We start from the raw sequence: 71,982 nt of genomic DNA on the forward strand, positions 1-71,982 counted from the left end.
GGATCCTTGCAGTAATTCTGCCTCCTAACTCGTTTTGTATCTCACTGTATTCATTTTACATCTCTTTGTGGTAACTGTGTAGCTGTTTTTATGTCTTTTTTGCTATTTTGTGTCTTATTAAATTCATTTGTCTGCCTCTCTTTGTGGTGTCCTAGTTGTTCTGTCTCTCGGTAGTAGTTTCAAGAATTTTTTGCAGATATTTTGTGTTTCACTGTGTTTAATGTCCAAGTTACGCATCTTTGTAGCTGTTTTGCATCTTTTTGTGGTCGTGTGCCTCTTTGTAATTGCATTGCAAGTCTTTGCAGTCATTTTGTGTCTTGTTTAAGTCATATTGCATCTCTTTGTACTTGTTTTACATCTCATTGTGAATATTGACTTTTTGTAGAAGTTACACACATTTTTGCAGATGTTTTGTGTCTCACTGTGTCCATTTGCATCTCTTAGTTCTAGTTAGCAGTTGTTGTGGTTGTATGTCTCTTTGTAGTTGTTTTGAATTATTTGTAGCTACTTTTGTGTCTCCTCGTAGTTATTTAGCATCCCTTTGTTGACATTTTGTGCCTCCTTATGGTCATGTTGCATCCTTTATATTATGATCTGTGTCTTTGTTGTAAGTCTACTTATTCTTGTGGTTCTTCTTGTCTCTAGTACTTGTGTCTAGTTGTCATAATTAGTTTCCAATGAGAACTGTTTGGCAGTCGCTTGTTTGACCCTGTGGGCCTTCAGCCTGTGCTTGGTAGGCCCTTTCAGTAATCTTTCCACAGAACTAGCAGATCTTACCAGACATGTGGGAGATGACTAGATGACCTCTAGACCTTCTGTGCTGCATGGCTGGCTGAACCCATTGGATTCCACTGCTAAACCAATTGAGAGAGTGGGTGGAGATGGTGGGAAGGGGTGGGGAAGCTCTGTAGTTTAGGTGTGAACTGAGCCTTTCTCACATTTATCATGGTCAGACGGAGCACTGAATGAACCTGAGCAGCCTCCCCTCCCTGTCTTTACTACAGCTTAAAGATGATGGAATGCCAAAAGCCACTAGGGCTTTCAAGGGGAACGCTGCAGGATGATATAGATTACTAGAGAAACAGTACAGATGTATACAAGAGGGAATGCATTTCAGACTAACACCGCAATATTTTGAACAGGTTCACTTGTCTGCCGAAGCATGGTGGCTTTTGCCTCCATCTAAAAATCATTTAAAGAACAAATTTACTAGATCTTATAGGAGTGTGACGACTGATGATTATTTAAAAATCTCTCTGCCTCTTTGTGTCTCCTCTGCTATGGATCAATAACTCTTTTACAATGTCTATAATTGAAATGCAGGGAGCCTGAGGTGATTCAGTTGCCTTTAATTTCCTTGTTCATTATGAATACAAATATAAGCTCAAGGGCATCAGATCTCCGTCTATGATTGTGCACAGACACATGCAAACATTCTTGCCCATGTTAGCCGAGATATGCTTCAGTTATACTATATGCCATATTTTACTTCTTTAACCATTCATAAAGCACCTGGCAGCTACTTCTATTATAACTGCTGATTATTATCTCATTTAATCGTGTAATTTTTGGTCTAATAAAATGACAAAAAACTGTCACATTCAAATGTTGCTGTGTCCAAGTGACAGTACAAAACCCCAAAAGAGTCAGTTACATATTGTGAAAAAGAAAGAAAATGAACAAATCTTTGTATCTGCAAAGCTGGAAACAATAAATATGTATAAAAAAGTGTATATGCCGTTTAATCTTCTGCTGATCAACTAAAGGATTAATTGATTAACCGTTTAGCTTCAAAAACACACATAATACGTAAGAAACCGTAAAGTCTTTTACATTTAATTTCAATGTATGACTGTACATCGAGCAAATTCATGGCAAGCTGTCTTTACTAAAGCATAAAGGTGGATGAGAATTGCGCAGGTTCCCATTCAATTAAAAGCAAAAAGGCTCTAACCACTTCCCATATCTCCTCGTACTTTACACCTGTACGCTTTGCTCTCAGGGAAAGTCGAAATTACACTGGAAAGAGAGGAAAATGGCAGCAGCATGGTATAATGAGGAGGAAAGAGCAAAAGGAGTGCAGGACCTTGTTAAAAGCCCCTCTGTGACAGCCAAGGAAAGGCTGCAGCTCTGAGTCATTAAGAAAGAGAGAGTTTCAGAGGCGCATGCTGCAAAATGTGGAGAGGAGTGCAGGCTGGGAAAGGGAAGCTCAAGTAGTAGCTCTCTGTGATAATGTTAGTGGGAAAGCATAGAAGCAATGAGAATGAGACAAAAACCAACTATCAGTTTGAGAAATTGTAATATTTACCATTTCGTTTAACCACACCTTTTTACTGGGAATCAAAACCTTTGCCATGGTCGTTGTAAAACTTTACAGTAAAGGCATGGAGATTGCAGGGCAATGTTTCCTACTTTCTTAAAATCTACTGATGATCATTAAATTATCTTTTTTTCATTTTTTAAAGATCTTTTTATGAAAACTTGCCTTTATTTGACAGTTGACAGTCTAGAGACACAGCCAAACAGAGGGAACATACAACAAAGGTTCCTCACTCGGAAAAATGTGAGTGCTAGTTACCATATGCAGTACGCGTCTTATCGGCCAGCTCCCAGAGTGTTTTGTCAATGCCTGTCACGAGTTTAATTCTGTCTGACATATTTGCTTATTGAACATCACCAATCTTTATTTTCTTCACTGTCAAAACATGGCTATCATGTACTCAAAGTTATTCTTCTTAACAATTTCAGTCATGGCTCATTTTAGGGACAGCTGTGATTAGAGAAAAAGCTGTTTAAAACTACATCAAGCACTTATTAGGCAGCCTCTTTGTCAAAAATACAACAGAAGGGGCAACTGTATAATCTGTTCAGGAGCCAGTCATAATAACTGAAATTTGATTTCATGCTACACACTATGCGAGTAGTTTTCCAGACACCATCAGGACACACTAAAAGGAGTTTATTACCATGCGGAGGAGTTGAAGGTGTGCAGCTTGTCACCTGCAACTCACAGCTGCTCCTTCATCTTCCATTACCCCTTAGCAGAAATTTTAAATGATTTGCTGACGAAAAATGCTGAAAATGACTGTTGTTTTGAGATGGATTTTTGATGAAGTGTTAAACAAATGCAACCATCACAGAAGGTAACGTTCATAATTTGTATTATGTATGTGCTCTTGCGCAAATGCTCTGCAAAACAACGATGGAAAAAACTGTTATTTGTGACTTTTTCATACTCAATAAACAGCAAACTTTCTGGAGTTTTTGACCTCTGTAACATCACAACTATTTTACCTCAGTGAGTCTTCAATCATTCAATCCTTGTCAAATGTTCAGTCACAGACACTGAGTTTGGAAAATAGAACAAATGAATAATTCAACGGCTGAAGCTGCCTATCAGAGGAACTAACTCCTCTGGTGTTTGGATGCCATCACAGATAGTGGTCGTCACGCACTTAATGAATAAGAGTGTAGACAACAGCCTTTGCATTTGGAAATAAGATTTCTGATCCTTTAAATATCCAGGCACAACTCATGGCTCAAGAAAATGTCCAGTTTGATTTCAGAGCAGGAGAGTAGCATCAAAAGAATTTACTATTCACATTCAGCACTTGAAGAGTTTTCTTACACTGTGACGTACAAAAACATTCCCCGGGAACCAAATATATTCTTCTTACATTCTTCTACCAATAGAACTTTCCTGTGGTGTCAGTCAGGTGAGAATTCAGTATTCATTTTCTATTTTGGTCTCAATGTGTCACTTAATAGATTTGAAATAGCTTCTCAGCTGCTTGTGTCCCACGTTTTTCTATTCCTCTTCACAAATCCTAGAACTCTTAGTCCACACTGCTTTGTTACCAGAGATGTACAATGTACAATCTTATGAATGGCACGTCTCAAACAGGATGTGCTTGAATTGACTTGCTACTCAGGTTCTGAGTTTCTACTTTGCAGGTAATGTTGATGTAAAGTTGTATTTCTGCTCCTTCTTTCCTGCTAAAAGCACTGATTTTAAGAAGACACACATTTTAAAAAAAACCTTTTAATCTGTGAACACCCCATGAAAGATGGAGTCGCCCTTGCAAGTTTTTAGCATTTCAAAGTCATCCTACTGTATCAAGGATAGAAATCTAAAGTTGAGAGTCTGGGGAACAAAAGCAGTGGAGGGACAGCACTCTCCTTTGGCTTCAGTTCTCCTCTGGCTGCCATGTTCCCCAAGGCTGATGGATGAAGGAAGAAACTCATCTCGTGACTAATTATTTATCCTTCCTCCAGAACTGTTGTATCTGGGGGCTGGAAATTACACAAACCTCTGCTCTGACCAAGTAGTAAACAAACCAGAGTGATGGAGCTGACTGAGCCTCCCTATTCTCCCTCATAAGCCTGTAGAGCAAAGCTGCTATACATACAGCCCAAAGGCAAAGTCTGGCAGGTTATACTGTATTTATCCTTTCTAAGGTTTTGTGGAAATATTAAGTATCTTATGTTAGATTAAGAACAGTATAGTTTTATCACGGGTTAATGGTCTTGATATCACCGTTGCAATTAGGGCTGTTCAGAAGGATGAGAAATAGTAAAACCCTAAACTAACGTTACATTTCAAAATGGACTGTTTCATTCACCGTGTTTCCTGCCTCACCTAAGTGACAAGTTAGCAGTAGACAGGTTCACTTTTGTAAGGCAGTTCATGATTTTTCCATCTGTCCTAAAGAGTCAATATTATCTATTTGGCATAGCTCCCTTATTTCCTCTGAATGCTCCTTTCATGACCTGCTGCACTAATACACTGTGAATTTTGAATATGTTTAATTGCTTTCTCCATGTTTAAATTGTACTATAATGACAAAAAATGTACAATAAACTACTGGTAATGTTTACAATAGTCCGTTTGTTGTCCTCTGCTAGTAAGAAAAGAAAAGTTGTACTTTGTGTTGTCATGTTATAACCTGGTTATACTTATGTAAAAAAAAAAAAAAAAGTCAAATTTATTGCCCTCAATCAGGTGTCAGTTTTTCCCAGAAGTATTGAAAATAGTATCATATATCGATATTTTTCAAGGTATTCTATCAAAGTTCATGACAACATTAGTGCAGACTTACACTTAAAACTGAGCAGACACCTAGCAGAAAGCATTCAATTCTAACAGGAGAGGCCGGTGTCCTCTAGCACTCTGGGCTCCTATGATCTCTTATTCATGCATTCAAGGTGAGAGGCAAGGGGAGTCGCTACAAGTGAGAGCCCAGTGGGTCAGAGAACAGGGATGAAGGGGGAAAGAAAGCACTAGCGGCTGAGAGATGGAAGGAGTGAGAGGAACAAGGAGGAGAAAAGCTCTGACACCGTCTCATACTTCAATGAATCTATCAGTGGCTGCAGAGAAGAAGAAAGGCTCGGGTCATGGAGTTCCACACAGACCAGGATCAAAGGGAATCTCCATCTGATCAAAATGTTGTTTGAATGTTTTATGATAGCCAAGGCACTGAGGTGAGGCCTGAATAAGACGCAGCTCAACAGAGCTCTGATCAGAGGCGCCGTGTGCTGAGAACATCACAGCGAGGAACAGTGTACACACATAATTCAAAATGTTGAGCTAATATATATCCTAGTGTCACATGATTGATGCACCCACATACATATATTCAAACACACATCTAATTAATTGGTGTTGCTGAAGGTTAAGTATAATGTATCACATCTTTTTTTTTATTATCAACCATCATCTCATTTTCATATGCTCACACCGACAGTACATTGCTAAGGATAAACACACACGCAGCAAAAATACAATCATTCATGTATAAATTCTGCCCATGCACAGAAACTTATATGATTCTTTCAGCTCTGACAAAGGCCTTAAGGATGCAGGAAAAGTACTGCATTCAAAGACTCATTTCTTAGGAGGACAGAGCACAGGACAAAGGTATTTACAGTTTATTATGCTGATGTCATCACTAAAGACTCATGAAATGCAAGAGCACAAACATTCACGCACACAGACTACTTTAGAGTTGAGCATGTTGTGCTGTCTCAGAGCTTTCATTTCATTTGTGCATAATACAGTAGATGAAAGGGATTTCTGAAGTGCTAACATCGTGAGCACATCAACAAGCAAATAACATGAATAATGCACAGCTAAAAGAAATGAAACAGCTACAGTATACTTTGTGCAAGCCTTTAAGGTCAAGCCTGGGGACATACTGTACATCTCTTACCAAGATATAATGGATCTAGGAGGTAAAAAAGAAAACTCACTTTAAACGTGGGTCACTAGTGAACTGAACATGTAATGGGTTAACTCACTCCACTGACATGAGGAAATGGGAGGAGACTGGCACTCACTGCTGAAAGTGAAACTAAGAGGAAGAAAAGGCCACGTTTTTATTTTCTCTTATAGATCTGAAAGTTTAAGAGAAAAATCCATACACCAGGTAAAGTTGCATTTTGTCAAGTTGTCTTTTATGTACACTAGTATATTTTAAACATTTTAAACTATGACTCTAGATCGAATTGAACTTTGCTCCACTTTCAATTTGATTCATCATTTCTCCTTATATTTTCTAGACATGTCTTCTGCCAGAAGTCTAGTGCCTGAGGAGAATTTTCTTTGTTCCATATGTCTTAGTGTGTTCAATAAACCTGTATCGACTCCCTGTGGACACAACTTCTGTCTCGATTGCATCACAAACTTCTGGGAAACTAAACATACCGCTGTTAAGTGTCCACTGTGTAACGAGACATTTGACAGCATACCAAAGCTCCGGGTTAACACTGTCATTGCTGAAATGGCTGCAAAGTTGAAAAGAGCAGTTCAAGAAAATCCACCTACCACCACTGAACAAGCAGGAAATGGAAATGTCCTCTGTGGTGTCTGCCAGGGGGCAAAGCTCAAAGCCCTGAAGTCTTGCCTAGTGTGCTTTGTGTCTTACTGTGAAGCTCATCTCGAGCCTCACACAAAAATTTCAGCCTTGAAGAAACACAAGCTGATCCACCCAGTGGAGAACCTGGAGAGCAGGATATGCAAAACACATGACGAGCCTTTGGAGTTCTTTTGCGGGGTGGATCACATGTTCATATGTGGGTCCTGCAAAGACAGTGATCATAAAAGCCATAAGACAGTGACTGTAGAGGAGGAGGCTCAAATGAAGAGAACCCAGTTGGGAATAGACATGAACGACACAGATCAGATGATCCGGGTACGTCAGCAGAAGATTCAGGAGATTCAAGATTCAGTGGAGGCTAGCAGAAATAATGCAGCAAAGGCACTGTCATACAGCATGCCCGTGATGACTGCTGTGGTGGAATACATTAAGAAAAGCCAAGCTGAGCTGACTGAGGTAATTGAGACAAAGAAGAAAAAAATTGAAACAGAAGCAGAAGGCTTCATTAAAGAACTGGAGGAAGAAATTATGCAAATAAAGCAGAAAAACCTGCAGCTTAATCAGGTCTCAGTTGCTAACGACCCCTTCATTTTCCTTGAGAATTTCCTTTCACTTACCATCACTCCACGCCAGGTTAAAGACTGGTCTGATGTGACTCTTAACAGCAATGTTTACGCAATGGAAGGAGCCATGACCAAACTGGTGACATCAGTCAAGAGAGAAATAAGTATGCTGTGCGATCCAGACTTGAAAAAAATGGAGCAGCATGCTGTCGATGTTACTCTGGATCCTGACACAGCAAACCCATGGCTCATTGTTTCTGAGGATGGGAAACAGGTCACACATGGAGACAGAAAGAGGAATCTCCCAAACAAACCAGAGAGGTTTGATCATGTCCTTAATGTCTTGGCAAAGGAGGGTTTCTCCTCAGGAAAGTTTTACTACGAGGTCCAGGTTAAGGAGAAAACACACTGGGATTTAGGAGTTGCAAAGGAGTCCATCAACCGGAAGGGTGATATTCGACTGAGCCCCCAGAATGGATACTGGACTATCTTGCTGAAGAAGGGATATGGGTTTACAGCCAATGCAGGCCCTGCCATTAACCTCCATGTTAGGGAAATGCCTCAAAAGATTGGGGTGTTTGTTGATTATGAGGAGGGTCAAGTTTCCTTCTATAATGTGGATTCCAGGGCTAAGATCTTCTCCTTCACAGGATGCAACTTCACAGAGAAGCTCTTTCCATTCTTCAGCCCCTGTGCTAATGATGGCGGCAAAAATTCAGCCCCCTTGATCATTACTCCTATCAAATACAACAGCTGAGGTTTCATTTTGTTCTTTAGGTTTATGAAAAGAAAACAAGACGGGGGAAACATCACAATTGTAGAATGCTGAAATATTTTTATCTGTAAAACTCCAGTGGTTCCCATCCATCAGTGTCAGTGCTGCTTGGTGTCACTAGGTGTTGCCTGTCACACAGACAGCTGTAGATCTCCAACAGAGTCCCCATGCAGCCATCGGGTCATTCACTATCCACACACATATTGTACACACACCTCGGCAGCACATTGTAGCCATACAGCTCCCTAACAAATCGTTATGAGGTGGCTGTTAATATCGATAAAGCTGCTATTGTCTGCCAACATGGCCATACAAATACCAGAGCTACTGTAGGGCAAACTGTGATTGCAAATATTTTATAGGATTTGTTTTGTGCTGGTTGGAGTGCCATATATCAGGACTGTTTACTTATGACATGACAGCTTAAAATGTGATGTTTGTTTTAATGAATGAAAAAACAAAAACAAATTGCTGCCTTAAATACAACTGACATTTTACTAGTGCTTTATAACTGATATTGGTCGAATTAGTTTTACTTTAGGTCATGCATGCAGCATGTTATTTGAATTCATTTCTCCAAGTGTGCTATTGAGAAGTAAGCTACATGGCATTATTTGCCTCAGTGGGGGTCAACCACTGTACAGCAGCAACATGCCCAGCAAGAAGTAGCTAAATAGTGTTAGGTATTTTTAGTCAGATAGATATTGGTTAGGTACTTGTTGTATTAGAAATGTCTTTAGTGTAGACAGGATATCTAGCTCAGGCTGTTAAATGCTTACTCATTTCCATGAGTTACTCCAGGTTGTTTATGGTCAAGGATAACTAGATAGAAAGTGGCTACTGTATGATATGTTTAGCCATAATCTTAATCATAATACTGTATCTTCCTAGGCTTAATGTCCGGACATGTCCCTGAATGTCCTGTATGTTCTTAGCTACACACTACTTAATCAACACTCACACACATTGATTTTCTCCATGTTTTGACTACTGCTATGGTCAGCTGTAAAGCTGGCATATCAGGTGATGCCACGGTTTGACGTGCCTGTGTAGAATGGGGTTAGCCCAAACCAGATATAATGTACAGGCCTGTTGGGTTCGGGGTCTTTCATCTTTCATCTGCCTGTGTGCAGTTTGGAGGTGCAAAATGCCTGAGGGTGTAATGTTAATTTTTACCTGTGTTCATGGAATAAATCAGCACTGTTTTGTAGTTACTTGGACTGCCTCGCCTCTCAGAGTCAGTATGGTAAAAAGTACCGGGTACAACAATAGCAATGTGTGTATTTCATTGGTATACAAAATAAACCAATTCTTAACAATGTACTGCTTATTATTTCATTGAAGCAGGGGTTTAATTTGCCGTTTACATGCATTTCAAATGTACTCCGGCTTCCTACCACAGACCAAAGACTCACAGTTTAGGTTGACCGGTGACTCAAAATTGCATGTAGGAGTCTAAATGTCTAAATGTTGTGAATGACTGCTGACCTGTCCAGGGTGAACCCCGCCTCTCACCCAACGTCAGCCTCTAAGATCATGCATTTCTGACATTATCTAATTAGGTCAAGATGACCTTGTGATCTGTAAATTAAAGGTAACAGAAAAAAATCTGAAGTTGGAGTTACAAAGGGTCAAATACCACCAATGATACATGATGCACATTTGATATGGAACTGCTGCCGGACTATATTAGTGATAGATAACATATCTGATTAGGTGATCTTCAACAATGTTAATCAAGTAACTGTTTAAATTGTGTATAAATGGAAAATGATGAACACTGTTTGGTTCTAGCTTATCAAATGTGAAGATCTGTTGCTGTTCTCAGTTATGAATCATTTTAAATCAAAAATTGAGTTTGGGACTCTTAATTTCAAGTAATTTTTGAAGGTGTGACTTTGAGCTTTGATTAGTTCTTGATTGTTTTCATTACTGCTTGTGTGTTGAACTGACTGAAAGCTAAATAATTGATAAAGGTGATTTAGGAAGTTGCAGACAGTCATTTCTTTCATTTCTTTATTTGGACACATACTCGCTAATCACCCACAACAATCTAAGAAACCCTGCCAACACAGAAAGACAGTGGATGCTGAATTGCTTCAATATGTAATTAAAAGTGCATCTGTCACTGTGCAAAGTATAAACACAAATTAGATTCTCTTGACAGCCTGAGATTCCAACAACATACACTTAGCAATTTTGTAGTCACCACTTGCAAAATAATCCACTGCATTTCTCTCCCAGTGATTTGAAAAACAAACAATGTTAATTCTGCCTGTCACAAACAAGGACACAAATGAGCTTTTAATTATTTGGCATGGACATTTGCATGCTGTAACTTAAGTGATAACTGGTTATTTGCAGGTGCTCAATATAAAACTTGAGTTAAGCTCATGAAATCACAGCTTTAGGTCACAACAATGCATCAGATTATATGAACTCATGACATGTTTTATATGAAAAAACTGAATCTGCAAAGTAACTGGTAACCATATAAAATAAATGTACAGAAGTATAAAGTGTAATATTTCCTTCTGAAAAAACAAGTATAAAGTAAGTAAGTACTGTTGGTTACTGGATCCTCTGGCAAAGAATGTACTTTTTAGGTTTAAAATATAGGTTTAAATATTTTTTAAAAAGTGAGAGCTGTAGGCTAACTGATACAACGTCTCCATAAAACTACAGTATATAAAAAAGTATTTTCTTAAATGCATACTAAACATTTCAGGTTTCCTCACAATACCTTCTTACTGCATCTCTTAAAGGTTAATGTGCCTTAGAGTGTATTATCTGCATTTTCTTTGTTTTGTTTACATTTTTATTTTTCACAGCACTTCATTAGAAGTAGAGTTTATTCCTTAAAAGGACTTAAAATGATCTGTTATGCTTTAAATATAGCAGCTCTACTGTATTTGAGATGTGCTCCAGTTTAATACTGCCATGGAAACAGGCTCATTATTAAGGGCTCCTAACAGAGACAGTTTTACCAGCCTAAGGCTTTTGTGTCGGACCACGTTTTTTTAATTAAAAGCATAGTCCTAGAATGTATACTGTCCTGCTGCTAGTGAAATAAGACAGGCGTTGATTTGTGAAGCTAACTAAGAACACGTCACATGTACTGTAACTGCTACTGATCCAGTCAGTGACTGAAGCCCTGCTCCTCCAACACACCGGCAGCTTTTTTCACTGCTCATGTCTTTTGTATAACCATGACAGGAGTGTAGAGAGAAGGCCATCCAGGACTGCTGTGAAATGCTGATATCAATAGAAAAAGGAACATTCATGCTGTTTTTGCAGGGTCCTGAGGCAGTCTTGCATATAGTTTAAAAGGTGTGGTATCTCACGATATGTAGAGTCTGTATAAATGAACCAGAATTTATAACTGAAATGCTGTTAGTCACCAATCTAAAGATGAAAAGCTTTTTATTAAAGTATGCATCATACCTTCAGTAATTACGTTCCTGTTACTAAATATTGCATTTATTTATTATTATTATTCATTAGTAGCTCCGGCATCTGTAACTGGACACATTTTCTTATTTTATCTGAAGTATGATGACCACTGGTGTTGCGTGATTGGGATATACTGTACACCTACAGTTGAACAGCTGTGACTCCATTCAGTTGTGTGTATAATCGCATTACTGTAGCCCTTTACTGTAGTTCTTAACAACTGCGATCTGTTAAACAGAAGCCATTAGGTTGTAATTTCTCAACCCTGAAGTCAAGCCCTGACATATGCCGACAGGATAATGTCAAATTTCCATCTTTGATATTTTGTGATATATTGCTTGATATATTTTAGCCACACTAGGAGTGTAGCTGTAGGTAAGGCAGTATCAGTTAGCCGGCCCACCACCAAGTAGCACTAAAGTATCTGACACTGAAATATCTCAGTAATTACTGGATGCATTGCCATACAATTTGGTACAGGGCTTCACAATCCCCAGGGGATCCTACTGATCGCCTGAGTTTTCTTATAGCACCACCAGCAGGTCAAAGTCTTCTCTTACCTAGTATTTTTGCATTTTGTAGTTAATAAAAGGCATTTTCACATTTTGATCTATGAAATAAAATATGCCAATAAATACCCTACTCATGATTTTTAATGCTTTTACATGTCTTTTAAAAAATGGTGGTTGCTAACAAATGGCCAAATGAGACTACAGAGGCTGTCTGTGATATTAATCATCATCACGCCGAATACGGAGACTAATCCATTCACTAGTCCACCTTTACAACCTCGTTATTTTTAAACTTGGGCACTTGCAAAATTCTAACTAACTGACACAGCCATGATCACTAGCTACATCAGGTCACGCTAAGAGGAAAGAATTTTGTAGAAGAGGTAAGCACACTGAATCAAATTACAAGTTTGAAGTTCATTTATAGCCTAACGATAGCTTTTTCTATCTGGCGATTGTATTTGGACTTATAAAAAATCATAAAAGTTATCTTCACTTGTGAAGATTATCTTGCTGAACAAAATAAGTGTCAATAGCTTATTTTCTGCAATAAACCAAAAGCCTATGGAAAAATCTTATTGGCTTTTTGTCGAGGGAACCGGATTGGCCTATAAAAATACTTCATCCCCATGGCACTCGATACCTCAACATCTGGATGAACTGCTATAAAATTCTGTACAGACGTTTGCAGGTCCCCAGTGATTTACACCACAGGCAGGTTTGCTGCATGTCTCCCAAAATTTCCTCTACAGACACTATGGTTCTGGGCAATTACACTGACTTAATGATATACCTGACAGCATGTGAAAAATACAAATACATCACATGGGGTGTACATGTGGATGTGTCTGTGTTTCTGCAGGCACACATGCCCTCTCTCCTACAGTACGTGTATCTAATGAAGTGCCAAATGTAATGAGATAAATCTATCCATTATGGTCCCTTAATGAGGCTAAATCCACACACCTGTTAATGGGTCAGTGCTCTATCTGTTGTCCTCAGAGAGCTGCAGGACCAGAGTGAAACTGGAGCTCACCTAAACCCAGATAGATTCAGACCTTTTCTAAGCCACTAAATCCAGAGCTCCAGCTGTTGGAGATCTCCACCATTTAGCTGTCGGGCCTTCGGGGAGTGACTTCAAGTTAGCAAGCAGCAACAAAAGATAGACAGTGGAGTCATAGCTCACACAGGGAAACACTAATCATCTGTAATCATTGATCTGCCATTACTGGGCCATACTCATTAGCCTGATGGAACAACGCTCTGTAGAATTCTGCTGTTAGTGGGCTATTAGTAACTTTCCAGCTACTGCTGTGCCAAATGTGTTCTATACACGTGCACTACATACTGTGCAACAATGTGTGGCTGATGTAACATTACGGAGCGCAAACAATTATTCAGAAAAGGACTTATCCATCCATTATCTATACCGCTTGTTCCTGAATAAGGTCATCAGGGCGGGAGTGAGGGGGCTGGAGCCAATCCCAGCTGAGAGGCGGGGTACACCCTGGACAGGTCGCCAGTCTGTTACAAAGAAAAGGACTTATTCAAACAAATAGAACTTCTCAATTCAAAGTATTTGCTTCATAGTTTCATTTCATCTGTGGAAGTAAATGACAGCAAAACACTGTCAGACCAGGAGCCGATGCTGTGTATTGACCTTCCAGGTTGAAAACGAAGAAGAGAGACAAAGAAAACACAAAGAAAAGTTATGTCTGGCAGTACAAACTATCAAAGTTTGGAGAGCATTTTCATATGAAAGTGGCTGTGGAGGCAGGCCATGCTGTTGTTTACCTACCACAATGCTGAAGTGCCTGCTGCCTTCAAGTACCTAAGAGTCTGGGTAGTTATAAAACAACAAGAGCATCATGCTGTTTATAAGACAACACAGTACGCCAGGAGAAGTGCACACGCATGCCATTATTTACGTATCACAATGACAAAACAGTAATGTATCAATGTGCACTTGCCAAATCAATGTCTAGTATTAATGGTTGCTCATTGTATTATTGTATTGTATAATAAAAGGATAAGTCTTCTTATCTGAATACTGAGATAATTGCAGAGTACTTTATAATGAAAATTAGCAATAGCTGCAGCCTTACACGTGAAGGTGAAATAGCATTTACAAGACAAGCTTTCTAATTCAAGATTTTGTGAAAGAAGTACATTATAAAAAGTAGAGGTTCAATCACATATTTTATACTGTGCACAAGTTGAACTTTGCTGAAAATCAAAAAAAAAAACTAATGTACTACCAGTTATTTATAAAAAATGGGGTGTATTTTTGCTCATCATCCTAAGTTTCATAATCATGCAGAGCAACACTGAGACAGAGACAGAGGTCTGTAACAAGTTTGCAGGCAAGGCAATCTGCACACTCGAATATAGGTAAACTAGGCATGCTTTACAATAAATGGACATGAAGTCAGTTTCTTTCACAGGGTTGTTTTTCACAGGATTTCAATTTTGGGGGGCCATTTTAACATATAAATGCACAGATTTAAATAGGAATACATAAAATTTAAGGTTAAGGTTTCAATGAAAAGGTTTTAAAGGTTTCCTGCTTGTTTTCCTCGAAGCTATGAGTAAATGCAAAGAAGGTGCAGCAAAAGGCATCATCATTATTGTAAGGCACTTACACTACATTAATGGCACCTTTATTATAAATATGTTCATATATTTACTGACTGAGAGGAAATAATGAGTGAGTGACTTTGCTTTCTATCTCTAAGATGGAAGGAAATAACTGGGTGGCTTTGTCAGTGACAGATCAGATTTGTGCTCCACAAAGGCTTTGATCTTAAGGCTTTTTGACAGGCTTTAATCTGAGAAGACCACACACATGCACACGTGCACACACACAGACACACACACACACACTAAAGCCCATAATACACAAAATGGACTTTATTTATTTCCAGCCGTCTGTTTGTGGTTTAGAGAAAAGTCCACACAGCAGCAGTGCCACACTGAGCTGTTCCAGAAGACACTGTGGTTGATAAAGAACAAGAATGTGTATTAAAAAAAAAAAAAAACTAAGCAGCAACAACAGATGAGCTAAACTCATCTGTATTCCTTTATACACAAATTGTGGTGACTCATACCGCATTGTAACTCCGGGACTCTGGGGCTTTCTATGTCCACTGAGTCTGTTGTCACAAAGTCACTTTTATAAATGTGCCTGCTGTTTCTTTTAGTTATTTTCACTGGATTTGTTAACACAGGTGCACAGAATGTGGGAAGAAAAAGACATTTCGGCTACAAAGCAAAAATGTTGAAAACTAATAAGAAAGTGATTTTAGCCATTATGAAGCATCCTTGGGTTTATTATCAGAGTAGGACATAAATAAAAACAGCTGTACTTGGATGAAAGGAGGCAAACCTGAGAATAAATGGCTAAAATCCTAAACAAAATGGTAAGAGACAAAAGGGAGCTGCTGACCGGCTAAGCAAGACCATATATCTAAATATTCCATTCACTCCCAGAGCTGAATGGAGAGAGAGATTGCCGCACATTGTGTACACATTTATATTCCTTCCCTGAGTAACAACTCAGTCAAATCTGAATGCACATGACACACAAATGCTCAGAATCCATGCGACTAACATTGAAGATACCATTCAAAAGTGGCCATTCCATAAATCTGCTCAGAAATCAGATAAGAATATGCTCCTTATCACCCCATAAACCTGCCTGAGAATTATAATGTTTTTATGTTTGTCTTCAGTATCAAAGCTATAACTGTCTGTACATCTATGGGCACAGTGCAAACAGGAAGTGCAAATAAATTATTCAGCATACTTTAATTGGTGCCAGTGTCCCAAAATGTAAACAAATATAGGCTGAAGCCAAAAGTGACTACGACTATCTGACTGACTCATTTGCAGCATCTGCTGTTGGAACGTGGACGCCCATGGGAAGTAGACTCTTTTGTTTACTTTGTTAGCATGAGCATTCACTGCTATTAACTCTTGAATTTGGACCATAGCTAACATACTGTAACAACATGCCATGTATTTTCATTAGTACTGGATGTTAAGCTGTGTTTTTGTTTATCTATCAATGCCTACACGCCAATGGTAGAAACTGGTGCTAAGGTAGAGTAGGCTACATTAGCAGCATAGCTAACCAAAACACAACAGAAACTTGCGGGCTAGAAACATGACTGAAGCCTTTCGCCTCAATGAGGCCGTTATCGTACACACCTACAACACTCCCCCTGCAACCCTCCCCCCCGACCAACGCAGCCCTTTGCATAAAAACACAGCAGCGAGTTGCATTTTAAAGCACTCAGTCTGAACGCTCGCTAAAAACCTGCCAATGATCCCAACAGTATTCAAGAACCTATGACTCTATTGTCTTGCCGTGTTACATCCTTAATATGGTACCTATCCCTTATATGCTATGTGATACAGTGTGCTGGTAAAATCTTCTGCATGTTATTCTGCATAGCATTTTCCCTACTACATCAAAATAACCACAACTCTTCTGTGTAAGACAGCATCTGCATCAGACTGCTGGACTTTCCTCCAACATCAGCTCATTCAACTAAATGACAACATTAACATGCTGCAAAAGCTACAAAGATCCACATAGGGTGTGAGGAGTAGAAGTAAAATGCTCAACATCACCCAATCCAAAAACTTCAGTAAAGTGAAAACTGTCTTTATTGATAATCCATTCAGCTTTGTTCTAAATTGCTTACTGCCTCTTAGTCTCAGAGGGGTTGAGCAAATCCCAGCTTTCACTGGATGAAAGACAAAATACACCCGGGACAAATGTAACAATACAGAACCAATGTGTGGATGCATTACAAAAATAATTTGCTCTTCACTATCATTATGGAGAAATAAGTTATATGTATGACTTGAAACTCAGTCTCAGCAGCCTGCTAGTCAACCTTTGTTTGTTCCACACTCAGAGATGGCAATCACAAGGTCAGTACTGTTGTTGGCTGAGGAGAAACTATGTACCTTACATAACTGGCAACACTAGCCAGAAGTGAGAGTGAAAAAAGATGGGTTATGTGCAAGTTCTCCTTACGTGGACGACCTTATCTCAATAGATCGAAATCAAATCTGTGATAGCACCAGGATCACACATAAGATATCTGTGTGAATGGAGTAGAAAAACTAACCATTTAGCTGGCCAGCATGATGTTGCACAGGCCATGTTTGACCAGAAGCACCACCAGTTCACTTGGAGCGCTTTGTATCTCTGCCAGATTGTAAATCCAGACCAATTAGTGTCACCCCAACAGATGAAAACACAGAGCAGCACCTCTCTGTCTTAAGGGCCCTCTTCTCTCTACTGTTCATAATGCAATTAATTAGCAAGCCCTTCTTTAATTAGACACCTCACTGGTCCTAATTAAAATTAGGCTCAGTCGGTGAGCGCTTGCATGCGACACACACATGTACAAGCACACAAAAACAGTTTGAGCATTACAGGTCAATATCCGTGAAAGAGCTAAAAGCATGGGAGTTTTTGACTGGCAGGATGGTTGACATGGTGAAAGGCAGATGAATGTGAAATCTCTGCTGTGTAGCTTCCAGGTTTTGGTCATGTGACCTCCAGACGGTTCAGACGAGCAGAGCCACAGGCTACAGCAGGCTAATAAAAAAACAGACCAAAAAAGGTTACGTGTTTCAGACTGTCTCAAAATAACAGGATTAGAGTTCATCTCTCACCACCAGCTATTTGTTGCTGGTAGTATTTAAATTACATTCTATCAGGAAACACATCAAACTACACAAACTGAGCAACTGTAATTTCAGGTAGGGTCTGTGTAGCATGACACAGGTTAACATTGGCGCATTTTCCCAAAACAAGATAGAAAGCTTTTGTTTATTTTATGCTTTCTTTTACTATTTACTGCTAGGATTTGAGTGAGATAGTATGGTCAGTACCGTCTTGCCATTTTCAAGTCTGTTTTCCAAAGGGCACTCTGTCACCAGCAGCCTATTGGAGCTGTTAAAGAGTAAAGGATCAGTCTCGGTTGCTGGGCCAAAGAGGAGAGCAATGAGTCCTAAAAGACAGCAACAAGAACCATGTTACACTCCCCGTTCACAAATTCAGAACCTGCATTCAAACGCAAACAAATCCTCAAGACAGAATTACATGATTTTCTCTGAGGAAAAGTAGCATCAGGCTAAATGACCTACACACACGGTCATGGTGATGGTCATGCTGCCCTTAATCATGTAAAAAGTTGATGCAGTGAAAGGGGATAGAAAAATGGGGTGCTGAAATCACTGCTGACATCTGGCACTGGCAGTAAATTAACTGTTTTATTTATATGTACGCCTGCTCCTGTGTCCTTTAACTCATATTTCTACCCACTTTAAAAAATCCTTAAGGTCAAGGGCTCCTCTCTACTGACTTCAAGGAAATGAGCACATGCCCAGGTTGTACATGTGATAAACAACTCACCTGCCTCATTAAAAAAAAAACTTAAAGATTAACACCACTGCTGAGAAAACGTCTTTCTTTCAATAATAACTTATCCAAATGACATTGGTAATTTTTCCGTGTCCTCTTGGCCACACACACACAAGAAGCAAATGTAGTAAAATATTTATTTTAAAAAAAGTTACAAACTTTAAAACTAAGACTGAAAACGAATAAGGAGAAAGTATCTGATCAGAATCATTAGACAGCCACAGCTGCCTATTAGCAAAATACTTAAACATGACAGCCAGAAGATGAGATACAATAAACTACAAATTAAAAAGAAGAGCTTAGAAAACTGCAAAGATGCTTTGATACCCCAAAAAAATATTTCTATCCTGAGACGCTGCAGAGAAGTAACTACTGTACAGTAGATCTTACCTCAAATATATTATTAATATGGGGAGATTGTCTACACTCTCTTTCTCACATAATATGACTCATGATAATATATGAGAGTCTGGGCTTTAATGCAAATCAGCCACATCTGCCTAATGGTTTTGAGCCCATATTCTGTTCTATAAATAATTTTCACATGCTCATTTTTGCATTATTCTGCTCCTTTAAAAGACTCATTGAATAATGGTCACAACAGAAAAGTGGAACATATTTTTAAATCCATGAGAATGCCAAAACAAATAAGCTGTAAAAGTCAAATAAATTTAGGGAAATGTATGTTCCCTTCCTTTGCAATAATTCTGAGGGGAGCTTAGCAGACACCAGGTCCAGACTAATGTACAACGCATATTAACTTCTAATTTACAACTGTTTCTGTGCATCTTTGTCTTTTGGATTATAAGGAGTGAATCCTGCTCTCATGCCCTGAGAGCTTTATTGATCACCCACAGCGAAGAAATGCAGGGATCAAACTCAGACATGAACCTATTTACTTTAAAATGCTTGTTTGTTGCTTGTGCGTTTGTTGCAGAAGAGTGAGTGAACAAATGTCAAATTTCTTCCCTCACAGATTGTTGACATACTGTAATGTTATGATTTTGACAATTATTAAATGGATGATGCATTTGTTAGCACTGTAGCCTCCGAGCAAGAAGGTTCTGGTTTGAACCTGGCAGCCAGCAGAGCCTTATTGTGTGGGGTTTGCATATTTGCCCAGTGCATGTGTGGGTTTTCTCTGGGTACTCTGACTTCTTCCCACAGGCCAAAGACAGTTTAATTGGCAGCTGTAAATTGTTGGTAGAGGTTAATGTGAGTGTGAGTGGCCGTCCGTTTGTGTTTCAGCCCTATGATAAACTGGAGACCTGTTCAGGGTGTACCCCCCCTCCTTCCCCATGTCAGCTGGGATAGGCTCCACCCACCTCCATGACCCTCTACAGGATAAGTGCTATAGATAACGGACGGCTGTCTGGAAGCTTGAGATCGCTCAACTTTGATTTGACATGAACTCTATCCAGGCATCGTTTTCATTTATTTTTATTCAATAATCCTTTTTAAAAAGAACTGTAGCTTTTCCAGCATTAATGTTTAGTTTACCCAAACAGCATATTTGCTTACTCTTCCAAATGTCATTGTCACACAAAGACCCCCTTTGATGTAACTGCTCCAAAACAATGTCTTTTTGCAACAGACTCACAACATTAGAGGCATTTGGCCACAAAATTCCAATGAAAATAGGTAAAAACCTTCTATTTTTAGTCAAACAAACAAACAAATGGAAATTTGTTGTTAAAAAAGGAAACCAGAGTCTTGTACCAGGAGTGTAAGTTCTATTTTATTCACACCAGCACTAAAATCTGTCTATTTTTCCCACCCTCACTACAAGTTATTGCCATACACATAATTTGATCTGATGTAAAATAATTTAAATTAAACTGAGGTAATAAATACAATTTACACATATATATTTACTGACAGGTATTCTGATTGATTCATGGTTGGTTCCACATGTTTACTTACCTTTCAGGGAGTGAATTATGTAAATCTATACCTTTCTACAAATACAGTGAAGTTCTCCCATGTTACTTATTTATCTACTTTATATTTCATTTGTATTTTGTGGCATTCATGTGGACGGCAAAGTAAGAATTTCATTGTACAGGGAAACACGTTTCCTAACTGTGCATATGACAAATAAACACTTTGACCCTTTGATTCCTAACAAACTGTTCACTTCCAATCCAATTTGCATACATTTATACCTGTATTTTTATATGGTTTAAATGCTCTGCAGTTATACTGTAAACAGAAATGCATACTAATGCCATGTAAATTGGACTCACGCACTAGGTGTTGAAATTTGGATTCTTTGGCTCTGACAACTGGCCAAAAGGCAGGTTTTTGTGAAAGACATGTTGACTTGTGCTCTAGTCTGTCCTCTCTATCTGCTTCTCTTCTGTGTAACTAGTGCATACCATGATGCACTGAAAGTTACTAACAGATGCTGACATGAGACTGACTTCATACATTTATGGATGCAGTCCAGCCTCTATCATGGTTACGTCTCGGTTCCATACATTGGGTAATAATGTGTTTAAGGGATTCTCTAAGTCTCTTCCCCACTCAGTATTAGACAAGGACAGATGGAGTCTTTCTCTGCATGGTCTTTCACATGTCGCATGTCTCGTGGGTCACTGTGTTTTTGTTTGCTTCTCCTGTATCTATAGTGTACGTGGCATGTTTTAATGCAAGTACATCCATCTATCTATCAATCAGTTTATCTACTGTATTTATCCATCAATCTATGATTTTGTTTTGCTATTTCTACAAAAATCTGACCCATTCTATTGCACAGTAATGTTGATTTCCTATATAATGTTTTACATAACAGCACAAGGAGACCAAACAGAACAGATGTTTCAGCTGAAACATCAGTGCTGGGATGAATCTAAAGCTAAAATATATTGGATAAAAATGTTTATTTGAGGTACATGTTAAATGTGTACTATATCAAAACTTTATCAGTGAGGCTGTAACAAATGATTCCTGTCAATAATCATAGACTGTTTTCTTAACTAATTAGCTAATGATTTAGACTTGTGACTTCAGCCTTGAGCCAATAGCAAATCATCAAACTGATCGTTTTGTCAGAGAAACCCAAGGATATTCAGTTTACAATCACACAACACAAATAAAAGCAGAAAATCCTCACAACTAAGTAGGCGGAATTATGGATTGTCACTAAAATTATTCGAATTTCAAAATTGTTGCTGATTATTTTTCTGTTGATAAGCCTAATATTTCATCAACCAATAATTCTGGTTGTGAAATCAAAGGAGGTAGAAAAAAAAAAATCTTAGAACTCAGAACACATACATGTGTACGCCGTCTCCAACTATACGCATGAAACACACCAAAAATAGGCTTTTTTTCATTTGAGACAAGAGGTGGTATCAGTAGGGAGAAACACAGGCACAATTTCATTCCAAAACATACTGAACTTGTGACGCGCTACCTGATACAAATTAACACCACTGCAGCTGCAACAGCTGACTTCACCTTGAGCATATAATCACACCAAAAACTAGAGAATGAAAAAAAACAAAGTACAAAAACACACCTTCATCTTTGTGCTTATTTCCGTTCTATCACTTGATAAAAGTGGAGCTGTAATCTATAGTGTCTGTGACACCAAAGCATGTTTACTTTCAGTCTGCCCTGTTAACGTAGGTCTTTATACTGACTGCGTTGCTTCCTTTTTTTGGAAAACAGAATCCTTATCTAAACCTTCATGTGACAGCACATGAGAATACTAATGTTCGTGCTGCACCAGCATTTTTCCTCACAAAGTCCTCCACTTCTTTGCTGTCTGAGTAACACAGCTGTCTGGGGTTACATCAAACACACCTACACATACCCTTTCACTGACGGTGTCAGTCTTTCATCCCTGAGATGTCTGCGCCCCATCAACATCCATATGTCAGGGATTTTTCTGTCTCTCTTTCTCTCTCTGGTGTCGTACAACAGACCCAGCAAAGTGTCAGTTCATCGTTTGTTGCTGATTTGATATTACTACTGTCAGTCTACAAGCTGATCTTTGTCAACTTTTCATCAAAGACATTCAAAAGCACAGAGTAAGGAAACACGAGGGCCAAACGATCAGAGCCTGTGAAAGAGAGAAAGGAAAACAGAGAGGCTTGTGTGCAAGGATGCTGCTAGAAATTCGGGGCCTGAACAACAACATGTAGCAACGTGTGCCATCTCTGATGTGTTGAACATCAAACAGCAACCTCTTGCCACTTTAAAACAACCCCTGGAAAACTGCTCTTTTTTTATTTACCCAACAAGCTGTACTCCTGACATGTTTATGCACTTCCTTCTGCATGGAAGTGTTTCTGCTAAGCTAAAATCTGTCTCTACCCTCCATCCGAGTACAGGCAGATGAAACAAGGCTTCAGCCTGAATTGCCTGTACTGCATGCTAGTGCGGCTAAGACTGGTGGCGGGCAGATATATTCTCCAAGGGAACACAAACACTCTGAGAGGAAGCAGTGTGAGGTCATAGTGGTGTAGAACAATCAGATACATGCATGCTGTGGTATTATCAGCAATTAGTAACTTTTAGAAGATGGTTTCCATCCAAGTATTTTTCTTCTACATCCAGTATAATGTCTGAATTGAGACTCCTGAGTTTAAACGTCTGACTGAAAACCCTCACTGTCCCATAAATATTCTGAAGCAGCTTGAGGCAGAAAAGATTTTGTGTTGAAAATTGTAAAACAGCACATTTGATGAATAATTAATGTGGCAGTGTAACGACAAATTCCATTTTCTTGAATGTGTTCTCTTATACGGCTCCTGTATATTTTATACTGGGAGAGCTTTTCTCCTCCAGTGATGTACTATAAGTACTGTATGGCTCATTCAGATTGTCAAAAGTTCACCTGACTCAACCACTTTAATGGGACCAGCTCTACATGCACAATCTGCAATGACTGTAATGTTGAGCAAACTAAATTAGCGTAACAACTAACAATGTTCATACAGTAACTGATTACCTTGCCATTCTTTGCCATTTAATAAATAAATGTATTTTTGTGTCAGAAAATGTTAGAAATGCCAAGTTAGAATTTTTTTTAAGTCTAAAGACACCGTATATCTTCAACTCACCTGTTAGTCAACCAACAAACCAAAAACCTAAAATATTAATTTAACTATGTGTAAGGCAGTGATACCTATTGTGCAGTTGGCTGGCCTCATGTGGCTTGCTAAGCTTTAATTGGTGACTCACAAGGAAGCAAATATTTATATGATAAAGCAGCTAATACACATCCATCCATCCATTATCTATACCACTTATTACTGAATAGGGTTGAGGGGGGGCTCTGGAGTCTATCCCAGCTGGCATTGGGCGGGAGGCGTTATCCACCCTGGACAGGTCTCCAGTCTATCACAAGACTGACATGTAGACAAACAACCACACACACCCACACTCATTCACTCCTATGGGCAATTTAGAGTCGCCAGTCAACCTAAGCTGTATGTCTTTGGACTGTGGGAGGAAGCTGGAGCACAAGGAGAGAACCCACACAGGCACAGGGAGAACATGCAGACTCCACACAGAAAATAAAACAGTATGGAAAGTGAAGCAAAAAAAGTCTGGCTTTGAAAAGGTAAATAAATGATACAGTACAATGTACGATAATGTTCGTCCCTCACTCTATATTTCAATAGCTCTCAGCAAAGATGCTTCTGTTGAAGGATATCCTATTGTACAATTTGTCAACATCTATACTGTAAGTAATAAAGGCTACACCTGAAATGATTACTTCATTAATAAGTCAACCAGCAGAACATTAATCTGAGCTATCATTCATTCCATTCCGGACTAAACAAAGCAGGCCAGATGTCCTTCTCCCTGCCTCATCCTCCAGCTCCTCCTGGGGAATATCCAGGCGCTTCCAGGCCAGATGGGGCATGTAATCCCTCACGTGCGCTCCAGGTCTTCCCTGAGGCCACAGTTGGACAAGCCCGAAATACTTCTAAAGGGAGGCATCCTTATCAGACATTTTAAATGAGCTCACCTGAGCTCCTTACCAAAACCTAGAAGAGTGAGCCAGGTCACCTTGGCCACCTGAATCTGCAAATTCATTCTTCTGATCACTACCTATTGCCTATGACCAGAGGTAAAAGTACAATTAGCTGCCAGTTTAGACTATTAGGTAAAACTAATCCAGTCTAATACAACAGTTCTGTATAATCCCCTCCCTTCATGAAGATGATAATGTTGTTTTTATTGCAGCCGTTTCAGTGAGGTGCTGATTCAACTGCATGATCACTTTGGAGGCTGTGGTTTGTGCTGCAGCTAAATTGTACTATACTGGCATATATTTATTTTATTTTGTCCATCCCAATTAGGCTAGGCTAAATAATACATACATTATATAACCTGTACTACATTATATAACAAGTAGTTATAATGCAGTGCAGGTTATATGTTCTACTTTTTCTTCATTTAAGTCCTTTTAAAGGGAACATATTGGGCATATTTTGCACTGTTTAGTAGGACAATTAAAATATTCTCCTTTAGGTTCTGGGAAACTGTGATGGGCACTTTTCACAGTTTTCTGATCAAGAAAATGATGGGAATAGTAATCCATATCAAATATCATTAGTTGCAGCCCTAGCACCACATCTTATTCATAGACCCTTCAGATATGATGTCCAGGATGCTATCGCATCCACATAATCAGCAAACCAAAGCATACATTATTTTTGCTCTGATGCTTAATTTTGGGCCACATCACAGCCACATATCCCACTGTACTGCATTTTCTCTAAGCAGCTGTACGCAATCTGTAGATTCTCCTACCTGGAAACTGAATGTCGTTATTTGGATACCAAACAAATCAGCTCCAACACATGTTGAAAAAGACAGTATCAGCTCATTATTGTATCACACCTGGTTCTCTTTCTTCCCTTCTCCTTGTTAAAATGATTCAGAATTCTACACTTGGCCACAGCATCTACTGCACAATTTGTCTGCTCTGTGAAACCACCTAGTCTGGAGTGAATCAGGTGTGTAAATACATGGGATCACTGGAGATTGTTATGAACATATGAGCAAGTTTAACAGAAGACATGAGTAGGTTAGACCGATGTTTCTAATGGTGTCTCAGCCAACCATTAAAAAAAGCATGTACTATAGATAACTGTGTGCTCATCCATCTGAGGTAAAAGGTCCATTCCGAGACTTAAAATATTGACATGTCACTGAGGGAATGAGATTTTTTTTTTTCACAGTTACCTTTGCATTTATTTGCCCATGCAGCTCTGAGGACTTGACTTAAATGACAAAAAACAAAAACTAAGTACAGTGGAGGAATTTGAATGAACGCATAAACGTCTCTGCACTGGTGTTTGAAAATGTGAGATAGAACATGCTTATCACAGCCTCAATTCAAATAAATATACACCACAGACCCATATAAACCCCATTTAGTCACTACACACATTCTGATGGTAATTATATGTTTAGCCATACAAGCACATATCAGGAGAGGATGCAGGGACAAAAGAATCATCAACAGATTTGCCTCGAAGCCTCAAATCTTCAGTTTACAGTATTTCCGTAATGAAAACACTGAGTAATGCACAGCAGTAGATGCACTTTCTCAACAGCTAAATCAACAACAGCTACTTTTATTCTCAAAGGAACAATCTGTTATTGCAAGGTTATAGCTTATCTGCCCTTTATATTCTAGTAAATAAACACTTGACCTGACAGAAATGAACCAAAGAATATAATTAATTTAAAAGCTTATGTTCTAAGTACATACACTTTTGCTTATTACCAGTCAGTCTATGTTCTCCCCTCATACCTTGCTATTATGACAGCTGTTCTGTAACAGAAACCATTATTAACTCTACTTGCTAACAATGACATGATAGATACAACAGACATAGACAAGACAAGATATTTAAAACTATGATTAGGAATTAACGTCTTTCTCCATCCCTAAGGCACAACAGAGATATAATTTCACAAAGGGACATAATAAAATGATATTACCTTTAGAATCTCTAACTACAGGGACATAATGCTTTATTAGGAAAAAATGGTAATAAACTGACACTTCAGGTCATCTTTAATCAACTAATTGTCTGAAGGCTATTATTCACATTAAGTTCCTGTGAGGGGTCTTGACCTTTAACAGAGATGCTGAAATGAAACGTCATGAAATGCCATCACTTGAATTAGCTGCTTCCTGCCCACTGAACACAGATATCCAGACAAAGGGTGACAGAGCCAATGAGCCAATTTAACTAAAATTATACTGGCCACAAAGACCTCAAGTCACACCTGAGGGTTCAATAGTGTAGTCACTAACATTATCCATTTCCAAGTTGACTTAGATCCGTCATATTCAAGTTGACACATTTCGTGCTGCGTCATGCGTGATGATAGCTCCAAGCCTAGTTTCCTGTCACCTGCAGCAGCTACAGTCTGTCCCCATATCTGGAAGTGTGCCCCTGAAACTCAGTCCTAAGACCTTTAAAAGGCTGCACAGATAAGTCAACCACTGGAACAAGTCATTCATAGTCCAGCTCAAAGACACAACATTAAAGGTTGCAGACACTCTGCTGTACATGCAAGGTAGCAGTAAAACTAGCAGACTATGCTGAATGATAGATGAATGAATAACTCAGCAATAGCTCGTTCAGCACACCAGGCATGTGAAGCATGATCATAAGAAATGATGATAAGAATATAAACCCGGTTTTTCAAAGTGCTGGAGTATTTGTAGCAGCGGAAACAATAGCAGGGGGTAAAACAAAGCAAACATCTTGTTAGTATCTCTGACCTTCTCCATTTCAAAAATACACTAATGACATGGCAAAAAAACAAACTGTACTTCTGAGACCAATGTGGGAAAAGGGTTTGTTTAATGCTTTATGATGAATTGATGACAAAGTAAAATGTCTACAAAAGTAATAACACCTCAAATAAATATATCAGATGTTCCAAAGGTACAAAAACAACCAGATGTACAGCCTTCATCCAGCTGATCTCAGCATGGTAGGCTACTGCACCTAGAGCACGCCAGGTCCAATGAGAATGTTAAAGAATAGTTTCTCAGTCAGCCCACACAACATCAGTCTCCAGTGAAGACATGAAATGCCTTTGCTGAACATTCAGCAAACACAGACATGCCACAAATAAACAGGAAGGGAAGCAGAGTTACAGCTATGCAGCTAAATACTGTACAATAAAAAAATGTAAAGGTAAAAGCTTCTAATCACAAACATTCATGTCTTGTTTTACTTTTTGTAAAGACTTACGTCTGTGACTGTAGAAAATGATGTGGTGGGTTCTAAAATCTAAAATCTACTCAGCCCACATGCTGTCATAATGAAACCTTTATCGAAACTTAAACCTGTTACAATCAATATTTCTATGTAAATAATGAATCAAATGTAATATGAAAGGTGTTGAACGTGCTGAAGAATTCATGGACAATTCTCTCTCTGACTCTGCGGTTTCAGCATCTTTGAACTCACTGTTCATTTCTGACACAACTTTGCTGTTTTGGTTCACTCTCTCTGCTCGATCAGCATGTTTTCTAGCAGCTGCAGATGGCGGTTTTCAATGAAAAAAAACCACTACCTGCCCAGCGCCAAACAAGCGGAGCATTCAACCACTAAGGAGCCACAGTGTCCTGAAGAGAGAAATGCTGGGCTCAAGCTCATTAGGTGGACAGAAATGAATTATACAGTAGACGCTATGCGTCTGTTGAATGTGTAAAGTTTACTGTACAAAATCACCTAATATAGAAGTTTTCCTACAAGTTATTACCAAGTTATTACTTTATTAGACTCAGGACAGTATAGGGATTACAGGAAATGTGAGGAGACTAAGATGGGGGAAAACAGGTAACTAAAGTCCTCAGCCAGAAAACGCTGTGATCACATGAGCAATGTCACAAACTACTAGAAATTAACTTGGTTTTATTTGACATGGTAAATGATCTGTATCTATAAAACGCTCTTCTATGTATGGAAACACATTCAAAACACACTATTAGCCCATTCACCCACTCACACACAAAAATGCTCACAGTCGCACACACAGGTGACATCATTGGGGCAACTTGGGATGCAGTGGGTACATGTCATGCCTCTGATCGTTCCTAATGGTCGACCAAGGATGTAGGACATTCCAAGTCCCTTATATCAGTTCTGAGGAATGAAAAGCGAGGACTCAGGATGGTGCTGGAGGAGCCATGGCCGAGGAAACACGACACCATCCTTTGCTGAACCTTTTTGTGAACTGTCATGCCCCTTTATCAGAAATCAGTTGGTGACTGGAAGCTTCAGATGAAGAATTTGAGAAAAAGATGTCTCATGTTGTTAATAATGTGTTCCTCTCATCTTGCATAGGTGGGACTAACTGGTAAAGCACACTGGAAGCGAGATGCAAGTGCTACTGAAGTGTGATTCCATTCAACCCACACTGAATGACGTGAGCGGCGCGTTCTGTGTGTTTAAAGTCGTCAGAACAGCTATCAGCAGGACAGGGGTGGGACAAAAAGTCTTTACCAGGCCAACCAACAAGACCATCAGGAAAAAAAATGGTGTTTTTATGTAGCCTGTGGCCTTAAACTTTACTGGTATTCCCCAGCTCGTTATGGAGGGAGAAAGTGAAACTCAAGCAGCCCGTAACAGATACCTGTAGAAACAAAAAACAATAGGATTTGTGTGATTTAAACAGCTGACTGTGGAAATTACGCTTCACAACGTGCAGCAAAGGGGAAAAAGACAGATATGAATCGTAAAAATCACAAGGGTTCTACAGGAGACACAAGTCTCATGAACTCCAAAAAAACTTCCATTGTGTTTTACCAGTAAGGCACAAGGAAAAGGTGCAAGGGAGGGAAACAACCTTATAAGAGAGTTGGGATGTATCCAATGTCTTGCCCAAGGACACTTTGACACGTAGACTGGAGTAGAAGTGGATTGAACCGCTGATCCTACAGTTTGGAAATGCCGTACAGATCAATGCATGAGAACAAGACACCTTAGAATGAATCCAGAAAGGATTATTGTGCTCTTGGATGTAAATTTTGGTGCTCTTGATGAAGACAAGAAAATGCTCTTCAGGCACTTTCAAGCAGAGGAAGGAGCAGAGGTGTAATCCAGACCGGGCATGTGTGAAAAGTGTGCCGGGCTTAAAGGACTGGTTATGCACGGTAGGGTATCCATGGTGACACCATCGCCCGTGGTGACAGCCAGGAATCTGTTGGCAATGGTACCAGCTGCTGCTGTTCAGTTTGACTGTCTCCACAGAGATGTGAATGAAGAAAAACTGGAAATCTCGGCTGCACCAGCTGTCAGCTTTATGTTGTGCAGACACAGCCAGGCTGCGAGAGACATTACACACACCATCGCTCTACCATCGACAGACACACTTAAGCATGCAACCAAGCACATTGAGACACACAAGTGCACACAGGCATACATAAACACAAACATGCCTACACGCTCTCCATGTTGTGTCTGTATCACACTCAGCCACATGCGCTTTTGCATGCAACGGTGAAACAAACGCACATCTTCCATGCCTGTAGTGACGGCTTGTCAAATGGTCACCTTTCTGTGAAAATAGGCTTAAAGGAGACACTGAAACCACTAAGGCTGCTTTTCTATAAACTGTCCGGTGTGCGGACTGTTTCTGTAATTGCAGATTTTATGGTATCAGACCATGTATTGAAACAGCAGAAGCTGTGTGAATGAGATTACTGGTGTGAGACTGCCTCGCTTCTACAGCTTTAGCAGCTGAGGGAGATCTAGTAAATTCTGAAAAGGACACTGTTTTCACTGACAATACAGACATGCATTCACTGCTCTGTGCTGTGAAAATATTGCATTAAAATGACAAATGAATACATTTTAGAGTGTACAGCATAGACAGGAGGCATTATTTGAGCAGCAGATGTAAAAACTGAAAATACATGGCTAATGGTGAGTCTAAAATTATAATGAATCTTTCATAAACTGCTAAAATGCAAACTAGTGAGAAAACAAAAACACAATTTTAATGTAATAATGTACTAAATTCCCAGCTGAGAGAGTGGTGTTTTAACAATTGGGCTTCTTTTCACAAAACATCCCCACTGTATGTGTCCTTTCAGTCTTACCCTGATAAAAAATATTTTTAACTACTCATAGGAATGGGGCCACATCCCCACTGACATTTTACATTCATAGGTCACTTTCTGTTTTACATTTTACATTGGTGCATGCAGGTTTGTCAAAAGCCCTCCTTCATTCTGATGCGCTAGACACAGTTTGCCTATTATAACAGGCTTTTGTTGTGAATTCACTATGAATCCAGCTCAATACCACCCTCCGTTTACAACACTGATATTGTTAAGCATATTTCTACATGCAAAACTCTCAAAGTCCATTTAATTAAATTTCCCCTCCATCATTAAGTATCTCCTGTCTATCCAGAGAAGCTCATGTTTACTTAAAGAGTTGAACCAAATCAGAGTACATTCAGGCCAGAATCATGTCATCAGTATTCATTACGTCGGTGACAATATTCCTTCTCAGCCCCCTCCTGTCATTCCCCCAGGCCTCAGGGAATCCACAGAAGGTTAATTTATTTAAATCCCCCATCCACACATCTCTATTGCATTAAACTCTACTAATAAATCTTTGGTTTGCTATGTAATCTGTTTGCTGGTGTCAAAGGTGTAAACCTCTGCTGCATTTTTAATGCATGCCTGTGGATGTGCGCTCAAAGATAGCATGGCAGCCAATAAGGTCAATATACACGAAATCAGATGATGTCATGTTCTTTGTACAAGTCTGCACACACGTGTAACTGTGAACAGGCGTGTGCCCTTTGAATGTGGCCAAAAAGCCGGGTTTAATTAATCTGAGTGCAGCTCATGGCAGGGGGCAATAAAATCAAAAGGCTGAACGCTGTCAGAGCCCTGTGCTGCTCTAGTATCCCAAAGGTCCTATAAAGTCTAAGCCCATGGTCTGAGACATGATTTACCATCTTCCCCCTCTCCTGTTTTTATCCTATAATAAAGAATACGGTCATACCTCTCTGGTCATGATGGCAATGATTAGTCTGAGCTGCAAGGGGACCTTGGCTGTATGAACAAGATCTGTATCTTCATTACAGCGTGTTATGTCAGTGTTACGCAGATGCTGCTATGATAATGACTGTAAAAAAGTCCCGCTGTTGGACTAATAATGGGTGAAGCCATTTGCAGTCTGTTGGAGAGGACATCTCATTGATGTCAATGTGTTTTTGTTTTTGAGAGGTTTAGTTAATGAGAGGATCAGAGGAGCAGAAGAGTTAGTAACAAAACACTGGACAACCTGCGGCACTTGCAGAGAAGGTCACTGTACAATCTCAGGTGAGCTTGAACACGTAATAACAAATTCAGATTATAGCTTTTCAGTCTGTTAATGGCCAGACTGCAACAGACCTGATGAATCATGAACAAAAATAACAGTGTGACACACACTAGTGCAAAAAAATAGAATTACATACTGTATCTCTCATATTATCCATTGCACGTGTAACACTGCCTGAGTTTTTCCTTTTTTCCCCCTCTACTGATGTGTCCACTATTTTCTGTTGCAACAGATATCTGTGCGGTTTTCAACACCTCAAAAACATCAGTATAAATGCAAAACATAACACACTTTCCTTTGCTAATACTTTTTTCCTGTTCCTAACATTTTTCCATTTGCTGCAGAAAGTGGTCACTGAGGTATCCATCACATCAAATAACCAGCGGTATGGACAATACCAAACAAATCATCTTCTGTGAAAGACCCTTGAACACTGTACACCAACACAGGTGTTTTAAATATTTTGGCTCAGGACTACGCGTGTACAGTCTTTGCTTGGTTGACATGTTACCGGTGACCCTGAAAAGCTGTTCTCAAAGCTGTACTGTGATTGATTGCGTCTCATGAACACACGGCAAAAGATTGAACTGCTCTGGTTATTTCATTTGAGACTTCTGTATGTGTGTTTTTCGCTGGTGGAAGTGAGCAGGATGTCATGAACATACATGCACCAATCAATCAGAGTCATGGATGTATTACTTAACCTGGATCTTCTTCCCAATAAAAGTTGCTTGTCATTACCCGATCTGTACTACCTATCAGATTTGTTGTACACATGCGCAAAGAAGCAGTTGACGGCTGTGTCATATCATGTCACCCAATCATCTTGCCATAACCCCTTAGGAACTAAACACATTTTGCACATGTGCACAACAGATTAGGTTTCTGTAATGAATGCAGAAGAGGCACTGCTCGCTGAAATGTTTTCTCTTCCACTTTGCTTCTACACTGTGCAGCACTGCACATGCGCATTAGTGTTTCCCCCACTGTCCTCGCCCCTGCGCTATCGCTTGGCACATGGGCTTTACAATGGGATGACACCATGAAAAAAAAACTCAATTTTCTAGGCTTTAAGAAAGTTTGGGTGGAGTATTGTGTGTAGATTGATGAGGAAAGGAAGGAGGAAAGGAATTTGATCCAGTCTGAAACATGACAGAATGTGGAAAACTCAAAAGGGTCTGAATACTTTCAGTATGTAATGTATAAAAGCTTCATGAATTAAAAATTCATAAAACAACAACTGATAATTGACCTTGTTTATAGTTCATGGATCCTGTCACCATTGTGATCTATGGAGAAATGCTTTTTGGGCCACAGGGGGATTTTTCTCTGCAAAACCACCAGTAGCCGCTGGGGAAAATTGGCTGAATGGCTGAGTGTTGGTGCCGAATCCAGGTTTCAATAATACAGTATCATGATCTGAATATTAATAATAATAATCACCTTTATTCGGCCAAATACGTTACACATGAGGAACTTGTTTCTGGTACAAAACCGAGGCAGCCATCTGAATACAGCACCATTTGAATCAAAATAAGCTGTTTTCTTATGTCAACTAGCAGTCAAATCTGACCAAAACACACTCACACAGCCTGAGGAAGGTAGTTTTGAGCATTAAAGTCTTAATAAATACTCCAAAACCTAAACCAAGTTTTCACTGACCTTGATGTCTAACCAGTGTAGGAAATCTTGGAAGTCATTCTAGCACACGAGAAACATTAGGGATTCAGACCATACAGATTCAGATCATGAAGATGGTACCTGTGAATTACATTAGTCAGTTTGTGATACCTCAAAATGTAACTTCTGAATATGTGTGATGTTGTTCATTATTTTTCAGCTATTTAATTTGTAATGGTTGTGTATAAGGCAAAAAAAACCCTGCTCACTGCACCATAAATCACTACACAGGCCAGCCGTGCTGCTCTGAGCTTGACCAGCCGTCACCACTCTGTATTTGCCAAAGTACCAATCCAGCTGTGTAACATGGAGAACGTGTGAAGGATTGTACACTGAATATGAGCTGCTGCAAAACACACAGATGGTTTCCTTTGTCCTCAGAGATTCTATGATCAACTTTTATCATTTCACACATTTGGCCTGATGTAGAAAAAAAAAACACTGTTGGTTTTTGGACAGCAGAACAGTCTCAGCATATTTGTTCTGGCAACAGGCTGATGTAACCCTCAGTCTGCTTTATGGCCTTAAATGAGGCCTAAAATCCAACAGACTCACTGCGTCTCTCAAGTGAACCACTGTCCCAAACAAACAGATGATGAATTTGGATTCACTGCACCTTTTGGCTTCACCAGTACCCAATCTTGTCCTCCACTCTAGTGCGTGCTTCCTTTGACATCCCCCATTTACTTCTCTGATCACTTTGACCTGTTGGAGAAAATGTATTGCACAAATGCAGAACGGCAGCTCAACAAAATAAAGACATCAATTGAGACCACTTAAGTTAGTTATAAATTCTTAGCTGTTTGAATTATTCTTGTGTGTGGAAAAGGGTCTTAAGATGGATGATAAGAGGAAAGAATTAAAACCAGCTACACTGTGGAAATATATTAGAATTTCACCACACACTAGATGGCATTTGAATTGATGGCTACATTCGCAGGATGGCACGAAGAGAATCAACCTTTCAAGACAGGAAATGACCCAGTAACAGACACCATTACTGGAGTAGAGACAGATAAACAGTCTGTCCACAGAACACAATTTAACAGCCGAGGAAAAAGCAAGCAAGCCAGCCAGAGCACATTTATCTAACAAAAAGGAACTTGCAGCACCAATATTTTGCATCTTCAATATCCCAAACTGGATTATAGGGTTCACAGCCTGTGATTGAACCGATTGAAATGATAATATCTGTCATCAAGGCTACTCTGACATTTGACACCTGAATAATTTGATTCTTTGGACACAGCAGATAGCTCCAAACAGGCCTCAGATTCAGAGCTGAAAAACAAGGTTATTTCACTCAAATGTTATCAGCCCATTAATTGTAGACTGGGATATGTACATAACTGAGAAGCTACTGATTTTCAGAGGCATTGCAGTGTGATTAACAAGGACTTGTTATTATGAGGGATTGACTCGTAGTGACATTCAGACATGCAGAGCCTTCTAAATACCTCACACACTTTAATAACCCACCTGTTCAACAGCAGCTGGGAAATAGCATGGCCTATTTCTGTGTACTGACCCAAAGAAGACCCTTCACACTCACTATGTTACAAGCCAACCACCAGCACAGCTGATTTGACCCCCAGTCACTGAAACTGCAAAGAGTCACTGTGCAGCAGACGCATGTGTCATCCCAAAGACACGCTGTGACAAACTTTACTGCTAAATATGTGCCGAAAGAAACTTTCATCAACATCACAAACAAGAAGAAGATCCTGCAAACACTGACAGTGCAGAGTCATATAGAATTAAACTGGATTCTCCTTTATGAATCACACATCACTAAAATGGGGGAAACTGTATTTACTGAGTGAATGTTAAGGTGTTTGCGGTAGCAAATAGATGTAATCAATTAAACATTTATGAAAGATTTGCAAAGGCTTCCTTAGGTACAGCTACACCAGCTACAGTAAACCACTAGTGAGCTTTGTAATAACATAAAACTAAGGAGGGGTGTAGTTGGAAGTTTATCATTATCTGTACTCTGTCTTAAGCAGCTTAACCTCTTTTCATACAGAAAAGCTCACCCAGAGACATGTAAATCATTCAAGATGATTACCTGAGAAAGGACTGAAATAACTGTACAACTATTTTAGTAAAAGAAAAAATGACAACACCCTTTAAATAAATGTGAATTTCAGGAAAATCCAGTGTCACATTTATATTTGTGGAGAGCTTCAACAGGCACTTCATCCTCTGAACTGTAATATAAAGTACCTTCCAACTCATTCCCTGCAGCAAAGCTCTGAAATGGCTCAGCGGGAGTTATGATGGTCAATGCAAATTAATGTAGCAGTGATTCATGGGAACACTCTCCACTGGTGCCCTCTGTGCCATTTTATGGCCATTATAAACAGGGCCGGCCCGTGGCATAGGCGAAATAGGCAGTTGTCTAGGACGCAAAATGACTGGGGGGCACCACATGAACGTTTTTTTTCTCTTGTGACCAACATGTGCTCCTACACCCATAAGCAAAATAATTACTGACAGTTAATTTTAGTATTGATCGATCATTGTAGTGATTAAAATAATGTTAGAATAAAATAAAATTGACATCAATGAAAAACCATAAGATTTGAAAACATGTCATGTACTAATTTAAACACTTTCTGCGTCATGATGTAATTATAATGCATCATCATAACGCATTGACAGTGCTTGGAGCACGCAGTTAAAATATGTGCTCTGAAAGTGCCATTTTTAAAAAAATGGGGGGCATCTAAAATCTCGTCTAGGGCACCAACAGAGCCTGGGCCGGCCCTGATTATAAACCACAGTCTCCATCCACCTTTGCACTAGATGCCTAATGAGAGAGAATCAAATGTGCACTAGAGAAACACCAAAGACAACAGAAAAGAAATTGAGGAGACAAGTTAAATCCTAAGAGTTTCCAGGAGCATTCACTATTTGCATGACACTTCTGTTACTTTTCACACCCTTATCTAGAGGACACTCTGTGATGTAGTGTAATAATAGTCTTATCTGGTGTCAGGACAACTCAACTGAATGATGCTACCCTGTATTTTTTCCTGTTGGTTGATGTAGCATCTCACCACAATAAGCTCATGTGGGTGGTATAACAGATTTGTTAACAGTAGCTGAAAAAAAAAAACAATTTAAAACAAGTAAAATGAAAATGCTGGAAGCTACATGATTCATGGCATGTGCTAATGAATCAGTGGTTTTCACCAGCTTGATGATTAATTTCCATTTCCAAATAGTGAACACGGAAACACACAACAAGGAGCCTTACTGTGCACAAAACCCTATCCATAGTGGCACAGCAAGGGTTGTGAAGTTAATTGTACTGTTACTGAACAAAGCCTAAGCTAAATGTTTCATATGCCCAACTTTGCAATTTCCTAAGATGTGTTTGCTTAATTAACACTGGACAGAGGGGAAAACGGCATCTTGTTGTTTCAGCTCCTTAGAGGCAGTCATAGTACACTGACCTCCATTTCTCTGAAACTGTTCATTTGAGCAACCACAGTGGAAAAGAAGCGCTTTGGGCCCATCAGGTCATCACGAGCAAACAATGTCAGAGCGGCAGTTGGAATCAAACCCCTCCTCCTTTATTTTGCAGTGGCACTGCAGCAAGAAGGCGAGATAATTAACAGTGACAAAAAGCCAGCTAAATAAGACAACGGCATGGAGGCTTGTCAGGGTTGAGCTCACTTGCGTCACAGACTTTTCCTTCCTCCAACCAACCTCCCTTAGTGAGCCAGTCAAATCAAGCCAATGCCAGAGGCAGCACAGCACGAGGTCCTATGACCAGCGCCAACATAACACATTTGAAATGAGTGAAAAACAGGCAAAATGTCTCAGCCAATTAAAGAGAGGAGAGATGAGAAATTACTGCCAGGCACAGGCTACAAAAAAGCAACATAAAAGTAGACGTGTGCGATGGTGTGTGACGCTATATTTTTGCCACTCAGCTGAAGATTTGAATGCCACCTGACTTAGAGATTTTCACAGATAAAATATGGAGATTTTTTTTCAAAATGGAGTGTTTACATCTCTAAGACACAGAAAATCAGTAACAAGAGGCAGTTACAAGTCATGAAGGTATTCTGGATGCTAGGTCAGCTTTAAATGTTTCAGCATCTACAGTACAGAGCCAAAACTACCAGACCTTGTGAACTATTTATACCACTGCTGTATAAAACAAGATCGGGTTTTCACTGGCATCTGGATGATAATACATAAGACAAAAGGGTCACTGGTTTATAACCAACAAAAACCAAGGTTAATGCATTAAAACATTACTAATCTATAACTATAAGCTACACAGTGGATTTGTATGTGAACAGAAGAAACTTTTTTAGAAATAATCTAATGTTACTAGTGGTGTGCGATATATCATCTAGAATAATATCTTGATGTTTTAAGGATGTTTAAGATGGCATTATTGAGTATGTCACTTACAAAAAAACTTTAAAAATAACCAGCTTTAAAAGTTCACACACTGACTGCATCATGTAGTCCAGTAGCCAGACAGAGTGTGCACGCAGTGTGTCTAGTCACCCCATCACAGGTTAAGCTAGTGTAGAAGCCTAAAAATGCAGTAGCAAAGGTCAAAATTGGTGAACAAACAGCACCAACAGATACAGTATATTACAGACACCTCCAGCTTGGCAGTCTACACTGTTAGATTTAACTCATCCTCACTCACATGGAAGCACGTAGCTTTGAAAAAACAGATGCTGCTGAGAAGACGACAATCTGCAAACTATGTCAGAAATTGGCCACTGTTAAAGACAACTCGACAGACCATCTGTAAACTAACCATCACACAGGATATGAAAACCTCTGGCAGACAGCTGTCCACGAGGTACAAGCAAAAAACTCTCAGCAAACTTTAGTGTCATTGTTTTGCAAAAGTAGGTTTCAGTGTGTGTTTTTTTGGTACCTGAAGGCTTCAGCTTTGGGTAAATAAATTTTCTTTAAATACGTGACAATTAATATGCTATTAACAAGAGCAAGCTAGTAACTGTTACTGTAGGAGACATCTTTGTAATGCTTGACTTGAAAGGTCTTTTTCACACCTATCATTAGTTGTGAATACCTACACTGTAGTGTAATAATACTGTAGGCATTCTCATCTGGGACTTACCCAGAGCAATTACTTTCTCTTTTTGTTGCCCACTGAGCAACTTCATTGCAGAAACACAAGGAAAATAACCTTCCTCTAGGGCGGCCATTGTAATAACCTCACTTTCTCCACATTTTCCCATTTGGTGTAAGATTCAGACGGGAAGTCAGCCTCCAATCTATGGCCAACCACTGTTTATCCTCTCATATTACTGTAACGCCACAATGATGCACGTATAGGGTTAGAGGCTATACTCAAAGTCAGATAATGCCCTTTTCTGTTCCTTATATCGCCTAGTTTCAAACGTCTATGTGCCTGTGTCTTTCAGATGTGTTGAGGTCTAATGAAAGGCAGCCTGGTATCTGATAGCTCATCCCCTCAAAGGCTTTTTGTCAGCTAGTTTCTCTGTGGGTGGATTTAAGCAGCAAGCTCCCCATATGAGCGCATGTGCCGCCTGCACATCTTTTATCTCTGGTCAGTTTACCTGGAGGACTGGTGGAGCTGATGGCATTCTGGAAACAAACTTATCACTTATCAACAAAAGTGTACTGAATGATTATCTCTATTAATTGCTTTTTTTTATTCATCTTTCCATCTACAGGAACATAGCTCAAAACTAACTGAGAAAACAAATCCTCCTATAAGAAACAGAGACTATATAATATGTTTGCAGTGTGACACCTCTCCCCACCATGTCCCCCCACCATGTCAACAGTCCTCATACATGCTTTGGCTGTGAGGGAGGTGCACACAAACTGCCATAGCCAAACCAAAACATACAATATTTAGTACATATTCATCCCAGGTTACTATCTATAATACACAGCAGTGGTCAGCCTTTGAACAGTCTTCAATAGAGCTTGAATAGAGTCTATTTTTGCTGCTTGTGCCTGAACATAAGAGGCTTCATAGAAACATAGTTTCCTATAAAATACTCTATTTTGTTCCACACTCTCTGCCAATTGACATGAGCCATAACCTTTTAAACCCATTTTCTTTACAACAAAAGAACCAACAGTTATGTTTAATTTGGCTTGAATTTCTTTATACAAGGTGAAAGCAAAACTGCTTTTTGTGCTTGCACCATCCAATAAATACATTAACAGAGGAGAAGACAAGGGTTGAGTCCAAGGAACACAACAGCTGTCCGTTGCCATATGTAGCTGTACATTCAAACAGGTATTACTGGGCAAACTGAAAGTAATTTTGAGATCTGGAACATTTTTTTGAAACCACACTGATCAAAAAAGGACAGAAAGATGTGGAGCCATGCTTTTTCCAATTTAAGTGAAACTAGTGTGCCACCAATCAACTGATCTTTGTATCCTTGTTTTCCATATATTAGCTGAGAGAGCAATAACAATTCCAGTTTGTTATACAAAACTGGTCTAAAAGACCAGAAAAGAGAAAATAGTTCAGCGTACTAATGCAGTTCTGTTCTCCAGGTCGATTCATAGCCCAGTTGTCTTCTTATCAAACCATTTTATCAAGGGCCTCAGAATAAAACAAGATAATGCATTTTAAAGTTGGGGAAAGACAGATCCCCTGCCTTTGTACTATTCTGCAGTGTAGAAATACCAATTCTTTGTTGTTTATCCCTCCATATAAATTTAAAAACTGCTTGTAGTCTCTCCTAAGTCCCAGCTGGGGTGATAAATGTCTCAAACAAAGAAATTTACTTTTGGCAATATGTGGCTCTAGAAGCCAAAGAAACTAATACAAATCACCATCTGTGCAATTCTTCAGTTTTCATAATTTTTGTAACAGTTTTGCCAATTGATAATTAAAAGCTCTATTAATCTGACTGAGCAAATAACACATGATAATCCACACCAAAATGAGAACCGCTATCCTGGTGTTTTGCTTTGAGGAAAAACACTGTGAAATTTTAGGCGTTTCTCTAAAACAATACACATATATTCAAATATGTACGTAAAGCTATTACTGCTTGATAAATTTCCTTCATCAATCAACTGTGGTTAAAACAAAAACAATAATGAAAATGTTGTAGTGCTATATGGAGAACAGCTGTGGCTTCTGGCCCACAGAGATGCTTCCTGCATGCCATCATACATTGTTGATGATCACGATTCCTCTCTAGAGCTTTGTGATTGTCTACAAGGAGCTCCTGACTGATGCCACAGCCCCTCAAGTCTGTTAACCATGGTGATGGCTTGCCCTTCCCCAGATCCTCATTAAGGAAGTACAGGACAGGGTGTAAGTTGAGTAAACAAGCTGAATCCATTCCATTAATGGCTATGAGCTCCGCTGCCACATGACCATTAATTATCTGGTCTTAGAGTGATTAGGTGAGAGAAAACAACAAGCCATGTGCCAACACCTACTGCCTGGAGGCCGGCTGACTTGTTAATTAGACAGACATTCCTCACAAAGCTGCAACATGACCAAACATATTCAGTCATTCATTCCTGTATTTAATTATTATTGTTCTATAAACATGTCAAAACTCTGCATATGTGGGTAAATGAACACATTTATCACAACTGACTTAACATTTCTTGGAGAGATTTCCAATACAGAATATTTTGACACAAATTAAGCCAACATTTTGGTGAGAAAGCACCAGAATCACTAATGGGATCCCCCTTAGGAAAGTTGTTGTGAACTAATATGGAGCCTGGGGGAGGAAGGGTCCCTGTATAACAAGAACCAACATCAACTGAGGGTTGTGTAACTTGACTCTGGAGAACATAGCAAACAGTAAACTTGGTCGATCACCCAGAGCCAATGAAACATTGTTAGACTTTAAAACTTCCCTCCGGTGTTCTACAAAGGTACACTTACAGTCATATTTGTCAACAATAATTACACAAATGCAATTGATATAACCAATTATCAGCAACAGCATACTGCAATAAACAGCTTTTTATTGACCGTAAAACTGTCACGCCTTTAAGCGTGCATGCCAACAAATCAAAAGTCCACTTAACCCATTAAGAATTACCACCAATCGTGTATCACTGCACAGCTTTAACTTATTATGTTACTGGTTGTCTGTCTTTTACCATCATCCCCATTTCTCTTAGCAAAAAAACACACTCTGGCAGACAACTGTAACCATGGCAAATGAAAGGAAAGACTTGAATAACAGTGGTTTCAGCAAGACAATGTACCCATCCACAGGCCATGAGGGTTCACCGAATGGTCTGATGAGTAGGAAAATGATGAAAATCATATGCTGTGGCATTCACAGTCACCAGATCTCAAGCTGGTTGAACATCTATGGGCTATTTTGGACCAGTGTGTTAGACAGCATCTCCACCGCCATCATCAAAACACCAAATGGTGTTCATCCAGAGACTTGCAGAATCAATGCCAGAATGCAGTGATGCTGTTTTGGCAGCCCAACGCCTTACTAAGAGACTTTATGTTGGGTTTTTCTTTAATTTGTCACCTTTTTGGTCCTACTAAGTACAAAACAGCAGAGAGCTGAAATAAATCAATGCTCAATGTGGAAATTAGATAGTCATGAAAGCTAAACACCTTAATTCTCAATAGTTAATGGATCAACTTTAACTTCATCATGAGTCTTCTGTTCTTCTGTCATGAAGAAACTAATGATTATTATAAATACACACTGGTATTATAAAAGTGGAAAATAAGTCTGCAGCCATCCTGTATAGGCCTGCAGGGGGAACTCTCTAGGTACTGTACACAACTGTATATGGAAAGGGTTACCACTGCCTTTAAGTCAGTCTGCCACAGTATTAGCACAGTAGGCATGTTTTTTATTGATGCGATAGTGTGTCATCACACTGAGGCTGTGAATAGATCTTCAAAGTCATCTTATCTTTCCTTAAGGCAGCAAGAAAAGCAATACAAGTGTAATACAGGGTAATGCATCAATCACTGTCAGAAATTCTATAAAATGATTTTAGCACTGTTAATAAGCAACGGTGAATGCATTCATTATTAATATGTACAATCAATGTAAGCTACATGCTATTTGTTAGAAGCCCTGTCTTACAGCCAAAGGGGCAAATGACTTGAAAACATAGAAAACATTTATTATATCAGTAAGGTAATAAATCACTGTGGTTCTGCTGGTCTCTAAACACTGCTGCTCTGGAGGCATTCCTCCTTATTATTTAGTGGTTCAATAATTTCCACCCTTTGCCCCTTTGATACTCTCTGCTTTCATCTATAATGCAACTTTATGTACAGGTCTGGTTTATTCCATACCTGTACAATAAAGGTTAACTTAAAGCATCTCACAACCTTATATAATGGTGTTACCACAGTATTTGGTAAGGAGCTGCTAAACGAACAGAGGAGGCAAAGCAACAAACCAACAAATGTGGAGGTAAAGAGTCTATCTTAAATATTATGACATACCCCATCTACAGTCTATGGTTACAACAATATAAAATATGACACATGCAACTAACTTTAAAGGAATGGTTCGACTTTCTTGTAAGACTGATCCCACTCTTTTGTATCCTCATTGCATTTAGATGGCTGAAAAACAGACAGGTGTTGTAGGATGTCACATTGTACTTATCAAAACAGGAAAACACAAAAATTTAATCCTACTGTAGTGTAGGTGACTGAGCTGCCACAACCTCAGCAGTATGCTTTCCAATACAGCTGTAAGAGTACACAGTACACACAGACATATGGCAAGCTGAAGGTCATCTGCAGAGTGGTGTATATTTGTCTATTATGTGGTAAAAGCTAAGCTAAGTGAATGTAGGGAGTTGATGTACCTTAGAGAGTAACAATGTGAGGCTTTAATCCAAAGCTGCAATATTAAGTTGAAAGTGAAAATGTATATGAATAGGTGTTTACAGTCACACACTTTCCTCTCTTTCACAGACAAATACACAGAAGTGGGCTCTTTGTTTCCACATAAAGAAAATTATCATCCATCCATAACGCTTATGCCTGAACAGGGTCGCAGGGGGGCTGGAGCCAATCCCAGCTGACACTGGGCAAGAGGTGGGGTTCACCCTGGACAACTACACATGCTCACATTCACTCCTATAGGAAATTTAGGGTCTCCAATCAACCTAAGCTGTGTGTCTTTGGAGTGTGGGAGGAAGCCGGAGTACCCAGAGAGAACCCATGTAGGCACAGGGAGAACCCACGCAGGCGCAGGGAGAACAAGCAAACTCCACACATAGGTCCCGAGTCGGTCTGGGCTCGAAACTGGAACCTTCTTGCTGTGAGGCGACAGTGCTAACCACTACCGCTGGGCCACCCAAAAAAACCATTCATCACTTTATAACATCTCAAACTAATTGTACTGATGTCTAATCATCTGAAAAAAAAACTAGTACTGCAGAGTATGCACACCACTCTGCACATTAATGTGTGGGTCTGTTAGAAGCTTTATTTTGGTGGGCCTCCTGTATTCACAAAAATCTGTGTAACTACAGACGGATGTCTTTGCTGTATATCCAGAAGCCCTAAAAATATGTAACAGATGTGTGTGCAGAGATGAGAGTAGAGTTTCACTAATGAGTGCTCTGATGTGAATGTAAGGGACAGTGTTACACAATCAAGCTGAATTTAAACAATTTGTGGCTTTAAATATTTTATTGACTGAGCTAAAATGTGGCCGGGCCATAGCAGAGCTTCCAATGCATCCAATTACGTCTGCACTATACAAGTTTATATCCAATTAAAAATATGAATCTTTGCTCTAATTTAACATAAAGAACTGAAATACTTGGCAAGGATACATAACTAGTCATCAGTTGGAAATGGGATTAAAGTCTGTACACAGTGCTACTACAGTATAAAACTGATAAAGAGAAATAAGTATGCAGAGCCTAATATGGACGAGGAGATTGTCTGACTCCGTTTATGGAGGCAAACTACTTTTGTTTGGAGTGCAAATTCCTCTGGAGAGAGCAATTTGGCTGCAGTTTGTATCCTGCTCCATTTGCTTCATTTTCATCCAATCAGACAATCCTGTGCACACCTACAGTGACATCACCCCATACGTATCTGCCAGCAGCAACAGCAAACATCATTCATGACCCCATCAGTAACGAAACTCCTCCACTCACATACTGTTTTGTCTTTAATAAATCAGCCCAGCAACACCCACATATTCCTGCAGCCTTCAAAAAGGGAATTTATCATTCAGCTGTTGACCAAATCTGGCACATCCCAAGTCATGCTGGCAGCAGCAAGGGAGGTTACCCACATACTGTTGATTTATTGGCATGATATACTGGACATAGTAAAATAAAATATGTTCCCCAGGACATAAGCCATTTATCTTGGAACTGTCACAAACCAATCTTCATCTCAAGGACAAGCAGAAATTGAAAAACAAAAAACAGCAGCAATCTGACCAAGTAAGCAAAGCAGTGCCCTCAAGGCCTTGTTACATTCGAGCACAGAAATGCTGTAAATGTGCCTTTTCATTGAATCCAGCTACAGATCAGGTCTTATGACAACAAAAAATGTTCTTAAAGCATCGGTTCGTCTGACACGCTGGCAGACTGAGGCACCAAAGGCATCCAACAACAACAATCCCTCTGCAATCTAATCTAATATAATCTTTATTTAGAGGTTTGAATATTTCATTAGAAAGTGGCTGCCATGATTTCAGGATTTGGATGGATTTTGGGATTTGGGTTTTCATTCCAGAGTGCAGACAAATGCTCAAGCCAACTCATCAGGAGAAAAGGAACAGATTTCCCTCAGCATATGGAATCTCAGTGGCGGCCTGATAAAGCAGACCGCTGATACTGCCCTCTGTACCTGCGGAGAACAATTAATCCTCCTTCCTTCCCACCTTGGTAGGTCTTGTTTGGACCACTGCCAGCAGCACAGAGACACACAGGATAAGAAAAACTTTTGAAAAGATAAGATGCAGCTGGACTGTTTGGCTTCTTCTCACAAGGCATTTTCCTCTTCTGTCACCCAGGAAAAGCAGCACCAGTATTTCTAGGGCCACAAGAAATGACTACTCACTCTGCCATAATAAAGAGCATGATACAGAGATGGGGTGAGAAAGGAGTCATCTCATACTGTGCCAGGCCAAATGTTCTGACCTCTCCAGTCAGTTCAGATGACCTCAGGTTTTATGAAGTACAAAACCTCTGTGAATGAGGATGACACAGGCTGGATGTCATTGGCAATGGACAGAGCTTGTTCTTACAGTTCCGTGAGAAGAGGGGCAAATTACACATCAGGTCCTCTGGCGTATTTGTAATTTGATCCAAACAATTGAGTCAATTAACACATGGAATTTTGAATGCTAGTCTTGAACGTTTTAAATATTTAAGAGCATTTGGTAAAGCTCACAATTTACTTAGCCTGGTCTGCATTTCAGAATATAAGTCAAAGGTTTAATTGCCTTCAAAAGCATTTATCATTCCACTCAATGATACAGGGCTTAGTTCTTTGGGGATGAATGGTATCACAGTGACTCACTGCTCACTGGTGATTTTTTTTTTTAACTCAGTGAAAGCTCTACAAAAAGGCAAGAAATTAATGCTGATACTCCCCTTGGTGCTCTCTCCTCTGCCAGATTTTCACTATCTACAAAGTACCTCTGACAAACTGCCCAATAGTCTGAAATATTACCCATAAAGCCCAATGCCACTATAAACGTGAAGCTGTCAGCTGATTTGTGAATCCAGTTACTTTCCTCTCTATAATGGGCATGTTCAGTGCACTGATGTAAGTCAGCTGCTGCTGGCATCTGTCAACTAAGATTCAGCTTTCATAGAGAAGCACATGCAGCGCCCAGGACAGATAACCTGAACAATGGCATCATAGCATCACTGTCACGATACATCCAATCAGTACATTCATGGATCATGAGAACTAGGTTGCCATTGGATATGACAAAGAGAGCACATGGAAGCAATTGTGAATTAACACCTAAGGGTACTAAAAACATTGGAGCCATTTTTATCCTTGCGTGCGGCATAATAGCTCTAGAGATGGCAATGTCAGTCTTTGGTCAGTTGGACCGTCATTTTGGTCCAGACTGAAATATCTCAGCAACAAATTTTGTACTCACATTCATGGTCTCGAGAAGATGAAGCTTATTGACTTTGGAGATTATTTTCTTCTAGCACCACTGCAAAATTGGCTTTTGAGGGGTTTTGAGTGAAATGTCTTAACAACTATCGGATGGACTCCCATCCACTTTGGTTCAGACATTTATGTTCCCCTCAGGATGAAATGAAATCAGTTTGGCCGTCCTCTGACTTTCTATCTAGCGCATTCATAAGGGCAAAAAATGAACTGGTCCAATACCTTGGTTTATGACCATAACACCAGCTATACATAAGCTTTTCTTTATGTTTAGTGCTAGTTAGTAAATAATAAACGCCAAACTAAAATGGTAAACATGGTAAACATTAAGCCTTCCTAGCATTAGCATGTCCACATTGTGATTGTTTACAACCTCATAGAGGCTATATGGATTGTTCTTTTTATTAATTATACTAAACTTTCAAAAGGGATGTGGAAACATTCTTTTTTTTTTTAAAGAACACAAAGCACAGGCATTAATAGGTCAACACACACATTCGTACAATCCTGAATTCATGCCACAAACAGTGGTGCAGAAAAGAAAGAAAAGCAACGTGAACGGCTTGTGATAATATGCTAATTTCAGTAACAGAAAATGGTGAGATAAGCGACTGCCGACAGCACTGTGACTGAAGGTACACAACAGTTGGCATCAGGTGACATCTGTCAAAGAGACAGGTACCTGACAGGGATATTATCTCCACCAAAGCTGCAACACAGTGGGAGCTGTCCACTGCAGCTGTGATGCTCCTTAGGGAGCAAGGACTGTGAGGTCTGCATGAAGACACTTTCATAAATACAGTGAAAATTAAGAAGTAAACCATATTCCTATATTTCACTCACTTAGCACACATTGTCACAGTAAAATACAAAAACAGGTGCAGAGCACACCCATCAACAGGACTGTTGAAATAATACGCAGGAACCTAGCGATGAAGACTCAGATCCTATGGGCATCCATCACTTGTAGGAGGCCACGGTCAGGTCAGTTTGATATAAAATGTTCAATGTGGTGAAATAAATGGAGAAAAAGACTGAGACAGGAGGTGGGACAAAAGAAGGGCAGAATCCTACATCCTACTATGTGTGTGTTATTGCTTGTTAGCTTCCTTCCTGCCTCTGGTCAATGAATTATTTTTAGCTCCATTTCTGTCAGTTATAATGCATTTAATGAAATCCTGATGCAATGTCAGGAACAATGTGCAATATTTTTATTATATAGTTTGTCCGATTTGAAACAGCACCGAATGGGTAACTCTGAGGTTGCTGTATTCTCCGTCTTACTTCCTGCTGTGCTAGTGAAGCGCTTGTCAAAAGGCCAAGTGAAGTGAAGAAGATATTGGCAGCTTCGCCACATACAGTAAAAGAGTAATTTTATTTTCTTACACAGTTTTTATTTCCCAAGGCTCAGAAAACAATCAGAGGGGGCATCTGATCTGTTTGAGCCCTACAGCCTGCAGTTTAAAAAGGGATTCTGATTGAGCTGACCCAAGTGGAGGTCTCCTCAACTCACAGACAAAGCCAAATCAATGAGGGGTGCAGTGAAATGCAGACAGCTAAACCCCACCAGGAAAGTGTTGGGATTCAGAGCCACAGGCAGAGGTGGGATATGAAAGTAGATGAGAATTCACATGGCGAGAAGGCTGCAAGGACTCACATAAGCATGAGAGGCGACTCAATGAGCCCTGACTGGAACCATAGGAGCTGAGGTCATTCACTGAATTTTGCTGCTTTTGTCTTTGTTATAATTTTCTTTGGCAGATGTTTTAATAGAGTACTGCGAGATAGCGTAGCATCCAGGTCAGACAGTTTCACAATCACCTGCTGGACTCACGCTTTATTTCAAATGAGTCTGTACCAAGTGGAAGTTAGTTTAAAGGCTGGTATATTATCAGCGATTGCCACCACGTATCACCTGTGTCAACCAGTATCCTGGAGGAAAGCAAAAGATATGAGGCAAAAAGACTGCAGCTTATTTACCAAACCTCACTTAGAAGTTATTGTCTTTATGTGGGCTCTGTCATACCCTTCATAAAACACAATCTAAGAAAAAGGAATGATCATAAATAGATACATAAGTTAACAAACACACCAGATACACAAGACTGACTCCTCATTTTGTGATGATTTATCAAGAGAAAGCAAATTAAAGGTGAATTAGAGGTGCACTGGAAGGTAAAAGACTATTTTCATACAAAAATCAAAGTAGTCATTCAGATAAGAGACATGCCGTCATGAAAGACAAGTGAAGAAGTGGGCAAGGAACAAAACTACTGCTGACTTTAAGGTGCCTTTTACTAGTCAGAAAGAGACAGAGTAACACATTAACTAGAATGAAAGCTGTTTTGCTTTCCTCTTGAAATGTTACACCAGTGATGTATCACTTCCTTGTAAACGCTGACCTCAATCCATTCCAAAGAATACTTTAGAAAGTAGGCGAACAAATTTTGGTCCACGAGATCTGCTGAATGCACAGAAATCCACAGAGCTATCCAAACAGCAGGAGTCTGCTTCTGGCCAAGCTCAGCATGGTAAACACTCAGGTACAGGGCTTCTTATGAGCTCACACAGTGAATCCTTCATTGCTGCTGTAAATAACATTAGATAGAGCTTCTTCTGTGCTCATGAAGGGGTCTGTCAGGGTAAGAATGTTTATGGTCAACAGATGAGTCCCAGAAAAAGCCCTCTCAGGTAAATGGAAAACAACCAAGGTGCCATGATGTTTCTCTAGATTTCAAGAATTCTAAAATAATTCAAGCTCCCAATCTGAGGCAGCTCTGATTCTACAAACAACCTTCCATGGATATGACTTCAAGAGGAAACTAAAGATCTGCTCTTGTTCAGTTAAGCTGCACCTAGTGAGCTTTAGGTACAGCATTTTGATTTCGCTCAAAAGTCTGCATACGTTTTGTCAAAATTGTGGTTTGTTTTTTGGTTTTCAAGATATTTTTGTGTCATGCAAATGTTCATGGCCCTGCTCACCATTAAACAACATGGCATCCTACGTAGCCTATATTGTGCTGGAGACATGGCTGCTGCTCAGACAAACTATCTCAGCAGAAGGTGCTTTTTCATTGGCCAACAAATGAGTGTTCCAACTCTGCCTCTACATGGAAAACGCTCAACATATCACTGTCGTAAGAAATCTTTTGTAAATCCAAGCCAAACATCCATCCAGTATCTTCATTACATAACCTGGTTGCAATTACATTTCCTTTAAAAGTTGCTGCTGTTTTGTGATTTTCAAATATTTTCTGAGCATTTCATACCATTTTTACGCCGTGCATGTTTCTTAACAAGGGTAAAGGTGAAGCTGTCCAACAAGAAGCAAAACACCTGCATGACCTCTCGTCTAGTGTAGAAATATGTCTGTACATAACTTCTTCCCCCCAACAGCTGCAAATAAACAACTGTTGATTAGTTGTACAGTATGTAAACATCATTTCTAGGAGAGGCAGTAATTAACTCTGATAGTTATGCTGCACAAATGATTAAACTGCACTCTTACCCTTTGTTCTATCATTTCACTTGAGGCAAAATCACAATTAAATGGAGTGAAAATTCTAATCAGGTTGTGCTTTATGACAATATCATAAAATGGAGAATTCTAATTAAATTATTCTTCCCATCAGAAGCGAAACAGAAGCTTGTGACTAACGCGTTCAGCCATGCAACCCAAAACAACTCTAACTGCCATTATAGCTGACAAGTGAAAGGACAGCAATGAGACAACCTGACTTCAGACTAACTAATATTTTGGAAAGTACGGTCAAAATTGTTTTCAGGGAGGCTGCATGAACAATATCTTATTGATAAATAAAATATTATAAACAATTATGTCATGTGTGATATCAAATGTGATAACCACTCATTTTCATATCTGACCAACAGTCATGTAAAGTACAACTGACATTTTAAGGCTGCTGCTAGTGCCCATATATTCCCACATACTGTATATGTATATATACAGTCTCCAACTACTGTGCAGCAGCAGCAGCGGACACAGGCACATTCTGATGTAGTGCACTTCATCCCAACAGTAATCCATCACAGCCTGTGTCGTGCTATTTCCAATTGTTTATCCTGGCATTGCTGGAAAGAGAAAAATGCCAGAATCACAGCAAAATCTCAGCATCACTTTGTCTCTTGAGAGAGACCACTGTGCAGTGAAGGGACTAGTCGCAGTAATCCTGCTCACAGTTTCACTGCTCCACTGCGACCGCAACAGTTTCTCTGCACTTCCTCCATTCTGAAAAACCAAGAAAATTGGGGGAGGGGTGATGGCCTGACTTTTAATTCAGGTTTTCCCATTGTTAAAACAGCAGAGTCAACAGGAAGCCTGGCATTTAGTAGTTAGGATGCAGCTGCCTTATGTCTCACAGTTCAGGTGGAATCTGTCAATCCATCTCTGGCTACCATCTGCCACACAGAGGCTTTTATTGACAGGCCGAGGTGAGTCCTGATATTGATGTAACAGAGTGGGGGCTGTTTTCTCAGAAAAAAAAGAATATGCTGAGGTGTAATCACAGAGCTGCTCCCTGGCTGTACCCAGCTTTTTCCAACTACCCCTGACCAAATTTCTCATTTTTCTATTTTCACCTTTCCCCTAGCTTATAATCATGTGCTCATCGTTTTACATGACTCCAGTGTTTTCCTATCATAAAATTAGCTCTTTCCATTCCCTTTTCTCTCACTGTTTTCAGTTGGACCCCTTCACATCCACAGGGACTGGTTGCATACACAACGTGTCTGAATGGGCAGTCCCTGCACATATTGATTTACCACACAAACTCTGTATCTGAACTGATAACAGCTTCACTAAAAATTGACTTATCTGCTAAGTTAGATAAGTCATCACATAATACTGATTGTTCAGCATTGCAAAGCTCCAAAAGGTCACAAAGCTGAACAATCAGACCATCCCAAATGGAGTTTCTGGTAAATACAGACATGTGAACAGCCATTAGCTAATAGAAACAAGTTACAGGCAGAAGCAGCAGTGAGACTACATATGTGAAGTTGTTGCCCAAACTTCAGTGTAGCTCCTGCACCTGATCCTTCAGGGTCTTTAGTTCCAATTTCACCGCTCCTTGCATGGTACTTTATCTCTGATGTGTTTAAGAACAAACAGCTCCATCAATCAGTTGGTGGCGCCCCAGAGAGCGTCAGTGCTGATCCAAAAACACCTCAAGGCTGCCAAGTTTCTGTTGATTCTGCTGACGCTCACATTGCTCTACCACACAATCCGTCACACTGCTCCTCAAATGGACTGATTGTGATACCAGCAAAAATCCCACTTGTCTACTGAACGTCTCATCTGGAAGATAAGGCAAGCCAGCAACAGCAGTCGGACAGAAACTAATGAATATTAAAACACAGACATCAGAGAAAAATAAAGCTACCACACCAAGACTGTTTGGACTGTCTGTTTACCTTAACCAGTCAACATTAAAGATTAGTGAGATGCCACTAATTTCATTTTCAGGTGAGACAGAATTTCATTCTGATTTATGTTGTTTTTTTCTATTATCTGACTTACAAACAATCTGTATAGCTGCAATAATCTTATCCAACCCTGTCACCACTTTTGTGCCAATGTCCTGATGCCATTTTTCATAGATGTAGCCATTTTTCTGGCACAGGAAGATGGCACTTTAAAATGATTTCAATTGAAAAATCGAAGGTGTGAAAGTGATTGAGTGGTAAAACCTCAGGTAGCTAAATCTTACATATCCACACGGTACCTGTCAAAAACATCAAGTTAACAAATGAAGATTAAGTTTTGCTACATAATTTCATGTTTTCTACAGTACGTGTATGATTATAAACAAAGTAAAAGACCAAACAGCTGAAAGACTCAGTCTGGTAAAGCACCGCATGAACTACAGTTTCAAAATGACCACAGGGTTGAATCAACACCTCTCAGATATAGTGTGGACAACAATTATGTTTCACAAAGGTAATATTTCAACCTGTACTGGGTTACTGTTTCCTGCATTACACAGTGTTTAAGGGTTCTAACTGCCAGGTCCTTTAATGTAATCTGAAAGTACAGGGTAGTAACATTAAATACTGCAGTGAGAATGGATGTGAAGATTTACAATTCTACCCATGTGGCATTTTCTCTAATTATATTTCATAATATAAAATAATTAACTCGGATATCAACGACAGCTGATTACACTGTGTGGCCCCCCTCTGAGCTATTCATCTGAATATTTCAATTTTCATTACTGCTTTCATTATTTACTCTTACTTCTTATTTGATGAGTAACTCACCAGTCAATAAGAGAGGATGTTTCACATTTCCCGGGAACTGAAGAATTCCCAGTTTGTTAAAATAAACATGTTTCTACTATCTGTTGATGCTCCAAAGGAGTGTAAAATCACACTTCACAGCAGTAACTGCTACAGCATAACATTGTATTGTCTCTATTTACTTTATTGTCGCCATATTTGCATGTAATTTCCATTGGGAGAGCATGACTACTGGTGAAGTACTCCTTTTCATAACATTCTTGAAAAGGCTTCAAATGACAGTTTGTGCTGCACCTGCGAACTAGTTACATGTGAAGCAGAGAAGCTCAAGTCATTCATTATAATTAGCTAAACATTGAGATGTCATAATATCAGTATTTACCTGGCCTGCATTTGTCTAGCTCAGAAACTTGGACAAACTCTGCATGTTGGCCCAGGATTATTGTCCGCATCCTTTTGGCACTTATATGCAACTAGCAGATGTCTGTGCTTCCTTGCTTCCTTATATAGTGATTTTTTTTTTGGAATATGATTATAACTGACTACAAAACAGTTGCCAACTTGCCTCCATCAATAATTAAGCATTTCAGTTCATTTTCAATAAATCTAATCTAATTAGCACTGCTAGCTACAGCAACCTCACACAAGGAAGGTGGAACTAAACAAAACCAGGGAAAACTACAGGATGCACAGTCCTTGTTCAAAACTTTGCACCTACTTGAGACTACTACACAGATGCAATCAAAGTCTCTCACCTCGCCCACAATCAGCCACCTCATCAACAAAGTCACCAGCGAATGTCAACATAGTAGCACAGCTGCTCACTGCAACTGTGGAGCAGCATTATGCACCAAATTCTGGTGTAAAAGTGTGTCTCCACCTGAAATGGGAACATTTCTTAACAAGGGAACAAGTTTCAACAAAAGGAGAAAAAAAAACAGTTTCTCAAACAACTGCTTTTGTGGGTGTACAGCATTATATCATATGTGCATGAGGTGCTCAAAAACAACACAGGCAGAGTAAAAATTACAAACTCATTTAGTGCCAAACAAGCCCTGAACATGACTTACTGCCTGAACCAAAATAAACATGTTTTTCTCTCACTTGTTCTACCCCCCCAGATGAGGACTCGAATAAGCTCTCCGGACAAATGTCACAGGAAAGCGGTTTCTGTCATGAGCTTCCTGAAATTTAACAAGATAAGCAGAGCTGTGAAAGGATTCAGTTAAGCTTCTTGTCAGGTTACCTGCTCAAACGCCGCCTTCACATGGATAAAATGCATTATAAAAATTTATCCTGTGGAACCAAACTTAACTATGGCTCTGATTTCTTCATACACTGCTGTAAATCTTTTTAGTTATGAATCATCCCTCAGAATCAGCTTTAATTAATTATAAGCCACATGCAGACACAGTAAACGCTGCATTGAATTACTTTCTATAACTGTCACCAGAAATGAACAGAAAAGCAATAACCTTATGCTGACCATACACCTGACAACATTTCAAGCGATTTCAGCATATTACACTGACAATCAGGTCAGATCTGCACTCTAGGTGTGAGAACTCAATAAAAGCTGTCAAAGCAGTTTCTTTTTCAACAGCAGTGACTGGCCAAACAAGCCTGCTTTAGCCGAACAGAGAGAGCCGTCATATTAAAAAGAGAATATGCAGATATCTTAAAACTTAATGGCCATGTGTGACGTTCTACACACTGTAGTCAGTGGGCTGCTGATGTTAAAATTTACATGCACAGTATGACTGTGTAGCTTGACAGCAGAGGAGCAGCAAAATAAAAATAAGTACAGATGCACTTTCTAATTCACAAAACAGTGGCTATCTATGATCCTATGGGCTACATGGAAATAGAAATAATCACAATATTGATTTTCTTACTTGGTATGGATATATTCTGCCATGCTTGATACTTTCAATCAAGTCCTGGTAGAACGAGGGAGTAGAGTTACTTAGACTACGCCCCTTAGAGTTACTTAGCTCCAGGAATTCGCCTTGACTAGCGACCTGCCGATCATTCTGAGATATCCAATTCCGTGCCGGTCAAATTTATAGGCTCAACGTTCCACGCCATGCAGGTGGTGGCACAGAACAAAAGTGTAGTGTAGCCGGAGAGAACCCACGCAGGGTCAACCTGGACTTGAAGCCAGAACCTTCTTGCTGTGAGGCAACAGTGCTACCCACCGCATCTCTATGCAACCCCTCTTGATCAAAGTCATTTTTTAATTTCATTTTTAACAATGTCTCCTATAGTGCACAACAGGGTAATTCACTATAAACACTTATCTGTGCCTTTAAAAAACTGGGGGGAGTAAGAAGAAGCATTTAGCTTTAACGCACACAATTTACCTCCATTTAACTTCTCCCACTGGAAAAACTGACACACTAAGGCCACATTCATACAGAGATTATTTTAATAATCTCTCCTTGGTGGGTGTGTTGTTTCATGAACCAGTGAGAAAATAAAACAGGGCCCGGGAAGTCCAGCTGGAGGAGTGGATTTATGTATTTAAAGCTCATTAGCTGCCAAAACATAGCACCGCTGTAAATGCTTACAAACCAGATTGCACAGCACTAGAAAGTTACACCGGGGCCATCTGTTTCATGTTTGGTCATGATGATCTGGAGGTAAACAACAGAAATTTTGTGCTCATGTCACACAGTAATCCACCAGGAATGAGCACTTGCATGTACGTGTCTGGAAAACACAGTATCCTGCTAGATGATGTCACACTGCTTTGCAGAAAAAGTTGAACCAGATCCACTAATTATTCCACATAGTGCTGTGCGGGGTTGGTGAAGAAGCTGGTTGCCTTCCCCAATTCAAATGGATAAGAATGCTGCTTCATTTCTAACAAGCAGAGTGAACTCTGTGTGAATGCGGCCTAAGACATGAAGAGCAACTTGTAGCTACAAAATCCCAGCTCAGGATTTACAACAGCCAGGAGACTACACGTCTTCCCCTGCCTTCGAGTCACTACTGCATGATCCATAACCAAGTTACTAGAGCTGAGCATCTCACCCTTTCAGCAGCATATCCTGTTGAACTCTCCATTCCCAAATAGGGACACTGCCAGTGGTATGCGCAGAACGACAGCTTCCTTTATCTTCGACTCATATTTCTATATTTCATTTTCCCCACAGCCATTACTACTGAATTGTCCAAAATGAAAACTGAGCTTGCGTTTCCTCATTTAAAAGAGAGATGTTATCAAAGCTGACAAATCCATTCATACTCTTCAATATCTCACTCTGTATTCAGCTGTACTTTAATTTCGCTGTACTAGCAGCATTACCCTGGGGCTGCTGCAAACTCAAAAAAAGGCAGATACCCACTAGTTTCTGTCTTTCCCGCTCTCTATCTCTGTATTTCTGTCACCCTCCCCTCTGACAGCCCCTCCAGCCTGAAGGCAATCCAACTATGTCCTGCTCATTGATCAGAGAGAGGATCAGTGCAGTGTGGAGGTAAACGGCTGTCACAGGGAATGATAGACCTTAACTCAACCATGGTTGTTCCCGAGGCCACTCAACCTCCACTTATAGTGATGGATGCAAGAATGTCCCCCATCACATTCCTGACAGTGGGGAAGACTTTGTTCCAGCACTAGAGGATTTAGGAAACATTAACATAAACATCTGTTTTCAGAACGTAATCAGTTTTTTCCTAACATGAGCAGATGACAGGGATCAACTCAAACACAACACAGCTTCAGTGTATTCAGCTTCCATGTTAAATCCTAAATCAAGGTGGTTGAATCTTTTATTCAATGCACAGAAAATTAATAAGCAACAATTAATCATTAAATTTTTGTTAATTTACTTTTCCCCACTGTTCCCGGTTATTTTAATCCTTTAATTTTCAAGCAAATATACCCCAGTAAATCACTGCCTCCAGCTTCAAAACCTGAACATTTGTCACTCTTCTTTAGGGCTACAACTAATCATTATTTTCATTACTCATTAATCTGCTCATTATTTCCTCAAATAATCAATTAAGTGTTTTGTCTACATAATGTCAGAAGAGAGTGAAAAAAGCCTGATATAATTTCCCCCAGCCTTGGTTTTGGACCAACAATCCAAAACTAAATACTCAGCTTATTATAATGGAAGATAAAAAAAGAAACATCTAACTCTCAGATTCAAGAAGCAGAAACCAGCAAATTCAGCATTTTTTATTCATTTAAAATGAATAAAATTATAATTATCAAAATACGGTAGTTGCCAATAACACAACTTAACACTGCAGCTCATCAAACAAACTGACTTCACCAAACTCGTCTTAAAAAGTTCTTGAGTTTGCAAGAGACACTTAAAAAAGTAAATAAAGGTCAAAATCAAAGCGGCACAGGCAGCGATATCCTGATTTTTACCCCCTGCAGTAGTTCTGACACTGGATCATATACTTTGCATAATGCAACCAATATCATATTGTCATTAGACGGTCCAGGTCTTTCAAAATCCATGCCCGTGTTTGGAACATGGGCTTTCTGATATAAACTTGCAGTTTCCAAGTCCATGTTCATATGACAAAAGACCAAAAATCAGCAAAGTGCCCCTTCAAGTAGCTTCACTGGAAACAGTCATTAGTTGAAGTCCTAGTATAAATTGACTCTGTGCCTCATTGTATTCACTACAGAAAATGTTTTCTTGCTTATACTCAACACTTAGGGGACCTAACCACCAAACTATGAGCACTCATCCAACATCTGACTGACTGTGAAGGACCTGGAGTAAAATACTTAATACATCACAGCACTATAAACCAGAGGCAGCTAAGGCAGTGAATAAAGCGTTCAAACAAAGATGAGTACTGTGAGCCTGTTAGTGGGAGATTCTTGAATTGTATGACCCCCCCGGTTGCTCTTGACCAGCTTTTTTTTTTTTTTTACTACTGTTAAGAAATAAACACAGGAAAAATACAAAGACAGCAACACTCCAACTTTTAACAGCTAAAACTATAAATACATCTGGTGCATTAACATTTCTCAGTGCCCTTTACTACATATTGATACTTTGTTGTTGTATGGGAATGCAGTCTACTGGAAATTGTCTGTTATATGGTTTGCAATGAATGTGGGATAAATGGCCCAGTGAAAGTAAAGGTTTGGGGTCCTCCAGCCATTCACATTTATCAGGGCTAGAGAGTCTGATTACTTTGTTTACATGTATCCAAGCCAAATCAAATGATTTTCAACAGTTAGTTCCCTCTTCCTCCAAGCTCCCAATCGCTCACAGGATAAGAAATGGGATAAAAGGCATTATACAGTCTAATGAGCAAGATGCATTTCATTACGAAAGGAGGAAAACTAATCCTGTAATAAAGTTTTGGAGGGACAGAAGCTTTCACAAATATGAATTAGCCTACATTAGGATGGGGTCCCTTTTAACTCACACTTTATCAATAGTGGAAGGTAACTAAGAACACTTACTCAAGTATTATACTTATGTACAGTTTGGAAATACTTGTACTTCAGCATTTCCCTTTTCGGTTACTTTATATATTTATACAGTTACAGTGGGTACGGAAAGTATTCAGACCCCCTTAAATTTTCCACTCTTTGTTATATTGCAGCCATATGCTAAAATCATTTAAGTTCATTTTTTTCCTCATTAATGTACACACAGCACCCCATATTGACAGAAAAACACAGAATTTTTGACATTTTTGCAGATTTATTAAAAAAGAAAAACTGAAATATCACATGGTCATAAGTATTCAGACCCTTTGCTGTGACACTCATATATTTAACTTAGGCTCTGTCCATTTCATCTGATCATCCCTGAGATGGTTCTACACCTTCATTTGAGTCCAACTGTGTTTGATTATACTGATTGGACGTGATTAGGAAAGCCACACACCTGTCTACATAAGACCCTACAGCTCACAGTGCATGTCAGAGCAAATGAGAATCATGAGGTCAAAGGAACTGCCTGAAGAGCTCAGAGACAGAATTGTGGCAAGGCACAGATCTGGCAAAGGTTACAAAAAAATTTCTGCTGCACTTAAGGTTCCAAAGAGCACAGTGGCCTCCATAATCCTTAAATGGAAGACGTTGGGGACGACCAGAACCCTTCCTAGAGCTGGCCGTCCGGCCAAACTGAGCTATCGGGGGAGAAGAGCCTTGGTGAGAGAGGTACAGAAGAACCCAAAGATGACTGTGGCTGAGCTCCAGAGATGCAGTCGGGAGATGGGAGAAAGTTGTAAAAAGTCAACCATCACTGCAGCCCTCCACCAGTCGGGGCTTTAGGGCAGAGTGCCCCGACGGAAGCCTCTCCTCAGTGCAAGACACATGAAAGCCTGCATGGAGTTTGCTAAAAAACACCTGAAGGACTCCAAGATGGTGAGAAATAAGATTCTCTGGTCTGATGAGACCAAGATAGAACTTTTTGGCCTTAATTCTAAGCGGTATGTGTGGAGAAAACCAGGCACTGCTCATCACCTGTCCAATACAGTCCCAACAGTGAAGCATGGTGGTGGCAGCATCATGCTATGGGGGTGTTTTTCAGCTGCAGGGACAGGACAACTGGTTGCAATCGAGGGAAGGATGAATGCGGCCAAGTACAGGGATATCCTGGACGAAAACCTTCTCCAGAGGGCTCAACAAAGAGTGAAAAATTTAATGGGGTCTGAATACTTTATATACCCACTGTATATTTCAGAGACTAATATTATACACTGCTCAAAACAATAAAGGGAACACAAAAATAAGACATTCAACTATGTTGTGTTCCCTTTATTGTTTTGAGCAGTATACATTTATCTGACAGTTTTAGTTGCTGGTTACTATACAGAATAGGATTAATTATACAAAATATAATCAACAAATATTATGATGCACTGTTACAAGTTAAGAGAAGATTTCCAGAAGCAAATTCACAAGCTCAGAAAATATAAAATCATTCAAATCAGCCCAGAATGTACCACCTGCAACTTTAAAAGTGGCGTAGCTGCACCTAATGGATTAATAAGCTCATTCCATAAATTCAGAATGAGTACTGATTATACTAACTGATTATGGGCTAATACGTTTTGTCATGTTACTCAAAAACGTGTAACAGAGTATTTTTCCACAGTGATAATTCCAGCCTACTTTTTTTTTTTTTAAATCTGAGCACTTTTTTCACCTCTGCAATTTATTAATGTAAACACATGGCAAATTACTAACTATTTTTGTGGTATTAGTTTTTAGGGATAATTCACAGTTCCACTGAGTTTAAAGATTACTGTGTTAAAACAGTGCATTGAAGAAACGAAAATAAATAAATAAATGGAATGAAATGAAATGAAAAATGGCATAAAATGCTAAGTCTCTTGCAATTTTAATACATCTTACGTGAATATTATCTTAGCTTTAGTGTGTAACATGTAATGTGTGACTTTAGACCAGCCTACCCGTGTAAGGTTCATGCAGGAGAAACATTGTCATCAGCTTCAGGTGTTAATAATAGACAGTCCCAACAAAGGTGAAGTCGTTCAAGTGACATATAATGATGCTCTTGTCCGTTTATTTGGGGTACAGAATGCAAAGATATACAGTAAATATATACATGCTACCACTAAATTCACATGCGCTAAGCTAGCTTCAAAACAGTTAACCACAACATCCGGTTTTGTAATTTCAAAATAAACTCCACGGTGACACTCGGGTACTTCGTTTTGACAGATTGCAACTCACGTAGTTTGTTTTTCAAGGGTCAAGTGTCAGACGAGGTCTGTAAATAACAATACACACATTATTTCTTCAGAGAGTTCCGCTGTGTACGTGAATACTTAATCTTCTTAAAAGAGTGCCTTAAATTTGAAAGAGAGCCTTGTGTTTCCCATGTTACAGATAACAGCAGGTGTATTTCCATGTGTGCATGAAGTGAAGTCATATACACAGTGCAGTTTTTCTAACTAGATAGGCTTTTCTGATTACAAGAGAGAGAATATGTGGCTGAATTTATACCAGAGAACAGATAACTTTTGAAATGACTCAAATTCACAAAAGCAGAAGAGTAGCCTACTTATCCCACTGGTAATCCAGCTTTGCTTTTTAGTGTCATGCAAATGGCAAAATTGTAGTAGTGGACTACAGCAATTAGGAAATATCTTACATACTGAGTAATGAACAAGAGTGGTTATAAAAGTATTTTTAGTTTTCATAACATGATCAAATGAATATTTACTTATTAAGGTATGTTATTAATCAATCAACCTTTATTTACATAGTGTTTTAAAACAACTGGAAGTCAACCAAAGTGCTTTACAACAATCAGATACAATAAAATAAAACAAAATAAACAAACTGAGTAGATAAAATGAAATAAAATAAGTATATAGACAGATTTAGAGTTAAAAGCAGGTTAAGACAAAAAGAAAGTGCTAGGGCACTACTGGGCAGTAAAAGCCAATGTAAATAAATAAGTCTTTAGTTTGGACTTAAAAAGCATCATGTCTGTGACAGAATGTCAAACGGTTGAACGTGCTGCAATTTGGGACCAGCCAAATCACCCCATCACTTACATCTGGATCTCAGGACTTCTAAAATAGTTGACCAGTAGACCAAAGTGCTTGGTCTTCCTTGTGGGGGGGTTAGAAGTTCTATCAGGTGGGAAGGGGCCATGCCATTAAGGGCTTTAAAAGCAAACATTAAACATTTTAAATCAATTCCGGGACCACCCCCAGATTATTTACCTAGGGTTTAAGATAGAAGGCTAGGGATCCAAGATTAGAATCAAAGCAACTAGCCATGCCCAAGGTACCAAACACAATGCATTCACTCTTGTTTTCATTCAGAAACAAAACATTGTGTGTTAAAATGACTAGTAAAGACTCTGAAACAATACTTGAAGCTATTCACATCAAATTTGTCATGGCAAAAACGTTTTGGGATTTTTTTTTTCCCACAATCAAATCCTCAGAATCAGCTATGTGCTTAAGTGGTGCTGCTGAGCCCCGTATGCAGTATACTTCATATATAATTTAAAGCCCTACAGCAAAACAATAGCAAGAAAGCTTTAGCAATTTTATTGTCACATACAAGTATTCCATTATCACAGGTGTTTTGGCAGGGTGATTTGTATATTTTTGAAGGCAGTGAAGTTGAAGTTGGTTTATATTGTGCCATGAGAATTATAAGCAATTTACAAACTCTGCAGGGTGGGGAAATAATTTGAAAGCCTTTCAAAGTAAAAAAAAAAAATGAGATAAATGGTTGGGCAACAGATGACCTGCTGTTTTCACTTCACCCTGTCTAAAATTGTTGATGATATTCTGCAGTTATCACTCAATGCCAATGTCTCATTGAAAAATGAATTTGTATTACTGTCCCTTCACCCTAGAACTAAGGTCAGAGATAAACAGAATAGCAGACACATCGTAAAGTGGAAAAGAATCAAGCACAGACTGCATCCATCATGCCCTGCAAAGGGTTCTCAGCATTGATGTTTCAACAGTTTTGATGTAATTACAGAAATAAATGAGGCATCCGCTGTTCATGGAGCACAAATGTTTATTTCTCAATCTGCACAGCCATTTTCTGGCTTTGGAAATTACATGTTTACAGCCAGTCTGCACGGAAGCAACACCACATACGAACTATGTTAAAAGAAAAACATAATAAATGTCTACATTAAAATGCAAAGAGTGCTCTAACAAAGGAAACCAAGTGTTTTTATCATCTGCCATGGGATAATAGTACATAAAGGGCGGAATAAAATAAGAGCAGGGATTTGGAGATTAAATGAAGTTTTCTACAGTAAGAAGCATAACTTCTTTGACCTTTAGGGAAATTTGTAACGTTTTAGATCACCTAGCAGACTTTGTTTGTACCTGAAATTTGCATATCACAGTATATTATATTTACTGCAAGACGTAAGGGCTTTTTAAAAGCAATTTACTCAAACTACAGGCAATTATGTCTGTAATCACAAACACTGCTGATTATTTACAGCAAATGGTTTAAGATAATGTACTGTTGATGCAGTACAGTATACATTGTATTTATGTACCAGTGTAAGCACAGAGTGCTAAAATACTTAAAGTGGCAAAATCCACATTGTGAATATACTCCATTACAAGTAAATGTCTTGGATAGACTGGTGTACTGCATTAGTACAGTATGTCATGTCCTCATTTAGATTCGTACTCCGAGTTCTCCAAGAAAACACTAATGTCTCCCAAAGAAGGAAAAAAAAGGACAATTTTAGTTTATGCACATGACAGATTTTTGTATTTGTATTTTTGACATTAGGTCAAAATGATCTCCACAGTGACACGTGCTTTCATGCACAAGTGAGAGTTTAGAAGCAATTGCTGCGAAATCAAGCTAATCAAATTTAAACCAGAGCCATATAATCCTGATGAAGTGGACTGAAATTTTAAAAAGTCATTAAAGACCAGCAAATTTTGTCTTTGGAACTTCACTTTTTCTTGTGCTTGTTGTAATCATAAACATTTAATGTGATGGAGAAATAGTTATGGGTTCTTTTCAGGATCCTTAATGCATGAAAAGTGAAAATACTGGTGGAAGGGTTCTTAAAGTAATTTGGATAAATTTGAAGTAATTTGTCAAATAAATGTAACAGACAAAAAGAAAACATTGCTCTCTGAATTGTAGTGTAGTATAAGTATAAAAGGTTTTGGGGTGGGGGGAACACTTAGCTAAAGTATTACAGTAAATGTAATTTCCACCACTGTAGGTATTATTCTAAGTGCAGAAGCTATTCAGAGTGATATGTGCTCTCTGGTGTGATGTTAGTGAGAGCTCAATTAGGCAACAGCACTGTATAAAAGTGTTGAACGAGCCACATTTAAATACAAGTATTGATAATTTGAGACTGATGTTGCTGAACAAGGTCAGGTGGAAATCAATTGGTTTGACAAAAATGCATCGTTGAATGTACGTAGATCAGAGTGATGCTTTTTCTGTATGATGTTTTGAAGCCTAAGACAATCTATTTTTACACAAAACAAGCAGGAAAAAAGATTAAAAATCTCCCACTGGGTGGGCAAGACACGCTTCATGCATTGACTGCATTGGCCCATAGTGGTCCTGCAGAAATGTGCAGCCAGACAGGACTCTTTTACTGGTCACATTTCCTCTGAAGCAAGGCAGTCATAAATAATCTTAATGCTTTCCAGACTGAATTCAATTACTTCTGTCACCCATTAGAAATGAATAAAAGCCAGTATGTGTATTTATTCTATTTGCATGTCCCTGGGGGATGATGTTTGCATTTCTTGAGTTTTCAGACAATGGTTTTCTCTGGATGGCTTGCTTAGTCAGAAAATTCATTTAATCAAATGCTAATCTGACATAATACCTAACAGATGCAGGAGACCTTCTGTGGCTTTTTATAGATAGCACTGCGTATTAACAGCACAACAGTCCTCTGCAGCAAAGTGGACCGGGTGGCTTGAAAGTGGGGGTGCAATAAATCAAAGTAATTCCTGCCAGAACATTTCCACTTCCCTCAGAAATAAGGAAAAATCTTCACCATCACATAAAAATCACAGTAGCCATTTTTCATAAGGCATGAGTTTGACCAAGCTTATTCCATCTGAAGGTAAATTTACACATCATCTGATTATAGCTGAAAGCCACATCCACATTTTTAATTAGGCTAGGGAACAGTGATTATTAAAGATTATGACAGATGCAACCCACTGATATCTCACCCATATCTAGACTGATAAGTGATGATTCTCTTCATCAAACACTCCCGGTGTGCTCCCACAACTGTTAACAATAACATCATCATAACCTGATTTTGAAAATGGAAAACATATCTCTGATTTGTCTCTGAGTGTTGTGTAGATCAGACAAAGCCATTTACTGTACTTTCACACATAGCATGAGCTTTAAATCACAGTTGGGCACCACTCTTTCTACAAGGTCTTCACATCCTTTTCTCTTAGCAAAAACACATTCTGAATTTGTCTTCTGCATATTCAGTGCTTTTGCAGTGAGCAGATAATGTGTGATGCCCTGCATAGTGCAAAGTGCCTTGTAAAGTGAAATAGTATGTACTGTTGTACTCTTTCCAGTAAGTGGTTTCAAAACTATGACTCTCTGAATGTAAAAAAAAAAAACATATTTTGAAGAAGCTGCCAAGGGAAAATGCTGCCACCTTGAAGTAATAGGTTGACATTAGTTTTGTTAAATGAGAAGAACAATGCTTCTCTCATATCTATAAAAGATGAAGCCACAAACAGTAACAAAAAGTAAGGAAAAGCCACCAACCTGGCTGTAGCCAGTGGCAGCAATACGTAGCACCTTTGAAGCTCGCTAATTGATTTGTTTAATCTAGTCAAAAGCTGAAGGGTAAGGATGACAGATGGTTTTTCCTACAGACCATACTGAAAAGGATTTTCCCTATGGATTTTCTCTTCTAACCTGTGTCAAGAAAGCATATAAGCATATTTCTGTTATGGTTGGCCCCCCTCACCAGGAGGGTGAGGGAGAACTGGGGTTGGACTCAAGATAGCGGACCCAGGTGCTAGTACAAAAAAAAAAAAGGTGGTTTATTGGAATAAATACAACAAAGTGACAACATAACAGGGTACATAATACTTACAACCAGGGATGGTCAGTGATGACTAAGGAGACCAGGACGCACAGGTAAACACACAAATTAACGGCAGGAAACAGGGTAAGTATTGTCCATAACATGTCGCAAAGATCCAGCGACGAATCAAAAATATGTAGTGTAGTGTAAAGTAGCGTAGCACATAGGTAGTGTAGTAGAGTCAAGCCAAAACGCACAGTGTCTGTCAGCGTAGCATTCTACCCACATGTATGTTACGCAGTACATAGTTAATGTTCCGGCAAAGACCGAGTGTCTGCCAGAGGTTTATATAAGGAGGCGAAGGTAATCATCGGGATGCACCCCAGATGTGTGTATCGACAAACCAGTTGCTAATTACTGGAATGCAACACAGCTGAGGTGCAGAGCCCACAGGATAGAGAGAGCAGAGGAGAGAAAGACGAGGAGAGGCAGCGGCCGCCGAGATGACAATTTCCCTTTAAGCACTACAGGTGTATTTGGTATCCTTCACTTTGAAATTGCACATCTTGAGTCTGTAGCTCAGTCAGCGATGAAAATGTCACATTTGAAGGTTGATGATCTTCCATTAACTCCACTGGCTTTGGCTGAGCAAATGACAGTGAGAAGACAACGGTGAGCTCTAGACACCTGTTATTTTGGTTTCTTGTTTTATTCTCCTCATATCTCAGTCTGGTCCTTGTGTTCACTCCTACTGCACTTTCTCTCCCACTCACTGTCTCTTCTGTCGTGTTGCTCTGTCCTCCATGCCTTATCATCCTCTCATTATTTCCCATCATCTATTCTATGACTCCTCTTTGTGCTATCCTGTTCATTACTGATTAACAAGTGATCATTTGGACTGGGAAGGTTGAGGCGGCTCTCCAGCCTGTCAGAGCCACACCTTATTAACTGAACACCACATTGTCCCATTGAACAGGCTGGCACCAGTCTGAATGATGTGAAGTAATGGGGGAAAGTGATAAAAGTAATAGTATGAAAGTGTAGCTGAGGTGTTTTAAGTTCCAGGAACCTTGTGCTGTGGTCACTTGTGGGCCCATTTTCTCAGAGGGGGAGGGGAAGAGATTGACGTTTTGTCAGGGGCAACATTTGGTAAATTGGATTAAATCTGCACAGAGGCCAGTTCGTCTCTAGAGGGTTTCCCCCAGCATGAATATTGATGCAGGGATTTCATGCAGGTCACATAATAACAGCTCTTAGCCTCTCTCTCTATCACTGAGCCCCTGTCAACAGCAGCGGCTTTAGACCATCACTCAGAGTGTGGAGGTCACTTGAACATAAAACATCATCAATATAGTAACGAGGGCAGAGTAAATTATTTGTTTTCATCACAAGAGAATCCAAATTCCCTTTACAGTGCCACATGGATCCTATTCCACAACAGAACAGCGAGTAAGCCCTCTAATGCATTTTGGCAGCTGTGCTGTGCAGCTAGCTGGTCAAGATATCTGGCAACAAACTTGCCATCTGTGCAGGTAAGCATCACATACATCGGCCCTTAGACAACATTAACATAGGGCAGCCAGATTCAGTGTTGTACATGGATACGTTAAAACCAAAGACCATTTCAACAAAAAAAAGATTAGGTGAGCACATTTGTGTCTAAACTGTTATTCTGTGTGGTTTAGGATCTTACCTTTGGTGATTTGAAAGTAATGTACAGTAATTACCACAGAGACATCACTGAAAAGAAGTTAGACAGGGTAAGAGACATGGACTGCCAGAAGATCATACAGGTTTTAAACAAATCCAAAAAGGTTAGACAAACTTTGAATTTTGATTCTATTTTTATTTAAACGTAGACTGTGTACAGCACTGAGATTTACCAATGAGATTTCAGCGAGTTCATCACTCCCTAAAAGAAGATACTAATGTCTCTCTTGGAGAATGTAAAACCAAAGCCTAAAGGTGTGTGCTGGAGTTGAGGTGAGGCTTTAAAAATGCTGCGGAACGTGAACGGCAGCAGCAAATGCCAACTTAGCTTTCAGGCAAGCAGGGTGATATCAGGCACATGGCAACAATGAACAGAGCACTGACAGCTTAAGTACACAACATAATGAAAAGGTGCCATTAGGAGGCGTCTTGGTAGTCGGGGTTATGGTGCCACTGGTGAGCCACAGCTTCCCTGGTTTGTGTCTGGCATCACTTCCCAAGAAGCTGGCAAACGATGTTGCAGTGATACAACTATTCCATGTGGGTCTATTAGGGAAGTTTCTTTTCCTCCTATCTATTTTTTTAATTGACTTGACTGCCAGAAGTAGCTCCTCAGCTCCTAAAGTGGTTTTAGCCACTTGGCTAACTTGTTGCCTTACAACCTGTCTGACTGTGGGGCTGTTTATAATCAAAACTAATATTTGAATAACAATTTTAGTTATGATTTATCAGGAATTAGACATTCACAAGCTTCATCAGGAATGTGGGCTATAGTTTCACTATATTTGAGGCCACACAACTGTCATCAGACTCACATTCAGGTGTTGTTTATTCCTGACTAATACACAGAAATATCTGACAACTGCTTCTTCCAGCTGGTCTCTACCCAGTTTAAACCAACGAGAAATGTGCAAACAAATTGTGATTTAACCAAAACTGTAGCAGAAAATAGTTTATTCATGTAGGATCCCATCACTGTTTCCAGAGCCATTGATTGACTACAGTAATGATGGCAGACTATGAGAATAAGACTCAAGTTTTCAAGATTTTCTTCTAAATATATATACAAGTATGATCATCATGAACGCAAGCTTATTTAAAACCACATCATCTCTTTGCTTATTGCTCAGCATGCTCATTCTGTGGCAATTATGCATCAGACACATTCCAGGTTCATTACCATCACTTTCTTCCTCCCAAAACATTTAAGTGCCGGTCACAGCTCATTGACGAAACCAGTGAGGCATCCAGATCTAACCAATCCTGGAACCCTTTGCCCTGCCCTGCACCTCTCCCTCTCACCAATTAGGAGGGTGTGGTTAGCAGCCCTGAACTTGACACTTCCCACCTCTCAGCTTTAATTACTGTATGTCTGAGTCTCTGAAGGCCACAGAGAGGACGAGCTTCAATTAGCTGACAGAGATAGAGGGCAACGGGTGACGTCACACACACATGTCAGAGTCCATCAGAAAGAGCCAAGTGGGCAGTTTAGCTGTTTGTAGTGAATGAAAAGGATAATCTAAAAAGTGGTGAGGATTAGGGGGGTGGAGGTGAAGAGAGGGATCAGAGCTGATAAAACAGTGATGAAAGAAATGAGGCTAAATGTAGCTAAAATAATAAGAATACTCATCATCCATATACACTCTAATCACTCTCAAGGAACTTCTCATTTGATTCTCCCTTTATCTATCCTGTTTTTATCGCTACTTCACATTTGATCTTTATTGCAACCCCCTTTTGCTAACAGTGTCTCATCCCCTCTCTGCTTTTTCTGTCTCTCCATCTTTCCCTCCCATACAATCTCCCTTAATCTCTGCTGTGCCCACGCATGTGAGCCTGTTATTGTTCTGTTGCATGTTAAAGGTTTTTTTCAGCCAGTTGTGGAGCAATAAAATAAAGACAGACCCAGCTCTCAGTTTTGAAAGTGCAGAGCGATGGCCTTCAAACAAAAGAACAGATTGCATGGATTTGTATAGGTGTTTTTTTTTAATACCAAAAATGAAAAGGTCTATCACTACTGTGTGATTGGAGCCACACAGAAAAGGTGTATGCATTTTTATATTTATCTATGTGGTGCTACATGCTGGTAGGCTTTAATGAACCCTCATCAACATTTTGCTTTTGATGGACAACAGATAAATTCAGCACAGCAGTAGGTCCAGATGTCTGCAGTAAATAAATAAATAAAAGAAGATTAAAGCCCTCCAAGACACTTTGGAAGCAATGCAGAGGAATAGGTGAGAGATAGAGCTGCAGGGGTTAACTTAAATGAGAATGCGCTCTTCTCAGATCTAAGGAAAGACCTTCTCACGGGGGACAATGACACTCTTATCAGAAGTGAAGCAGAAATGTTGCACAAATCCTCTTTGTGCTGTAAAAGCTGATCAATCCACTTGTCCTTGGAGAACCTGCTTCTTGTGGGATGGAGCCCAACCTCCAAAGTGGTGAACACAAACACAGAAACACTGATGCTGATACTGGATATACAATGATTCTCTCTCTCTAAAAAATATATGAACTCTGGAACTCCAATTTATCTACACCGCCACCCGGTCAAGGACACAGAGACAAGTGGTTAATAAGGGTCACACTATTGTTTTAACCACAGACAAAAGAAAAAGGTTTATTTCAGCTGCTGCAATGCAAAGTACAACCTTTTTGCTGAGTGCTGCAGAAGCTCATCTGAGCTAGAGACATCTCCAAGCCTCGGGAGGGACACAGTGACTTTTTAATTTGCACTCAGACAGAAACAAAAAAAACCTACCAGAGACAGACTGCAAACAGAGTACAATGAGCAAGAATAGCCCTGAGGGTCTTTAATGACCAGAATTATGGGATTTCTACAGTTAATTTAATCTGCATCATTAATATTCTGCTAACACATCCCAGCACACAGTGAAAGGTCACAAGTTCCACAGAGCTCCTTTCACTATCCTCATAACAGAAACCGTTTCCCTTTGAAAATGACACAAGCAAAAGGTTTCTTCCACCATTAGTGAAAGCTGTTTCTGCAGCTTCCAAGAACACTGATGTCTCATCCAAAGTGCTTTTTTTCTTCTCAGTGCTGTAAGTTTTGTGTACAGAGAGTTGCTGTCCATCAATCATGTGGCCCCACAGATAGAAAAGAAGGCTTAGGTTTTTGGTTTGCCCTGTATTTGGTAGATTCCAGAATGGTTTTTTGATTCTTGATGAAGCCATATGTGAATTAGATTTTAAAATATATTGCCAACTTTTTTTGGTGTGCAGAGACAGTGTCCTTCCCCTTTTAGCATGATACAGGCTCTGAGGACAGCTGACTAATCTCTGTTCACCCTTTTGGTTCTGAAATATCTCAGCAACTATTGAATGGATTGTTGTCAAATCCATAAACATCCACAGTTTATCCACAGTGTATCCTGATGACTTTAATGATCTCAACTTTTTATCTTGTCCACCAGTGAATTCATATTAAGATTAATTACAATTTGAATAAACCTTTTTATTGCTTTTCTTTTCTATGTACTGACTGTAGCATGAGAATGTCAGTATTTAATTGAAGCCTCACAGAGCCACTAATGTGAGTTTAGATTCCTGGTCTCATCTTTGCCACCTTTTAATGTTTTAGTAAAGCACAAACACCTTAACTGTGTGAACATAATTAACCCTTTACTTCTGCTGACCAGCAGATTTGTCCAGTTTATCCCCCAGCATCCCTCTGCACTCTGCCTTCCTTCTTGTAGCCTCAGCAGCCTGCCCGATGTGTTTGTTGCTTTACAAAAATCCAGGGAGAAAGCTAATGGTTTAGGACCATTGATCAATAACCTATTTTTATCTCAAATTAGGGAAGGCCTAGCTTCAGCTCCAACACAGAGTCAAAGTTGTTCATTACGTGTAGCTTACTTGTCACAATGAATAATAGCCAACAGGCAGGAACACAAGCAGTGTTGTCAAAGTCCTGACTCCAAACAAATTTCCTCTGAATGAGGAAGTGGTTAGAAGTACAAGCTGGGGGAGTGACAGTGACTTCCCAGCCATGTTTTTATGACTGAACATCTCATGAGAAAATGACAAAACATTTAACTGTTGTTGCTATTTACAGTGATGGTGATTCTGAGAAACGCATTGCACCATGGCCAATTTAATTTAATGAGCAGAAACTACAAAAAGAAGATCATCATGGGAGAACAGAGGACTTTAAAGCTTTTGTCTCAGTTAAGAGGGGGGGACAGGAGCTTTTAATTACAAAAAATACATATAAACCACTTTGCCTAAAAGCAGAAAAATACATTTTAATTTAGGCAACTGTACAACAACTTGTGTATTACAAACATACTGTGAATGTTTGAATTCCGATTTGATTGGGGCTCAGAATCTGTACCAGATATAACTTTCTTCTTAAAATGTAAAGATATTACATTAGAACTGCTCTGAAAATTCAATACTGTTGAAGAAATGAATGCGATGCAAACCAGCAGCGTGTACTATGTTCCTAGTCTTCTGGTTTAAAGCTTTCAGAGATAGAACTCCACGGCGCACCAGAGTTCATTCATCTTGCCTGGCTGCACAGCAGGCAAACAGCAGCTTTGCAAGGCGTACGGTAACTGACTCCGTTCCCCAGCACTGGATTAATCATACTAACTTTACCAGAACTAATCTATACCTCACAAGCAAGTCTGGTTCCTCTCCTTTCTCATAGCTCTGCCTCAGTTTGCATTCTTATCTGTGTGATGAAGTACCTGATCCCATTCACTGAATAAAGA

General features: G+C 39.4%; 1 protein-coding gene and 1 long non-coding RNA gene across 2 annotated transcripts; one reads left to right on the forward strand and one right to left on the reverse strand.

Moving 5' to 3' along the window:
- The first annotated feature begins 6,338 nt into the window (after nucleotides 1-6,338).
- Nucleotides 6,339-8,952, forward strand: LOC109954567 (E3 ubiquitin-protein ligase TRIM21-like). The gene is made up of 2 exons (XM_020589984.1): nucleotides 6,339-6,425; nucleotides 6,559-8,952. Exon 2 carries the CDS (start codon nucleotides 6,561-6,563, stop codon nucleotides 8,193-8,195), a length of 1,635 nt encoding a protein of 544 aa, XP_020445640.1. The 5' UTR covers nucleotides 6,339-6,425; nucleotides 6,559-6,560; the 3' UTR covers nucleotides 8,196-8,952.
- Nucleotides 8,953-17,002: 8,050 nt separating this feature from the next.
- On the reverse strand, nucleotides 17,003-60,617 carry LOC109954571 (uncharacterized). Its single transcript, XR_002274147.1, has 3 exons — nucleotides 60,435-60,617; nucleotides 18,092-18,210; nucleotides 17,003-17,795 (listed from the first exon to the last, which is right to left on the reverse strand). It is a non-coding gene; the product is annotated as an uncharacterized LOC109954571 (long non-coding RNA).
- Between the last annotated feature and the right edge of the window lie 11,365 nt (nucleotides 60,618-71,982).

This window comes from Monopterus albus, unplaced genomic scaffold (assembly GCF_001952655.1).
Source record: "Monopterus albus unplaced genomic scaffold, M_albus_1.0 scaffold2.1, whole genome shotgun sequence".
Lineage (NCBI taxonomy): Eukaryota > Metazoa > Chordata > Actinopteri > Synbranchiformes > Synbranchidae > Monopterus > Monopterus albus.

What these genes read in the sequence shown, in the direction of transcription:
- LOC109954567 (XM_020589984.1), top strand. Translation starts at nt 6,561, where the DNA reads ATGTCTTCTGCCAGAAGTCTAGTGCCTGAGGAGAATTTTCTTTGTTCC.